The sequence below is a fragment of the Conger conger genome, chromosome 6 (genome assembly GCF_963514075.1).
Source record: "Conger conger chromosome 6, fConCon1.1, whole genome shotgun sequence".
Lineage (NCBI taxonomy): Eukaryota > Metazoa > Chordata > Actinopteri > Anguilliformes > Congridae > Conger > Conger conger.
The window spans coordinates 55,620,932-55,693,020 of record NC_083765.1 but is presented as its reverse complement, the minus strand read 5'-3'; the positions used below and the strand labels follow the sequence as shown (position 1 = coordinate 55,693,020).

Genomic DNA, 72,089 nt, shown 5'->3' with positions numbered 1-72,089 from the left:
GGTTGAAAAACCACAGACCTGTAAACACTGTCTGTAACTGCCTTTCCTAAGATGGAGTTCATGTCATCAACATATAGACAATGAACTTTGTGGATTGCATTTACTTAATTATCTCTTTAAATGTCAAATTGCTGCTTCACTCTCCTGCAATCAGACTTGCCCAAAAAAAAAAAAAAATACTTGACCCTGGCAAGTGGGCAAGCTTTTTTTCTAGCCGTGGTTTTTGAAAAAATAGTACAATTGATATGTTCATACAGTATGTATATCCTCTGAAAACATAACACCGCTGTGCAAGCTACTTGAAGTGTATTTTGTTGCTCTGAACCATAAACTCACAAATGCCCTTCTACCAGCTATTTGAGCCCACGGGTCATGAGAAACGTATTTCACCGCACACAAAATCTGTCAATCTAAAGCATACACTAAAACGTCTGACGTAACCCAGAGCAAAACCGTTGCCCATATAAGGATTTCCGGATCAAAGCATAATTTCTCTACGGTCAAAACGAATGGGCTTTTCACATAACCATCTCTGTCACAGTGTGTGATTCAAGACGGCATTTAATATTTGGACGTTTTTATCTGGACTCTTAAGCGGTACTGGGTTCACTGAATTTCGATGCCGCTTTCCAACCGAAATAACTATTATTGCTACCCAAAAGCTAACAGCACAGCACATGTTTCATGCGTCACAGCTAGTGGTTCCATGTGAAGGGTTCCCAGGCTAGTCGATTCCACCATTGCTGCCAGCAAAGAAATTTTAACTATCCCTTTAAAGACACAGCCAATTCCCTGTGTACCCCTATACACTCCTCCCTTTATGCCACCAGCATTACTGATCCACTCATCCGTTGCCCATAAATCCATGGCGTGCTTCCTGCTTCCTTTATCTTCCCTTTTTCCTCATTGGTTGAACACAAACAAGGGGAAAACGATCATCAGTGAATGCTTATAGAGCACTGCTACATTTTCACCCTTGACAGTGTGGTAGTGCTGGCCTCACCATGCACAGACTTCCTGCCGCCTGACTACTGAGTGTGAAACAAAGCTAGAGAAAACAAGTGCTGGCCTGCGTGCAGAAGGGTGAAACACGGTGTACTTCTAAGGAAGACATGGCCAAATCTTTTATTAGTTTCATGTAGGTGAAATAGGCTAATTCAACAGACCAATCATTGCCTGCCTTTCCAGCACACCAAGTGACCTCTGTTGCTTTAAGATATCGACTGTAATAAAGTGATAGGTAAAAAGGCTAAGAAGTTACTTGAGAACTCTTACAGAATGAAAGATAAATGATATAGTCAATTGATTCAAGCTAGAATTGCACAGACTGCACGTTGTAAATTACTAAACAGTGGCTACATCATGTCTAACTGCAAGCAGTTTTATGAACATAGGGGTTGTATTTTCCATGCAAAATCAATATACTCAAACAGCCGCCATAGTAAGCACACAATTCAAAAGTGACAAAGTCCATAAAACAGGAATTGTAAATTATAGCAATAAATGTAACAACTGCGTGAGATCATCTTTCACAGAGCAGGTTCGTGTAACCACTTAACACGGGGCTTTTTACGCGTCTCATCTGACTTGAATACAAAAATACAAATCCATGCCCTTGTTCTCATCAGCCTGGTAATTACTCCATTACGTCTACAAAGCAGGACTAATCCCAACTTGTAAACATGCACCACAGTCTCACACACACCTCTATGAATCACAAATACCGCATGTGTAAGGCAGCTTTGACAAAGCACTTCAATTACATAGCTGATTAAGCTGGGACTTGTAAAGCAGTGAACATATACTGCTTTCCAAGTTTACTTTATTTTAGCCTGTTTCTCATCATTGGAAGTCAGATAATAGGCTGTCACATATATTCCTAGGAGACAGTTGCTGTGATCCAGCTCACAGTAATAGTATGTACAGAATAAAAGTGACTGAAGTCTGAAACCAGAACGACGGAGAAATAACTACAGAGTTGGCAACAGTGCCTTGTGGGTGTAGTTCTAGGCATAGGCAACATTGCCGAGGGCTTCCCCATGTACTCCACCCCTTCCCATCAACAATCACAACCCAACCCAACCCCCTTTCTGCAATCACAACAACTCAAAGAAGATTTTTGCCTCGGGCCTCCAACAGTTTGTGGGCGAATCGAAGCATAGACATACCATAATAGACAAGACGATGGCCCTGTTTAAATATTATGTCTACATGGCGTCAGATCTGGTCATAAATATATCGTCCCTGATGTTCCTCAACTTTTATTGACATCAAAGTGAGCTTTTTGTTATTTATATCAAAGCACATGTTCAACAGGCAGCAAAGCAAGACAGCAACCACTGTTACTCCCCCAATCACACCTCCCATGTCAAACTGTTGACTTCGGCTGTTGTTAAAAGGGTGATTAGAATATGCTAGAAATATTGATTTATTGCTCTTCCGTGCTGAATTCTTCCCCCTTTCTCTAATCCCATGAGCCATCAAAAGAAGCACTCATGAGTAGAAGCTCTAATCCTTATCAGATAAAAGCCAGATACAAAACCCTCCACCCTCCACCTCCACCACCTCCCACCTATGAAGAATCAATGGGGTAGATAGGAACTTCTGATCGACATTCAGGTAAAGCCCTTTTTATGTATAGTTTTTATTTTCACACTGCTGCTATACCATGCTGTAAAATCCAGCTATGACAGCTTGGAGCTGGTCTGAACTGGTCAACCAACAAAACCAGCAGAGGAGAGCTTAAAGTAAACAATCCTACAGCCTTTAACAGACCATCTTTAAAGCTCAGAGAAACATCAGTAAAGGGCCTTGCTGAAGGTGTGCAACTGGAACAAATAAAAACAATTTGCTGAACCCTACTCAGCACGATTGGGTGCGTACCCTGAGGGGCAACAGGGGTGAAGGTAATGGGTTGTCGCCATGGTGAAGAGAAGCTATTCTTAGGAGCTGTAAACTCTGAGACAAATAGTGAAACCCAGACTTCATTTGTCAAGTGGAACAGATTGAGAGCAGTGGTCTTTGTCTGGCAGCCATTTCCTCAAAGAAGCTGTGATGTTTCAAATAAATGTATCTTAACAGCCTTTATTTAATTAGTACATATTAGGATATAATATAGTCCGTCCTTTTTACAGATGTAAAACAGCTGGCTATGTATTTCAACTCTGTATATCCAACAGTGTTTCCCTTACATCTGAGTACTGTTGTACTCTTGGCGTAATATAATTATGAATAAATGGATGTGCGATGATCAAATCAATGATGTGAGACGTTGTCTCACCATATTCCCGTTATTCCTCATTCGGTGTCTAAAGGACCGGGAAGAACTGTTTTGAAGTGGTAAAAATGGTATTCACATTGGGTTATCCCACAGACACTAGACACTGTGTTAATGAAGAAGGCAGACAACCATGAATTATTCATCTCTTCAGTGGAATTGAGAGCTGGGGATAGATCAGGGACACCCACTCTGGGCTTTTCTGGGGAACTCTGCGTGCGAAACAGCTGGAACAGTCTCAGGGCTGAGGGAGAGCGTATGACTGCAGTTTTCCTACTTCTGTAGAAGGGGGGGTTAATTGGCCATTTTGGAAGCAGGCAAAGAGAATGCTGGTCTTACCTCTATCACTGCATGTATTATTGATTTCTATTGCATTTTATGATATGAAAGGTATAATATAAATGAATCTGAGTATTATTATTATTATATTTATTTTCTTTATTAATGCTATCTCAACCATCTTTACATTACATTACATTATTGGCATTTAGCAGACGCTCTTATCCAGAGCGACGTACAACAAAGTGCATACCCATAACCAGGGATAAGTTCGCTGAAAGACCCTAGAGGTAAGTACAATTTCAACTGCTACCTGTACAACAAAGAAAAGAACAAGGGCCTTTTTTTTTTTTTTTTTTTTTTTTTAACAAACAAACAAACAAACAGAGCAAAAGTCACCAAAGTTAACTATCCAAACACTGCTTAACCATCTGATCTGTATTCGTGTGATTCTTTAATTAAGGGGATTTTTCAGTTTCCAGGGTAGATTTTCAAGAATATGCATATTTTTTTTAAAACAATTATTGTATTTCTTGGGGCTAACTATGAAAAGAATAATAGTTGCTCAATGATGACATTTTAATACCTTTTCAGTAAGTTGAAAACACAAATGTGCCAGAATTAGATAAATAGTTATATTTATGAAAACTTTACTTTGTATTTTCTTAAAAATGAACTTAAAAAGACATATTTCATATTAATATGGTTTATATATATATGTGCAGTTTGCACAATTTGTGCAAAGTGCATACCCATAACCAGGGACAAGTGCGCTCAAAGGGGGGTGACGTGGAAGTGTCTGGGAAGGTTGAAGACCAGACAAGCTGCTGCATTCTGGATGAGTTGGAGCAGTCTGATGGCAAATGCTGGAAGGCCAGCCAAGTGTTGCAGTACTCCAGGCGGGACAGAACCATTGCTTGGACCAAGATCTGGGTCAAATAGCGGGTGAGAAAGGGGCGAATTCTCCAAATGTTGTCCAGCAACACTCTGAGGTTCCTTGCACAGGGCGTTGGTGTCGCCAGGGTGTCCTGTAGGATAGAGCAGGTATGAAGATTATTTCAGTCTTACCTGGATTGACCTTTAGATGGTGGTTGTCCATCCAGCTCTGGATATCCCTCGACAAAATTAGCATCACATATCTGGTAGTTTACCAAATTATTATTTTTTCAATTCCAGTTAAATGTTTAAAATGTGCTGTTTTTAAAAGTAACTACTTTACGTTTTTGTTTTTTAGTTTTTTTACCAGAACACATAGTCATTACCATCACAATGTATTCTTTTTATTTTTTATCTTGGGTCTGCAGTATAACATGCTTCTCAAAGGGCACCTGTTATATTTACTGGAATTAATTGATGAATTAAAAACAACATTACGCACAATTTAAATAATTAATTGTCCTGCTCTTGTTTGCACGGTGAAATAATGAAATCTGTCGACAAGATGAGGATATGGATAGACAAATCAGATGTTTCTCCCAAGACTTTATCTTGTGGGAGGTGAAGAGTTGGTGTTGTATTTTATAAACATAATGTAGCGACCTTTATAGGATTGTAAGATATACCGCATATTCCTCTTTGTAAAGAACATTACGTCAATACAGTCCATTGAAAACTGAAGGACTTCGCGAAGGCAGAACAACCACAACATGTTCAATAAACTGAATGTCCTTTTTTTAACATAAACATACTGCCAATCTCTTCTTCAATAGCAGTGCAAAAGATCTGCTCTATATCACATTAACACAGAAGAGTATAACGTGCTGCGTCTCCATTTCTAACACCATGAAACAGTTCTGCAGCATATCAATCCTTCTCAACAGAACAGTATCAAGACAATGCGCTGTATCAAAACAGTGTACAGTATCACAGCACAGTAACAGTGTACAGTATCACAGCACAGTAACAGTGTGTAAGAGTGTAAACCCCATCCTTTTTTTTTTATTTAGTTGTACACATCTCTCCTTATTGGAAGCATGTCTATGTTACATAGTTCTTGTGCCAATCTGGGGCACGAACATTCCTGCGTGGTGGCAAAGCAGCACCAGGTAATGCAGCCTGCGACAGCTCATGCGTCTCCTCCGAATGATGTGGAGTGGAAGACACAGGTGGGGTGCCTGGATTGGCAGGGGCAAGATGACTGGCATTCCAGACTTTGCCATCAGAGAGGAGAAAGGTTGCAGGACCCCGCTGTCCAATGATCTGGAGTGGTTTTGTAAACTTGTGCGCACCTTTCCTGACCATGACTGGTTTTTTAATGCGCACAAAGCCACCAACCTGTAATGTTGGAATCTGTGCACTGCGACGTTCGTCGATGTAGGTTTGTGATTAGATTTTTTTCTTGCAAACAGTGTCTCTCAGTGCTGCATGGTCTCGCTGTGTAGGACGTGTAGGTAGGCCCCTGATGTTCAGTTTGGTGTTCAGAGAACGACCATGCAGCAGTTCAGCAGGTGAAACTTCTGTGATTGCATGAGGAGTAGCACGATAGGAAAACAAAAAATCAGTGGCAAACTGCTTCCACGGTCTGCCCTCAATGTCTGCTGTCTGAAGGCAGTCTTTGAGCACTCTGTTCCACCTTTCTACTTCCCCATTGCATTGTGGGTAGTAGACTGAACTGCAACAGTGTTTAATGTCTCAACTGGCAAGGAATGCTTTGAATTCAGCCGAAACGAAAGCTGAGCCATTGTCCGTCACCAGCTCCAGCGGGTTCCCCTCACGGCTGAAGACGGTAAACAGAAACTGAATGACTGTAGCAGAGGTCACCTCAGAGGTGAACGCCACCACTGGCCACTTGCTGTAATAGTCCACAAGGGTAATGGCATAACGGCAGTCGAGAGGAGCACGGAGGTAAGGACCTACAATGTCAATTGCAAGCTTTTCCCATGACAGGAGTCAGAGGAGCAGCTCTGACGACGGCAGTCTTGTCGTGTTGAGCGCATGTGGTGCAGGACTTGATGGCAAGTTGTACAGCTGTGTCCATACCTGGCCACCAGTAGAGCTCCCTAAGCCTCTGCTTTGTACGTACAATTCCCTGATGTGTATCATGGGCAATTTGAATCAGCTTGGATTGAACATCCCTTGGAACCACAACACGATGTGTGCCGCGGATGACAAATTCCTCATGTTCAGAAAGTTCAGTCTGAACTCTTAAGTATGGTATGAGAGCTGGATCACTGCCTTTCACTGTACGTGGCCAACCTGTCCTGATGTATGTTCTCACTTGTTGTAGGAGAGGACAGTCCTTACATGCAGCAGTCAGCTCTTCAATTGTAACAGCAACAAAATCATCCGACACTAATGTCACAATCTCCATGTCAGGTTCAACCTGAGGTTCAGTGTGTGGCAGTGGCAGACGTGAGAGACAGTCAGCTATCACATTGTCACAGCCTCGTTTGTACTCAATGGTGTAATTGAAGGTTTAGAGTCTTGGAGACCACCGAGCAATTCTCATACCTGCTCTGCCAAGGCCTTTAGTGGTGAGCAGCGTTGTGAGAGGGCTGTGGTCTGTAAAATAGTTTCCCCACAGGTAGGTACGCCAGCGTTCAGTTGCCCGCAGGTAAGGGCTTCCTTTTCAACAGTGGAGTATTTTCTCTCACTGTCTGTAAGTGTGCGCGACGCCATGGCGTTGTGTAAGTACTGCACCAATGCCATAGTCACAGGCATCAGTTGTGACAACAGTGGGCAGTGTTGGGTCGAACAACGCAAGGGCTGGGCTATTAGTTATCAGTGTTTTGAGCTTACAGAAAGCCTTTTGAGTTTCCTCAGTCCATGTGAATTTGTTGTCTTTTCTCAGCAGAGCCCTTAGCGGTTCCACAACCACAGCATACTGTGGAATGAACTTGGAGTAGAAGGAGGTAAGTCCCAGGAAAGAGCGGAGCGCTGGAGCATCATGCGGAGGAGGAGCGTCTGCAACAGCCTTGACGTGGTCTTGGTCAGGCCGGAGGCCAGAAGCAGAAATCACATGGCCTAGAAAGGGAAGTTCAGTCTTCCTGAACTGACACTTGGACATGTTGAGCCTGAGACCATTGTCATTAAGGCGCAGGGGCACTGCTTTGAGGTGTTGCTCATGTAACTCTGGGGTCTCTCCATATATAATTATATCATCCAGGTAGCATTGGATGCCTTTCAGTCCAGCCAGTATTTGAGACACCATTCTCTGGAATGAACTTGGAGCGGATGCCAATCCGTAGGGTACTTTAGTGAAGCGGAATAGCCCGTCGTGTGATAAAGGCAGTGAGGTCCCTACTCTCAATATGCAACGGCATTTGATGGTATGCATTCTGTAAGTCTATGGTAGAGAACATCTGTGCACCCCTCAGTTCATGGAACACTTCCTCAATGTGAGGCAAGGGGTGGCTATCAATGACAACCGCTTTATTCGGCTCTCTCAGATCAACACATAGCCTCAGCTGTCCACTTTTCTTCCTGATAGCTAGTATCGGTGATACCCAGGGTGATGCATCAGTTTTTCTTTTCCAAATGCAGCAGCTCTGCAGAGACGTCATCACGGATGGAAAATGGCAACCGGCGTAGCTTTTGCTGGACGGGAGTGATCTCAGGACGAATCTTGACTCTGTGTACAAAGTTCCTAACCTCTCCAGGTTCAGGACCAGCAGCCATATGTTGCACAGGTATCAACGGTGGAGTGGAACTGCAAATGCAGTCATTTGTAATGTCGATGTGCAAGGCAGTAACAAGGTCCATGCCTAAAATTGATGTTCCCACTTGGACGACGTAGAAGGTAGCATAGGCAGATTTAGAATTGCAAGTCACATCCACATTCACACAGCCCAGTACAGGTATCTGTGTTGTTGTGTATGTCATAAGGCGCACAGTAGGGTTTGTTAACTTAATGTCTTTCAAATTTTTCTCGAAGAAGCACTAAGGTATAATTGAAACAGCAGATCCTGTATCGATAAGTAATTTTGCCTTTACAGTAGTGCCAGCTGCAGCTTGAAGTGACACACTGCACCACAGTTTATTTGTCTGCATATCTGTTCCATCGGCAATGCTTAAAACTGTCACATCAGAAACTTGACTGGATTGAACTTGACTCAAGATGACTGGATGAACCACAGCGGTAGCACTTCTTACCCGCGGAGGGATTTGAAGACTCGGTCGGCTTGGGCGCTGAACGTGACTCTTTGCGCTGAAAGTGCGAGGGCGTGCGTCTTCCTCCGCCACGAAAAGTAGTGCCCTGCACAGCCCCAACCACTGCATCACCTGTCTTTGCCATCGCTTGCGCATCAGCCAGCACAGTCTCAATGTGGCTCGCCAGAGTTATAGCTTTTTGTAATGTTAATTCACTTTCTAAAAGCAAGCTTTCGCGTATCCTAGAACTGTTTGTCTTCTCAACTAACTGGTCTCGTATCATGTCATCTGCAACAGTTCCAAGCTCACATGTCGACACAAGCTCACGTAGGGCAGCAACGTAATGCAAAATGGACTCACCAACGTTTTGCCTACGTAGACGAAACTTGTTCCTTTCGGACACAACGTTTACTTTAGGGACGAAAAACGACTTCAATGCTTTGCATGCCTTGTCGTATGTGGTCCCCGTTGCAAGAGTAAAGAAAATTCTTTGTGCTTCCACACCAATGCAATGGACTAGTAGGGCGCGTTTTCTTTTGTCCGCCAACTCTTTGTCAGACAGCGCCGTCAAGTACGTATTAAAGCTTCTCACCCAGGCGTCAAAAGTAATCGTAGGTTCACCAGGTGTTTGTAGGAATGGTGGAGGAGGAGTAAGGCTGAGTAAAGCCATCCTCGTCGCCAATATGTTGTATTTTATAGTGAAAGAATAAGCACGAAGCACACGTAGTGTTGAACTGTTCTTTACCTAGCTTCTTCTTTTCTCATTCCACTCTTACAGCAGCATTACCCAGCTCATTAACATAACGTAGCGACCTCTATAGGATTGTAAGATATACCACAGTTGGGCTGTCACCTTTTTTTTTTTTCTAACTATAGCATGGCTTGTTTTTTCATCGGTCTCTCTGATATTGAGCAGATTATGTAAATTAGCTTGGGAGGAGATAACTCCCACTTAGCACAGCGAGTCTTGAAATTACCAAAGGACTCCATGATGAAAATCTTTACAAAGGCTTTCCATGATGAAAATACCACTTTGCCAATGCAACAGCTCACAAGATGCAAATCACCAGGCAGAACATAGAGCCTGCACTCACAAGCTTAGAAAATGATCAGCTATCCACAACAAGTCTTAATATTCCGAGCAGACAGCTTTCTGCACACTAACACATACTTTGCAAAAAAAAAAAGATTTGATTACATTCAAAATTTATGACCATCAGATTTTTCATTGTCAAGGCCCAAATCACAAAACCGCAGTTGTTAGCGTCCTTATTTTAACTCTTAACAGTGTAGTCTGTATGTTTTTGGACAGTGGTACAATTTCTATTCTTTTGGCTCTGTGGTCCAGCACATTGGATTTGAAATGAAACAATGACTATGACGTTAAAGTGCAGACTCTCCCCTTTAATTATTTACATCCATATGAGGTGATGAGTCATAAGCACATTCTTTTTAGGGGACCAAAAGTAATTGGACAGTTGGCTTTCAGCTGCTCCTAAATAGTCAGGTGTGCTGTATTAAATTGGTCCCTTAGTGCCAATATAAGACAGCTTCCAGTATCTAGTCTTGATTCTAGGCTATTGATTGCCTTTGGATTCTGTTATTGGCATCTGTCAACATGAGGCCCAGAGTTGTGGCAATGACAGAAGCCATAATGAAGCTGAGAAATAATACAAAAACTGTCAGAGACATAGGTTAAAAAATAGGCTTAACAAAATAAACTGTTTGGAACAATAAGAAGGAAGAGAGCACTGGTGAGCTCAGAATTTGCAAAGAGGCCAAGGAAGACATCTACGGTTGATGACTGAAGACCGAAGAGCCGGACATTTATTGTTTCATTTCCCAGCCAATGTGCTGGACTACAGAGCCAAAAGAACAGAAACCAATGGTCCAAATACTGTATATATAGAATACACTGTATGTACCAGCCCTGTAAAGAAATACTGAATATAATTGGAAAAAAGTGAGAAGAAGAGACATATGGACATGTCAGAAAATCAGGTTTGCAACTGTATTTGTTGTAATTAAATTATTGTGGTTTGATGTAACAAGTCAGGTGCAAGGATCTGATCTGTCAGTTATTGTGTGTATGCGTGTGTGTGTGTGTGCGTTCGTGTATGCATGTGTGTGTGCGTGTGTTCCTCCCCTGGAGGGTGGTAACAGATGGCTTTACCGGCAATAGTCCTTTTTACATCTCACTTCACATACTTAGAAGAATGAGAAAGGTGAAACACTGATGCGCCAGAATCTTCCGTGCTGTTAAACAGAAATTACTGTGTATATGCCAAAGAGGGTGATATTACATCAAGAGTCATGGCTCAGCTAATTATTTTATTTCTGACTCCTATCATACTGAACAAACCTACTACTGTATTTGTGGGGAATTAAGGCATGAACGGGAAGAAAAATGTTCAAGAATCTTAAAAAAAATTGTTTTTTACTCAGTTGGTCTGACTGGCGTGATCGCTGATTTCAGTGTTTAGTGGATTCCATAGTCTCTTTGGTTCAATCCCACTCTTGTGTCAGTGTGAAAGGATATTTTTCCACAGGGGATTGGGGTAACGGCCTTTGAAGTTCCTGACAATACCATTAAGACAGTGCGCTGTGTGGATACATAGTGGTGGCATAGAGACACAGGCTGCAGAAAAAATGTACAGAAATTGTGGAAACACAGGATAGGATGAGCCAGTTTAGGAGATAAGAAGAAGAATGCCCAACGCCCATTTGCTGTTGGCTGAAAGAGATATAAGCCCTATTGCCAACAAATACACAGCACAGCTTTAAATGGCCTCAGAATAATTCTCCAGTTTTCTCCCAAATTGACTGAAATGTTTTTTTTCTGCTTATTTATTTTTATATTACCACTTTTAATTTTAATGTAATTTCTGGAGCGCCGTGTGCTGTAAATTGGTGCAGTAAATTGGTGCAAATTATTGGTGCAGTAAATGGCTCAATATAAGACATTTTGATTGTTTAAATACATTTTTACTTTACCACTGAATGATTCACTATGTTGAAATGAGAATGTTAGTTTGTAATCTAATCTAATGGGACTCTGTAAGCATAGGGTAGCTATTTCATGCATACTGTATACCTGCTCTTTTTAGAAACCAGTACAGTAGGACAGCTTATCCCAAGCCAAATATATGTCCACAGGGGATTCATGTGAACTGCCCAGGTAACGTCATGGCTGATCCATTCTATTCCTCTGATTTTAAATTCTATCCAGGACAACTTCACATGTAATTCCCTTGTGTATAGAGCAATCTATGGAATGGCATTAACTGCCAGCAGGTTTTGTTGACTGTTTCTCAATGCTTATAAACACATTTATCAAGTTGATTCACTTTAAACTGTGAGCTTCAATGAAACAGTACGGCACAAAACATAGATATTGAAAGATGAATAAATATCATGACCAGACGGTTCTCGTCTAATCACCAAATCCTTTCAGTCATCCAGCTGTGGACTACGTGTGATGTGAACAGACCGAACTGCATGAAGATATGGATCATTCACCACCGCTCAAGAATTACTATTTCAAGTAGCTCAGAATACAGAACAAGCTACAATTTTCTGACTAGCATTGCCTGCTTACTTCACAACCCGAGAACGTGACACCACACGGAGAAAAAAGAGGACGGGGGAGAAGGTCACTGATATCAAAAGGAATGAATATCAAATACAGAATCGGTACGCTGGATAACCCGCGGTGGGGAAGGGGCGTCCCATACTGGGGAAATCACTGTAGGCTTGGCTCTGGCTCCTCCACTCCCCGTTGCGCTGATGTGCAGCGAAACGGAGAAATGATCAGAGTAAGTCAGGAGTGAAGAACAATCGGCCTGCTTTGCTTTTACCAACTCGTAAAGCATTAAATCGAAGCCGTCGTTACACACTCCCCTGAGCCCCTTGATCATGCATCCCCTACATTTACGAAGCGCAGTCTGCATATTACCCTATTTAAGCTCCACGGCGGCACGGCAATGACAAGGAAATGAGAACATGCTTTAAGGGTAGACAGTACAGAATACTACGGACTGCACATTCTCGCTGTTTACCTCAAGGCATCTACGGTTAGATGGTATTACTTCACTCCAGACTTGAATGATGTGCGGTTACATTACTGCAGCAATCGTCACTGGAGCAATTAAAATTCCCCACCCTATACAACAAAACCCACCGGTGCTGCGCTAGATTAGGCAGACTTTGACTGATTTGAGTTATTGATTGATTGATGGTAAATTAAGTCCAATATAGGCGGATGCTGAAATTGCAGTCGCGACCTGAGTCTGCCATGTCTTCCTAATGCTTCTAATGAACTGAAATTAGGCGTACGCAAAAACATATGTCTTGGACATGGAGCCTAACGGGCCAGGTGTCACATTATACAGTTCAAATTTCTATTCCTACGTACAGTGAAAACGGGAACAGATTTCCATATTGCCTTTCAACAAGGGGTAAAAGGGTGCTTCTGGAGGAATATCTACTGTACATAACAAGTAGGCTTCAATTGACAAAATATCAGGCCATCACATATTCACTGCAAAATAAAAAAAACCATCTGAAGAATAATGTTTGAATAATGAATAATGTTGCATGTTTCAAGCATGCCTGGGTCCTGCTTACCACAGCAAACGTTATGCAGCTTTCTTAGCACTTTCCAGTGAGCATATCTGAAGAAATGGCAGGCATCTGACTCTTTTCAAAACCAGTCTCAGGCTGAAAACCGTGGCATTTACATTTTTATTTTATTTTTTCAGAAAAGGCCAACGTCTATCTATCTCTGTTACCCATGAGACAGAGGACTCAGCTGGGCGGATTAACTAAAAATGACCTTTTAGGCCATTATCTGAAAGCTCGGGAACTCTGTATGGGCGGAAAACTTAATTAATCTGAACGTAAAACATGAAATGGAAGAACGGAAGCCTAAAATAAGATGTTGATTGAATTCCTCAGAATAAAAAGGTACCACTCGTTCTCATAAATGTTTAATACTAGGAATGTGGGTTTTTAAGTAATAATATTTAATGTTACTGTTGAATGTTAAATAACTATTATTCATAAATACAGCACACAATCAACTTGCTTTACAGATATGAATGCTGCTTAGGTTTCAAATTATGTAACCCTACGAGCTTTGATCAACCCCAATGATGTAATATTCCTGAACAATATAATAGCAGGTCAATGCTATTTATTTTTCATACAATTTGTTCAAGGTCCCCACTGAATAGAACTGAATTCAATATAATCTTAGCTCCATGCTGCCTCCTAGTGGAGATATTGCACTTAGCATTCCTTCAGCTAAAACACAGAAACATTGGAAATACAGAAATATAGACCAAAAATATAAAAAGTGTTTCTGTAATAATGTGGGGCAGCTATTGAATGTTGCCATTTTAAACCATGGCTCATTATTTTCACGAAAAAATGGTCAAATTAAATACAGAATGATTCATTCGCTTCCACAAAAAAAAAAGAAAAAAGAAAAAAGAAAAACACACATTGTATTTTAATTGGCACTGTTCAAACACACTTTTAAAGATGCAGTGCTGTTCATTTGCGTGTACAAAACAACATTACATTCCTTACATGCTTGTGCTTTCCTACTGCTCACATTTCTTACTTTGTGAAATGTGAAAACATGCTGAAACACGTCAAAAGCCAAATTTTGTCTCAGCCTACAATATTCCTTGCGCTACTGAATACAGCCATCTAAGACAGACTGAACATATGAAGGCATACACAAATTGAAGTATACAGGCAGTGCTACAAGACCATGGAGAACAGATTCATTTGGAATAGTATATGAATAGATCAGGCCAATGTAGTCTGTTTTGGCAAATTATATTCTGGCTAGTGATATTAAAGAACAACAAAAAAACATTAAAGGAATGAAATCTACAGTAAGTGTGTTTTCCGTGGTTCCATAAATGGATCCGATTACTGCATCAGTCCTTTATGGCCATTAAAAGCTAAGTTAAACCATATGAGATTTCAATTGCATTGCACAATAATATACATAATTCATACTGAACTTTCCAAATGTAATTTTACTCATAACTACCCACAAAGCTTCTTCCAATGCTATCTTAAATAGATATGATCATAATGTATTTGTACTTTTCAAATTTAAACCGCAGAAGGAAATGTCACAAAATTCTCAGAATGGCAGAGATTCTGTACCTGAATTATTGAGTTTTTTCAATACCTCCAAATATTACTTAACTTAACTTTGTAAGGTAATGAAACAATACTCTGAATGCATTTACATCTGCCTTTATACATTTAGCAGACCCATACCAGACACAAATGTCCAAAATAGTGCATACAGTAAATAAATAGAGTATGTAAACCAGTATCAATACTAAAAATGACCTTAAGCAATCACACAAAATGGCTGTTGAATAACAGTTTTACAAAATGATTTGTCAGGCTATAAGTGGCATAATAAATCTGATGAATTAATACAAGCCAGTAATACAAGTGTTACAACATCAATAAAGTGCACCTGCAGTCAAAAAATGCTCAGTAAACCATAGGTTGCTGACCCATTCACCAAACCTTAAGTAGCATGAGGGAGCCTTCATGCATCAAGAGACAGCCTCTGACTTGGATGTTCTGACCAGTGGTCCTCACTCCTGGTTCTGGAGAGCCACAGGGTGTGTTGGCTTTTGTTGTTACTCAGCACTTCATTGATCAATTAAGGCAGTTAATTGTACAGTTAGCTCACCTGACCTGGTTTCTTTGGTCTGAAATGGTTGCTGTTGTTAAGGCAAAAACAAAAACCAGCACACCCTGCAGCTCTCCAGGGCCACAAGTGAGGGCCACTGGATTAGAATATGAATGGTAGGAGGGATTTTCTTTACTCCATAAATTCAGTTATGTCATGTGGCTCCATCTGCTGGACACACAAATAGCAGCAAATAAATGTATTCCTGCATGCTAGTTTCCCTGCCGGCATCATGCCTGCCTATCGGTCAATGACATGACATTTGTCTCCCATTACCATGCCTGTCTATCTGGTAGCACTCTTTATGCACTTTTTATCTGCCAGCTTCATTCTTACCGCTACATCACTGCTGGTCTATCTTCCACCCTAGAGTATCTATCCAATGCTCGCCTGCCTGCTTATGTAGCAGTGAGCACTGTGTAATGGTTAAGCCTGACAAATGTTACCGCATGAGACTGTCCAAAATGTATGTCCATCTAACTGTCTGTGCCTTTGCCATTCCTGTTTAACCTGTTTTACCTTCCTGCCTGCTGTGCCATTTATTTATTTGCTCATTATTGAGATTTAAAAACTCTGCCAAGAAAGATATGGTTAAGAAAAGCAGAAAGCAGAGTTTCAGACAATGTCAACACAGAATATCAAAATATTACAGTAGCAAGATTATAATAAAAAGAACAATTTACAATATCAATTTAAACATTTATCATGCTCTTCCTGTTATTTATTTTCCTGTTTATCTGTCCTCCCTCCTTGTGTCTCTAAGGACACCATGGTATGCCTGTCTTCCTGTTTTATAGGGGATTTCGGGGTCTGTTGTGACATGGGGTTGCTTCGTAAACAATGTTTTCTGAGCATGATATTGACACCAAACTGGTTCATTGAAATCCGAGGTGAAAGAGGACGTTTATGGGGGTGTACAACATGATTTGCAGCAGGCTAGCTTGTTTCTGATTGGGCAAAAACACATTGGGAAACAATAGACCCTGTCACAACAGACCCTAATCTCCCCTACCTGTTGATTATGTACTGTTCCTGCCCATACATAAAAGCAATGCCCGTTTGATTCCCTCCCAAAGTTTTGTTAAAATGTCTACCTGCCTATTGGACGGTGCCAAATCCACATGCTAACCTTATAGCACCGGTTAATTTGAATTATTATTATACTTTTCTTATACAGGACTTTAGTATAAGATGTCAAAGCCCCAGTGACACACCATGCAACATTCGACACTGCCACCTAACATGGTCATCTTGGATTATAAATTGCCCATCCCTGATCCACAAGTAGAAATACATGTTGGTGATTGTCTAGGCCAGGGATGGGTATGCATGATTCTGCTGCCACCAGTTACCCTGGCTCAGTCAGCCAATTAGCCATATGCACCATGACTGTTTCACTCTTAAATTAGACCACAATAAAATGCTACAATACAAGTACATTTATTAGCTGCTGTTTATATCACGGAATGTGGCTAAAAATGACAGATCATGGATGTGATTGGGCTAATTAAATAATTAAGAGCAGAAGTTTGTCTGAAATCCAGAAACAGATACAGCTCTCACTGCCCATGCTTGGTAGAGGCCCAAGAACATAAAAAAATAAATTCAGGCTCTTTATTAACTAAACATTAAAAAAGAAGTTATACAGCTACAGATCTGTTCACAGCTTTTGTATATGCAATATATGTGGAAATAAAATAAAAATAAAATGAGTAAAATATTAACATAAATACTAAAAAACTACACATTGATAGTAATAGTACCGTATTGCAACCGACTTTCGCCAGATGGCACTGCGCCTTTTCCGCAAGCCTGTCAATTTGTCAGTTCACCTACGCGCATCGCAATTCTATCGAAATGAAACAGTACCCGATCTAGGTTACATAGTGCAAACCACATAATGTATTATAATACACATCATAGACTATTATAATTTTAAACAAAACAGTAATGGTTGATGTGCAGTTAAATTTGCTTTCTAATATAATGACATTTTCTTGTGAGAATTGATGGAATTCTACTATTTTTCTTAATTCTGTTTTATTCAACCTGGCGAATTACACTAGATCGTGGCATTTCCTGGATGTGAACGCGGTACAGTTCTATAATGGAAGAAGCGAATACAGTGCTCAGAGTACACCCTGGCACGCCTCTGGAATCACATGACAGGTGATTGGAAGATTTAAGAATTGGAGTATGGCGACAGTATCCTACCCCGCAATGACTCTCATACAGCGAAGTGTCCAAACGCCGTGAGAGAGTGTGCGCTTGGAAGTAAATAAATCCGTTTGAGTTTAAAATCGATGCTAGTTTCTTCTGGCATTTCACAACTGGATAACTGGGAAACAGTAAACACGAATTTTAATCATAAGGTAAGTGAAAATTTAGATTGACTAGTTCTGTAATATGATCTGAAATATATTGTAATTTATGACCATAATGCTACTTTGTTTATAATGCATAATGCCTCACTTTAGCCTAATACTATTGTCACCTGTCACGACGGTGTCTTCTGGTTATTTGACTAGATATAATTTCTAATCCTATAGTTTAAATGCGTCTTGTTTTCTTAAATAGTATTCAGTCCAGTCTGTATATATTGCTATTGATTTCTAGCGTTTGTAAGTTATGCACAGCATGCTCACTTTTTGAGCATTTGACAAGTATGCTAGATTGCGTGGCACACAGGTGGATGTTCACGGGGGAGGTGCATCAACAGTTGCATTGCGTTTCGACCTGTGGAATTGCACACGTGGAGGTCAGAATAGGGATCGTTTATAATGAGTTATACACACTGGAATGCTCTTGGCTTCATCTTTTTACTGTATGACTTATCAAACTCCTGTAAAACTGACTTTATTTTAGGATATGAAAGTTCTAAATGCCCCTAATTGTATTATCTTCAGGCAGAACCCTGTAATTCTAAGCCCTGGCAACCATATCTCCATGCAGAGAAATGCATAATCTGTATACAAAATGAGCACAGTTGATTTAAATCATATGAAGATTGTAGCCTACTGCAGTATTCTCTCCTGCCAGTGTTACTGTATGCAGGAAGTAGAACCAAATTTGGAGCTTGCATCTTTGGCCATGTGGCCAGAGTGAAGAAGGCAGTGTGATAATTGTAGACTGTTGTTCAAGAAAAACCAAAAGAAAAACAGCTTGAACAGAATGTTTGTTGAAGCTCGCATGGTTCTCAGTGTTCACAGCTACTAACTGTGAAAAGTGGACATGTCTAGGATTTGCAGGATGCAGACTATGGATCTGATAATGGCAGGAATTAGTCTTTGTGGACAAACTAACCATTTGCCTTAGGCTTATAAGTTTATAGTAAATTTACACTGGTTAATTTAATTAAACGTACACTTAGGTTGTTGCATAGTGTTTTAAAGTGGACATTTCCTTTCAGGTTGGTGCAGCAACTGCTGGCTGGAGTCTGGGGCAAGCAGGGACCCCTGGAGTACCATAACCCACTTCCAGAGCTGGAGGTGGGCCTCATCCACCTCACACACATACACAGGGTCCTTCCTGTCACTGTCCAGTAGGGCTGTTACGATAACCGGTAATATCAAATATCAAGAGATATCGCCAATGATTGTCTAAAGCGATCATGATAATAATGATGATGATGATGATGACTATTATTTATGGATAAAATATACAAATAAATTACATAATTACATTCCTTATAAATAACAGCGGAGTTCATTCAAAATCAGAATAACTCTAAAACCTTGCATTACTGTACAAATGTCCTGCCTGCTTTTGGCAACATATCAATGGCAAAAATAGAAAAAGAAGAATTTAGATCGAATCAAATCTAGAAGAGACACAATCGAAACCCTTATATTAAAACTAAAATGTCAACCAATTATGTTATATCACTACCCAGAATGTGGAGATACAATGTAAAATTACATTTGTGTGGTCTGGCAAATTATTATTGTCATTATTGAACATAGAGACTGAATGGGTGGTGAAGTTAAGGGAGCTGTGCGTGAAAGACTGGAAGCCCTCTCCTATGCCGCAATAGGTTGTTTTTCCTGCAGCCTCATCTCCAGTGATGTGCAGGCACCCCAAGTACCTTCACAAGGCACCGCATTGGTGAGCTTGATTGATTTTGATGCGAGTCGATACATTTGTTTAGTACCTCTATTTAGGGAGAATGATGAAGTGGACAAATACTTCCCTATTTTCAAGCACATCGCTATCACTTTGCATTGTCTGGTCTATATTATTACAATGCAAGTTAGTCAGTAAAGCGCAGGAGGTGTGTACCCACCTTGTCACTGGAGGAAAGTTTGGATTATGATAAAGTGAACACATTCACAACTGTGTCGCGTGCTTATGAGCTGATCCCTGAAGCTTACCGACAAAAGTTTCAAAAGCACTCTTTTTGATAAGTAGTGTTCGGCTAATGAAATTATGTCTTTCAAGCAACTGAAAGAGTTGATGCTTATGGAGGATTTAAAAAAATGTATCATTAAGTGAGTGCAACGAATTTGTGCTCAGACACAAAAACATATTTTCATTGCTGAGAGAAACCCTTTTCTACTGTCACAAAATCACACACCTTATATCTGCATGTCCAGCTTTGAAACACTTATCGCATTAATCTTGTGAAGCATTCCATTATGCACAGCAAAGCTGAGTACTTAGTGGAGAATGGTCTCACTGTTCCCGGTTCCAACCCTTGGTGTTCTCCCTGCTTACTGGTGCCCAAGCCAGATGGAACATTCCACTTCTGTACCGACTACATGTTAATTTGACTAAAGGTTAATACCTTTGTCAAAAATGTATTGTGTTCTGCTCCTGTTCTGCCTGCCCCTAATTTGGAGAAACCTTTTAAGTTGGAGGTCAATGGCAGCAACACTGGCATTGGTACAGTTTCACTCAAGGACAATGGCATCGATCATCCCATGCATTTTTATTATTTATTCAAAAAGTTGAATCGTCATCAACCCAATTACAGCACTATTATTGGCTTTACAACATTTTGAAGTGTATATTGGATCTAGCTCAGCCCCCATCACCGTATATACTGACCATAACCCCCTTGTGTTCATCCAACGCATGTGCAATAGCAATCACCGTCTCATGAGATGATCATTAATGGTAAAAAGGTATAATATAACCATATTGATCAAGAAGGGGACAGACTATGTTTTAGCTGATACACTCTCTTGTTAACATTCTTAAAACCTAGATTTATGGTTTTGTCTTAAGGGGCGGGGTACTCTGTCATAATCTTTTGTTTATATGCGTGTATCTTCGCTCTGCACGTTAATTATGGTTTGCCATAATTGTCAATTTCCGTTTCAAGTTCTTTTTGAAAAAGCCGCTGTTTATATTGCTGTAGGCTAGCTCTGCAAACCATTGTGTGCATGATTTATGAATTATTCATTAGTTCTTTTACTTGTGTATGTATGACCATATTTTTGTTTGACTCTCAACTGTTGACTATAGCTCTTTTGATTTGGTTACCGATTCAATTTTGTGTATGACCATTGCCTCGTCTTATTCTACCCTGATTCTTGCCTCGCCCCTTTTGGATTTTGATCATCCTTTTTGTCTTGGATTCTTGTCTAGACCTTTTTCTTTTGTTTGCCCCATCACTCTTGATTGACCCTGTTCACCCACCCCAACTTTGACTTTCCTTTGCTTCTCTGCTTGCCATACAGTGACTCGTGTTATTTAGAGTGTTTCCAGCTGGATTGAATCCTTTCATCAGGACACTATTTGGTATTTTGGTTTATTATTTTTCCTTTATTATTTCTGAAGGCGATCCTGGGTGGACATCTGATCTCTGTTGGGTGTAGGCTACACGGCACTCCCTACCCAGTAAACCTTCAAAGATTAGTCAAGGATTATTTAGTTTTGATTAGGCCGATAGGACCGGAGCTCTTGGTCCACATGCAGTGTTCGTTCCCACTCCACATTCTACACTCCATTTCCCTATCCTTTACCCTGTTGCGGCATGACCCTAGAACAGGTCTTAACACCTGGGCTCAGCCCAAAAGGACGATATGTGATCACTGTTTGGGCCAACTGGCCACAATGTCCAATGTAGGTGTACGGAGCAGAGTGTTTTCAGGCAGTGTTTGAACATTACTGTTCAGGAACGAGCTATAACTGGTGTGTGGGGTTGAGAGGTAAATGGTTTGGTTGTCGGCATGTAAGCATATAGGGGCTTTTTGTATGGTACGTCACATGCATGGCATGTAATGCTTCTGTGTTTGATGCTATGGGATGAATTACTAGCCAGTTCACAAGCCTAAATAAAGAGCATGGGGGGGGCTGGCCCAATCTTCCAATGGAGAGGACACCTCAATTCTAGTGCCATAAGTGATCATTTTCCATGTCACTGTGCAGACATGATGTACCATGTTACACTGTACTGTAACATTACTGTTCCAAGTGTTTTATTTTTTCCAAAATGTAGAAATGTCAGATCAGGCCATATAAATAAACTAGGATTATTGTCAACAGTATGTGTCTTCTTCTATTTTGACTGATAGGAACTGGATTCCAGCTAATTTGAGAAATAATATACCTGTAAGAGAATAGCAATGCTGTCTCAAGAAGACTTTACACTGCATATTGCAATTTGGGATAAAGTTAATTTCGCACAGCTCTTCCTTCAGGCATTCAGAAAAGGAAAGTTCTGTGGAGATGGCCAGAATGCACCCTGTGATTTAGATGTTTTCACTACCAGAACAAGAACTTGCACATCTCTGCCAGTCCCTGTGTTCCCTGCTCAGCATTTCCAGTTCAGGATGAGGCATTTTAATGACTACTTCCATTTGGACTAAGGGCTTCAAATGAACATCACGGCTTGTGATCTGGGGACATCTGCAGCAATCCCTGCATTTGGTAGCACTGACTCACCGTTTGCCCTGTACATTTTTAAATCTGATTCAGCTTGATTGCTGATGCAGCAGTTACAGTGCCAGATAGCGTCCCCTTTCCAGAGTGATTACAATCAGCTCTGTTGATGCTGACATGTTGTGTTGCTAACACTGACAGTGTTGGGAAGTCAACCAGTGTTGACAGAATAGCAAACTCAAGGTTGCAGCAACACTTGAGCAGGTCATATGACCAGATTTTACTATGCTGTGGAGCTAACTGAAAGGATCACGTTATTTTGATCCGTGTCATATTATTTTTCCTGGTTGGAAACAATAGTAAGCCCAGTATTTGACTACTCCATTTAAAAGTTCAACAAATTGTATTACCTGTTCACAGCATAACTTTAGCATTCGTTAAATCATTGGCTGCTAAAACCTCATTCACTCAATGCATGACTTCCCCCTTATCATTACTAATATAGCAATACATGAGTTTGCTTAAAAGTAATTTGTGGAGATAAACCTATGTAACCTCCTGTCTTTTGAGGCATTCGGCAAATGCAAAAAAAACTTAAAACAAAGGTTTTTTTGAGTGAATAATATACATATTTAGTAATTTGTTTGAAGGAGTTTCTATAGTTCATGATGTCCCACAATGAATGAGAGTGCATCCTAGACAGGAAAAAAACAAGCTGGTTCGGCCTGTGGTCCAGTCCTGTCTGGCACTTCCCAACTTAAAAACAAAGTGAATGGTTATTATACGTCCCCATTGACTTTTTACGACAGAACATATGCAAATGTACAATCTTACCGCCAGGAGGGGAAGTCAACAGCCATCACATTGTATCCTACCCTCAGGTCTTTTTTTATCCAGTAAGTGAAATAACGCCACGTTGGTTACTTGAAGAACACATTTTAAATTGTGTGCCAAAGCAGATTTTGTTCAGACCATTTCTATATCATGAGTGGATCCCAAACCAAGGCCTGTAAAATATTTAATTTCAAACTTATGTTTTCATATTCATATTCATATTCAGCCCTTGATATTATTACATTTTTATAGCCTCAAAAACATATACATGTATCTCACCAAGACAAACATCTTTTATTAATTATGTGCCAATATATTAATTACCAATGGACATGAGTATATTATGAATAAAACAAGGCGTGGTAGCATATTTTGTTCCTTAATCATACATATTTATCTTATACTACTACTACTACTACTACTACTACTACTACTACTACTAATAATAATAACAATAATAATAATAATAATAATAATGATGATGATGATGATGGTGATGGTGATGGTAAAGATGATGATGATGTCATGACTGAGTTATGGCAGTACATTGGATTGGCTTGGGGGAACATCATAAACGATAGCTTTTATTAGTACTACTTAGCATTGAATATTTATGAAAAAGGTCATCATCTTTAACCAAACTGAAATAGCAAATACTGTATTTAGGGCATGGATGTGATAATTCCATGTAAAGAATGTTTTCTTTCAATTTGAAACTCCAAAATAAAATGCTGGGTTCTCTGACAGACAAAACAATTCCTTGAATGACCTCAAGAAACAAAAATAAAGTTCATGTTTGTTCACACTTGTGTGGATTTGCAGCTAAAATTAGTTTGTGGCATGCCCTTTCATTGTGAAAATAAATTGCTTGAGTTGGTGTTTGAGGATTTTGGAGTGTTGTGGCTTAAAGCCACAGCGTTTGTACCACAGTGCAATATAATGCACTGGGAACTGAATTTAGACCCCAATTGTGGTTCTTTGAAAGCAGTTAAGCACATTAAACTTTTACGTGGCCCTTGGAGTTGAATATGATGCCCTCAGTTGTTCTATCACAGATTGCTCTGGACCTGCCTTGTGTGCATCTGTTGAAGCTTGGACTTTCTGCAGGTACTGTCTTATGCTTCTCCTGCACACGTAATTCAGAGGTGAGCACAGGAATTTATCTCAATGGAAAGAAAATCTGTGAGTAGCTGACCGGTGCCATTTTGTTTACGTGACCTGTGACCAGTTTGACCAGTTGTCTGAGTGACCAGTTTGTCTGACGGAAACTGGGTGCTAGAACTTAGATGAACGCTGTGCAATCCAACCTGTTGGCATTTACCCACTTTTGTAATGTTGGTGCTGTACTAATAAAATAGTTTCTAAAACATATGTTTTTGTGAAGATTGTGTGCAGTGTGCTAGAGGAAGCACATTTGTTCACATGCTGGCTGGTGTCCTAGGGGGCTTTGATATGCTCCATCATTGATTGTTCTGTACTTTTTCTGGACTTTTGAGCTTTTGTTGAGTAATGATGTAAATGGAATGACCTGAGTACTGAAGTTGTTCTTTCCAAAGCACACTGTTGAAATAAACGTACATGAGGTAGGATGTGTTTTTGTAGAACAGGTTTGACAAGACACTTTTGTCCCTGTGCAAAGATAAATTAATCACAGAAAGTAGGTGTGGTGCCCTTTCCCATGAAGACATACTTACTTACATTACTTAGAACAGAAGAGGCTCCACATATTTTAGAAAACTGCAGTAGTTCAGTGTGTATACATAATCCGTATGGTGGCAGAATTGTTTGTTATTTTATCTCTGTACTTCAGCACATTGAATTTGAAATGAAACGATAAATATGACGTTAAAGTGTAGACATTCAGCTTTAATTTAAGGGTATTTATATCCTAATGTGTCCTGAATATTTGACGTCTCCACCATGTGACTCTGTGGGACTTTCCCTGAGTAACCAGAATGAAAGCTTATAAGACGTTGCATCAGGATGTCGCCCCCACACCTCTGTACACCTCACTCTTATTTGTGATTTAGGGTAAGTAAGAGTAAGAAGAAGTTGTTTGACATTTAACATTATTTTAAAGTGCAGCTATTGTCTCTGTGAAGCTTGACAGATATGCTGTCTAATTTGAAACCTGTTTTGGCTTAATTTACTCATCCTTTTAAAGTCACTAACTGTTGCCTGGTCAGTAGGATGTAGGTAGTACGGCCCTTTTCATACACAGTCCACCAATTCTGGGGGGACATATATTAATTGTATTCAATATATTGATTCTGTTAAAAATCCTATATATTCATTGTATATATTTGCGTTACTACTAGAAACATTTCTGTCTTAAGAAATGTATAAAGTCTGTCCACACTGAAAGATGTGTCAGAGCATAGCTTTACAACTACTCTATTTTGGTATAGAGGGCATTGGTCTTACCTGGAGAGTAAGGATATATTCTGTATGCCATTGCTTCTCCGTACCAGGGTGTACTGATTGTGGTATTTAACTAAACTTTAACTTGGAGTCTATTATCAGAACTTTGATTACAATCTTACAATGTGGTTTGTTAATGGCCAGTTCCTGTCTTTTAAAACGAAGAGCTATCTGTAGCCCTAAATGGTACCATTACAATTACCGGTATCAAGCTAACGCTATATAATTAGGACTCATTCAGTAGTAATGTTGCCTTTTTATATCAGGGTTGTACACAGCCATGTCATTAGACACACTGGATTGTCATCTCTGTTAATTCCGACCAGAAATGACGGCAGCCATTGTTCCACTGTATAATTTCATGAGAAGCAGCAGATGTCTTGCTCGGTTCTGAAGAGTTCTGATCCCGAGAGAATGGTTATACACAGATTATCAGAGCCTTAGGCAGAAATGATCAGAGCCCCCACATTTTCTTAATTGTACGAGATTCTCTTTAAAGCAGAGAGATCTGCTGCTAATTTCCACAAGGTTGAGGTTATACACTCAGTGAGCACTTTATTAGGTAGACCTGTATACCAGGTTGTTAATGCAAATATTTATTTAATATCATGTGGCAGCAACTAAATACATAAAAGCATGAAGACATGGTGAAGAGGTTCAGCTTTTTTTGGACCAAATGTCAGAATAGGGAAGAAATGTGACTTTGGCCATGGCATTATTGTTGGTGCCAGACAGGGTGGTGAGTATCTCAGAAATTTTCATACACAACATTATGCAGAGAATTGTGCGAAAAACAAAAAACATCCAGTGAGCAGCAGTTCTGCAGGCAGAAGCGCATTGTTAGTGAGAAAGGAAGAGAAGGGCCAGACTGATCGAAGCTGACAGGAAAGTGACAGTAATTCAAATAACCACACACTACAACAGTGGTATGCAGAAGAGCATCACTGAACACACAACGGATCAAACCTCTAAGTGGATAGGCTACAGCAGTAGGAGACCAATAAGTCGAAGAAATAAGTCCTAATGAATACCTAATGTGCTCACTGAATGTAGTAACCAGTGGCATCTCTGAATTACGAATGAAGGTGATATAATATGCTAAATGTTACAGGCAGTCTCTCAAGCCCCATGGAAATATTTAACTGAAAGCATGTGTGAAGGAATTTAACACCAAGCATCGAGAAGATGGCACATTACAGTACATACATCAGCAATAGTAGTAGCTTGTGACAGTATCAGTTCCGTTGTCATTTTAACATAATTTCAAAATATGCATTAGCTCCTGGCTAAAGTTGGCACTTTGTGTCTTAGCTCTACAGTAAATCCTGGGCTTTCTATCCCATTGACACGTCAATCCCTCACATGATGCACCATGTGCTGATATGTGCTTGTCTCTCGGTTAACCTAACGACATGTTTTTTCATCATGCTCTTCCAAGGACAGCATAGTAAGTGCAAGCCAAATGAACAGCATGTAACAACAAAAAAATTAGATATCAGGATGTCTATGATAATAAGACAGGCTATAGATAGAAACTTGTATTTAAACAGGGTGACCGTCAAAATAAATGGTAAATAAACAGTCGATCACTATAATAAAAAGTATTGTAGTGACAATATTTTAACTGTTATCATTGTTGTACATTGTTGTCTGCTCTTCAGCATTTATTTGAAACGGCACAAACACATGCACCACTTGGTGTACAATCTGGCTTTGTACATTGTAACTAAATAGATTTCTGTACTGTATTACTATTGACAGGACTAGGAGAACTAGAGCAGCAGACACAGAAGCTGTTCACCATGGCATCAGATGCAAGCCACATGCTGGAGGCTGCCCTGGAACAAATGGATGACCTCATTGCTGGTAATGATGACCTTTGACCTTCATCCTCTACGTTGTTCTTCCAGTCTACTTGTGCTTGTGCATACTCTTTACGTAACCGTGCAATAGATACCCTTAAGCTATCTCAAGTTTAAAATATTGTTTGTACCTCAACTGAAACACGAAACAAATCAGATACCGTTGTTCAGTGACGTGTATCGCTTACATGTGAAACATGCAGGTTGTTTAATTCTTCAAAGTTAGTACTGATTACTTTTCAGTTACATCACAAGATATATTCTTCTAGGCTTGACTCTTGTCATGTGCATTTGACAGGTTTACAGCCGTTCAAGTAAAACCAGATAAACCAAATGCTCAGCAGGGTTAATGTTACAGCAGCGACTTCAACTCACTAATTAAACCTGAGTCCCACCCACAATGTGTTGCGTAATCTTCATGTACAATTCAACACAGAGTGCACGTCAAAGTTCAAGTACTGCATACAATGTGAAATTGGTAAAAGCAGTGATAGCAGCTGATGTACGCTCACTGAGCACTTTATTAGGTATTTATTCGGATTTTTTTATTTTACTGCTGCTGTTGTGCTGTTGTGCTGCTCGGAGCTGCAAGACTGGGCACCGATGGGCATTTTACTAGCGTGCTTGAAACTCAATTTCTCACTGAATCATTGATTCATTTATTATGTTTGAAATACTAACATACAATACATAACAATATTTAAATGTATTCATGCATACGTGGATGGATGATAAGAAGGATTCATGGTTACAGTGTACTTTGCTTTGTCAATTGAACATAATTTTCAGAAATTTAAAAATGTCCTTTCAAAATTACAGAATGAATAGAATTCAATAGAATTGTCTCCGCCGTGCATGAATCACATACAAATTGATTGAGCGCCATCTACTGGTTATTCTTGAACCTGCTGCTGAAATGAAAATGTGCTTGGCTGTTATTTCTCTGTACCCAATATCATTGTAAAATTAGGGTTGTTGTCAGCTCTGAATGAGAATATGCCTTGGACTCAAATCGAAGGGAGTGATAATGGCACGGGAAAGTGCTTCAGGGAATACTTTGTCAGAACTTGTATTGTGTTTCAGGTCAGGAGTCTGTTTAGTACATAAATCACACAATGTAAATTATTTGTAGATAAGCAGATAAGCCCAGGCATATTCTAAAGAATGTGGTGTATTTTACAAATTTACCCAGCACTCTATTGTGTTTATAACCCTGTGCATTAGGGTTATAAGCACAGTATCACTTTCATTAATCTTATATCTAGTAAGGGAAAAGTGTTTTGAAATATGATTCAAAGCACATTTCAATGAAATGGGTTTGAACAGCCTATAGAAAGAGATGCTTTTTTACATGGTTTTGTAAAAATATTTTTCTACAGTACATGGAGTGGTATTCCCTTTGTTTATTCTGCCAATGAGCAGCTACATGTATATTTGTCAGCACAACTGAGGCACTTGTTGTTGGCTGAAGATGCTTGCAAGCCCCGAGGTCTCAGGACTAAAAGAAACAAACTGTCACTCAGTTATACGGAGCTTGTTGTTGTTCCACAATGCTGTTTGACCTGCTAGGTCACATGACATTAACATCTACAGTATCCTACCAGAGTTTTTGCATAACTGAACTGAGGAGGCAGTAGCAGAAATAGCTGGCCACAACTGGGCAGTGAGGCAGTGAGGAAGTGGATGAGGCAATCCAAGAATGACTACATTGGTTGCAATGTGTCTCAAGGAATATCACTTTTACGCCCCGTTTTATGTGCCCTGTGAAGTTTGAACTTGATCTTAAAATGTCCGCCTGCTGTGTTTTTACTAAGGAACAGGTCTCTCCAGGCAACCTCATTAGCGGCGAAACTATTTTAATGAGACTTCTTGCCCTGCCCTGTATGACTGGGATAACATACAGTATGAGAGCGGTGATTTAATCACAGGTTTTTGATCTGTGCGTACTATTTTTGCCTCAACTAAAAACGGCACGTTGCAATGAAATAAAAACACTGTGCCAGGCGGCTCTGTGGCAGCGTCACGTCCTCCAGATGTCCGTGCGCGTGTGACCCGGTGATTAGCCCTCGCCGCGGCGCCGAGACGCAACCGTTCGGTTAGCCGGCGGGGGAGTCGAGCGGACGCTCAGCAGCCGGGCGGGCAGACGTCCGCCGCTCTCCTTACAGATGTCCCTCTGCGGCACAGGGTCCAAGGCCGCGGCGGAGCTGGGCGGGGGCCTGCACGCCGGACCCCAGCAGGTGCTGCGGCTGGCCGAGGAGCTGCGGGCCACCCTGGAGACGCAGGCCGTCGACGGGGACAGGGCGTCACTGCGGAGGCAGCTCCCAAACAACACCGCCCAGATCCTCCTGCAGTGGCTGGAGAGGGGAACGGTGAGTGCTCTGCTACTTATTTTATTTATTTTGTTTATTTACCAGGGAGTGTGTACTTTAATCAATATGTTCAGCTTCCACAGCAATGTAAATGTGCTAGAGTTAGCTAATGAGCTCATTTTCATCTTTAGACTACATTAATCTTTGTACTACAAATCCTCTACAGTCCTCCTGGAGAAGGTTCTGGTGCTAGTTGTGCAGAACGGTGCTGCCAATTCAGATTCCGAGTACATTACATTACATTACATTAATGGCATTTGGCAGACACTCTTATCCAGAGCGACATGCAGTTGATACAGTAAATAAATGGGTCTGTGTAATGTGAGTTTGTAAGTTACTTTTATGCTGAGACAATAAACCAGTGTCGGTACCCATTCTGTCTTAGCCTGTCTCAGGGGAAAGTATTGAAAGCACCACTTAACGTTTATTTTTGCATTAAGACATTAAGAATGTAGGCCTGTATAAATAGTTCCCGATGTTTCAATCACTTTGGCAATTCAGTTTGGATAACATGCTTAAATATAAGTGTGAAGTAAATTGAGCATGTCTGTTGAAAACAGCTTGATTTCAGGTCTTGCTTGGCTTTAGCTCGAATGTATCTAACCTTTAAAATAAATCAGTGGATAACCAGGACATAGAGTCAGAGGGAACAAGAGGATTTAGAAAACGATAAACCTTATTTTAATCGTAAAAAAAAAGAAGTGTAGTTTTGGTTCTCAAAAGGCACGTGGGTATTCCCTGACCGTCTGAGTCTGGAGCTTATTTTGGCTCCCCACAAGCGGGGAAGGCTGGATGTGGTAAATAACCAGAGCCCGAATCCTTCGAGGCTCCAACGGGGCTGAGCCGAACATCCTGTTCCACCGCCTCCGTTCTGTCACTCCACCTTCTCTTTTCCCTCTCCCTCTTTCCAAACATCGCTCAGAGCTCCCGAGCCATCCCTGGGTGCATGGAGGTAAGTCGGAATCATCTCAGCTTCAAAGGGCTAGTTCAGAGAACTACTGAGCATCATTGGCTTGCGGCTAATTTTGGGGCAGCCCCCACCGCATGCGACCAAAGACAGGGAAAGCGACCTCTCTATGCACAGCTGCTCGTGCCTCAGTAAAGCTTGAGATCGTGCTAGTTCACGGCACCAGGTCTTTGATGTCAGGCACGGGGTAAACACCCAGGCAGGATGTATGTAATTACACATATGGCTTTTTCATCCAGCACTCTCTATTCTGTAATTTGCCCTCACTGGTTGAAAATGTGTTGCTTATTTAACAGCTCTGCGTGTGGAGAGCTCACTGTTGCTTTAGCTGATGGCTGGGAGTTCGAAGTTGCTCCGAACACTCGTCCATATTGTTTGTCAAGGATGCTTTCTCTCACAGGGACGATAATTACAGGAAAAGCTTACGTGATGTGTTTAGTTTTGTCATTTGCGGTGCTGTGTCTCTCGGTGTACACCTTGACACGGGCTGCTGTCAGGAATATTTGGGAAACGTGACTGGGAACGAATGTCGACTTGTTGGCTGCAATCGACCTGTTGTTTGTGAGACCTAGGTTGAATATGTAGCGGGGTAACACAAAAAGCGAGCCTCATTGTACAGTAAGCAGTACACTGACAGTGCCGAGTTGCCGATGAGGTGCATCCACAGCTGGAGTGAGTTTACGGGTATTTACTGCATTCTGTACTCCAGAGGTCTCCAGTGAACGCAACACACCACAAAAAGAGCCTTGTACCACGATGTTGGAGCAGGCACACATGCTCCTCAATTAAAACCAGGGCTGTGCTTCTCAGAGAGGAGACCACAGCATGGACAGGAAATCGAAAAAAAGACCATGTGTTGCTCATTTTTCACGTACAGTATAGTACAGTATATGTGCTCGGCCACCTGGATCATGGATGGAGCAGTAATGGACGGTGTCTCCCTGGAGCAGATGAGAGGAAGCAGGGTAGTAGTGGCGGGTCAAAGAGAAGACTCTGATCCTGAGGGTTATAAGTTCAAATCCTGGATGAGGTATTGCTGAGGGAGATGCTGCTGCCCAGGTTTCCAACTATATGTAGCCCCTTCAGCGTAATGCGTTTCATTTGAAGTAGATTCATATGCTTCTCTGGAAGCATAGTAGGGGTGCAGGTTTAATGTTCATGTACAGCCTGGAGTGTGGGGAGTGTCTGCGTGTGTATGTATGGCTGTGTGTGTGCATGGGTGCGTTTGTGCTTGTACATCTGTGTTTGCATACCTGTGCGTGCACATGTGAATGTGCGTACACGTGTAGGTATTTTGTCATGCATGTGTATGGAGAAGAGTGAGTGTGCATGCATATGAGAGGGTGTGCTTACTATGTGCATGCAGGTCGGTGTACGTGCATGATTGCATGTGATTGTTTGTGTGTGGGTATGCATGTGTGTATGTGTATGTACGTGAATGTGTGTGCATTTATGTATTTTTTCAGTATGTGTCCAGTCTGGATCGCAGTAATGACCAGATGCTGGGTCTGTAGGCATATGAGGGAGCAGAACTCGCAGCCACTTCCATAGCACAATGCACCAGACTTCTGCTGAGTGGTTGAAGCTAAGCTGGTATGGGTTTGGTTAGTACTTGGAGGGGAGACCTCCTGGGAAAAGCAAGTTTCTGCTGGGAGTGGTGTTGTTGAACCAGTAGGGGGCGACCTTCCCTATGGTCACGTAAGCCGCAATGCCTCAGCGTACAGTGAGGACACTGCTGTAGGAGACATCATCTTTTGGATGAGACGTTAAAGCAAGGTCCTGATTGTTACATTACATTACATTAATGGCATTTGGCAGACGCTCTTATCCAGAGCGACGTACAGTTTATTAGACTAAGCAGGAGAAAATACTCCCCTGGAGCAATGCAGGGTTAAGGGCCTTGCTCAAGGGCCCAAAAGCTGTGACGGATTTTATTGTGGCTACACCGGGATTAGAACCACTGACCTTGCGTGCCCCAGTCATTTACCTTAACCACTACACTACAGGCTGCCCGATTGTTGTCAATAAAGATGCCATGACACTAGCCAGTGTCCTGGCTAATTCCCAACCCTGGCTCTTTCAATCGGTTGCCTAATCATCCCCTGATACAATTGTCTAAAAATCGTATCTCTCTCACCTTAGCTGGTGAGTGTTCTGGCACAAAATGGCTGCCATTGCATCACCCAGGGTAATACAGTCTGTGTACATTTGCAAACCTCACATCTGAATATACATGTAGACCTCAACGGTGGCGTCTTTATTAATATACTTAAATTTATGTTCAGCTCAACCGAATACATGTTCCCCCATTTCCCTACCGTGACATTAACCGGCCTGACCCCATCAAAGCGGTGAAAATTCACTTACAAAATATTATCTTTGGATTAAATCGGGGACATAAATACCCTGTGCTAATGGCTTCTTTTGTTGTGCATATATCTCTGTCACTGGAGCGCAGGATCATATGTGTCAGCTCACTCCAGAGCTCCCTCCTCGTGGTCCCCAGCTCGAGACACTAAATTTCCACGATCCCATGCGACTCAAACAGGAAATGCCCCCGCAAGCCGGGATGTGAGAATGTCACAGAGATCGCAGAGACGGGGAGGTCCCAGAAATCCCTTCTCTTGACCTGCTGCCTCTATGATCCCAGCTGCCACCCAGCCCTCTACACCCCCCCATCCTCCCCACCCACCCCGCTCCCATTCACTTCGCGTCTCGAGCAGTAGCGCTGGGCAAGAGCGTTGGCAAGGTTTCAGCTGGCACCGTCTGTAGGAGAGTATCTGTAATCCGGAACACCAGGTGTAGCACTGCTTTTGGTTCTGCTGCCACTTTAACTCGCGTTAAATGGAAGGGGAGGCGTGCGTTCATGCTCAGGAATGCTCTCCGAGTTGCAGGAAGGAGGACCCTGAGGGAACGCTCTCCGGAGGGTGTTTAAGCGCGCAGCGGGAACACACCCCCTCGCCACAGACTCCCAATCGCTTCATCTTCCTGAGTGCAGCGCTCATCTCACACTGTTTTTCTTCTCCCACCAAAAGCACCCAAAAGGCTTCTGAGTTTGGACTTGCACCAAGCGCCGTGGAGACCTTCAGTTCAGAACAGCAGTTCAGAGAGAGAGAGAGAGAGAGAGAGAGAGAGAGAGGGGAAGAGAGTGAGAGGAAAAACAAGGTGAGAGAGAGATAAATAGGGAGAGCGACAGAGAGAGTTGTTGTAATGATTTGCGTTCCAAAGATTGCAGCCTGATATATTACAGCTTGTTGCTCAGCCTTGCACTCTCTGCTCTAAACTGGATGGTTTAGGAGCCGAATCAGGAGTGATTGCTAAGTTGCCGGTAGTTCTCGCAGTTGCTGCTACTGTGCATCAGGACAGAGAGTAGAGCGCACAGGGAGCTGGAGAACAGGGGAGCCTCCCTGTCCTCACAGCCTGACACTTTATCCGACCTGGCTGTGCAGTGCTTGATCATCTGCCAATGAGATTTACTTCAGACTTTGGGAAAAGCAAAAGCGACAATGGGAATTCAGCATGGACTGTGATATTGATTTTTACAAGCATTTCACTTGGCTTAAAAAGGTAAGCATGGTTTCCAGATATATTATTAGTATTGTCCCAGATATTTTTAGTGGTGGTTTATTTTTATTTTTGCAAGACATTATGTTAGACTCTTTCCCACATGTTTTTTTATAGTTCTCATGAGAATCTAATTTTGTGGTTAGTACATGGGGTCAAGGTTCATCTGGTTTTCCTCAAAGATTTAGTTCATGTAGATTTAAAAAGAGCTTTGCTCACACAGTGTTTACTGTGCTCCACTTCCAGGCAGATATTAATGAAGCTGTATTTACAGAGGTAAGTCATCATCTAGTACAGTTGGTTTTTGCTCCTCACATGTAATAAGTGACTGGTAATGTTGTTGTCGTTGTTGTTGTTTTTTTCAACTGAGTCATTAAGTTTTTTGGCTGTAGCCACTATGTTCACCATCTTCATAAATGCAGACCATCTTGTGATACTGATACCAGAAGACAACAATGAGGTTCATTGTGCAGTGCAGCCAAAATTAGCTGTAGAATGTTTCAACCTTCTATAAATATGTTAGGAGAGAAACACTAAAACACTAGAAATGTGGTTTAGCCATAAAAAATATTTACTGGATGACCAAAGGAAAAACAGAATGGTTGTCACACCTGTTATTAAATTCTTTAGACATGTGGTCGATTTATTGCTCTTTGTGGTTATTATTTTAGTAGAGGAACATGTTGATCTGGAATGAGTGGAAGGCTGTGTTCAAACTGGTGTGGGTGACAGGTTAGAGCAAGCCAAATGGTGGGAGATCTATGTTCAGAGAGGAAACATTGTCACTGTAGCCATGCTGCCAGAATATTCCAAAATGGAAATATTTTCAGAGTTGTAGTGTTGTGGTTAGGCAGCTGATCTTGTAACATGGAGAATGCTGGGGAACCCAAGTTTAAGGGGAAATACCACTGTACCCCTTGAAAAGTACAATTTCCTCAATGGATATCTGGCTGTTAAATGTCAGAATGTACAGGGAAATGTGTATGTAAACATGAATGTTGTTGAAGTTTAATACTTTATTAAATGTAACTTTAATAATAGGCTACTTGACTAGAATGGCATGCAGCTGAAAAGGGGGTACAGCTCATAATCACAGGGCCACCAGAGGTTGCCTCCCAATTATTGTGAAATAGTGCCAGCCTCACCCATTTATTACTTCACATTCTTGGCTGTGACACCTGTAATAATTATCATGTGAATCGTTATTATTCCCTGTTCAAATGTACAGCTCTAATGGCCTTCTGGGTATTTTGTTAAGGCCAAAACTAGGGCATTCCAGCATTCCGGAGTCTCCATGCATTAAACTAGAGAATGGGGCCTCTGTGGTTTCTGCTAATTGTTCCGGTTAACAGTGTGAGTCACAGTCCAATAACGCGCTTTAAAAGTGGTGCATTGTCAGTTTCATGTGTCAGGGTCTAAATTGGGGAAAATCTGAATTCCTTTACCTGGTCTTATAATTTAGTCTCAGGCGTATATTAGACCTGCATCTGTGAATGATACCCAGTATGAATGCAGCATTGAGGGATTCATATTTTTATACATTACCAATTCCAAGGTCAAATACTATATTTTGTAATTTCAAGCTGATAGTATCTCATTTTATCTTTTCTTCTTAACAACAAAGTCCCTTGTGGGTGCTTCTGGGAATGTACCAATGCTCTGGTCCAAGAACTCGTGCCAACACTTGGGGAACCAAGTTCTCACAATGACAAAAATATTTGGGCCACTGCTGAACTTAACTTTGAAGTGTAGATTACACTTTTGCTTTGGTCGGTTGAATATTGTTTAAAGTATTTTGTATGTCCAATAGCAGGAGAAAGCCTGAAACGTCTGGTTCCTTTTTTAGCTTGCTGTTGTGGTCATTTCTGTGGTCAGTAAAGACCACCACAGTGGATTTTCCTTTTATCCTTATTCCCCAAGTCTGTGTCATGACTACTTATAGTAACCACATAGATCTACATTTTCATTTGCTGCCTTCTTAGTTCATTTCCAGTCCAAATAAAATACTGCGTGTCTTATGTGGTCACCCGACAACGGTTTAATGTATGTGTTAAATGCTTATACATCTTGACTTGTCTAGCCATGCATGAAATACATCTGGTCTTGGTGAGCTGGCTTTATGACTATTTCAAAAGCGACTTTCACTCTACTGCCACATTAAACTAGTTGCCCAGATATAAAGAAGGCAAAAAAAAAAAAAAACCCCATAAGACTCCACCAGCAAGATAAAGCCCCTTTGAGCCGAGGCATGAAGTGACATTTGAAATTGTTCCAGATGTTTCCACACTTGAAAGGCACTATCATGTGTGATAGCATTATTACATCGCTACAAAGAAAATGAGTGACAGCCTGAGCTCATTTACACAATAAGACCCTCCTGTATTTTACTCAACAGCTATTTTGCATGGGAAAATCCAAGTTCCTGCAAAAAAACTCGATATGAACCTCCATTAAAAAGTGCTTTTTTAGGTGCTCTGGCATACCATGCGATTTTTACAACTCAAACTACACAGATTGATTTGAAGTGTAGCCCAAGGTTTGCAGTTTGCTAGCTACTGCCATTGTGTCAAAACACATCAGGTTTGTTGTGATTTATTACCAGTCACGGACAGTAAAGTGAAATATTTCAGTATCTATCACATAGACAAGTTATGTTAGAGATATTGACAAGAAATTGTGTTGCAGGGAACACTGGAGACCTTTGTGACCAGCAAGTAATTGAGGGAAATGTTTCACGGATCTGTTAAAGCAGTTTAGCTGGAACTTGGTGATAATCCTAGCTAGATTTGATAACATTCCATCTAGAATTAAGATTTAGTTAACATTCCATCTATTTCTGTGTGCAAAGTTGTATCTATAGACCCTCAGCCAGCATGACCAGCTACTGGCTGTTTCGAAACATAGTTTGAGCTGGCCAAACCATGTTGTGTATAGAGCTGGTCTGAACTGGTCAACCAGCTACCAACTGTTTCAAAACCAAGCTTCAGCTGTGTTCTTCAGCAGCGTGAAGTGGCATTGATTATTCAGTCTTTACTTATATGCATGATATTTTGGTTCAAATGTTACACAGCATAATTGCAGAACTATGTTAGTTCAGGTACACCCTCCTACTGAGCCGTAATGTATTTGGTATCAGTTCTGAATTCACTACATGCAATTACAGTGTGATTTGTTTGTCATATTAAGTTGTTGATGGGTTGGGTCAATTAACTTCCTCCCCGAAATTTGGGCAGATTTATCATGCACATTTTGTAAGCCAGTTAAATAATTTTCTTCATATTGAGACGTTGAATGGTTCAATGCATCACCCAATAGATGTTAATGATGTGTTTAAATGTGTCCATGTGTCAACAAATTGTTTCACAGCAAGTTTCCATGCACGTTACTCTCAGCTTCAAATATCCATTGGACATGAGAGCATTAAGTGAAGCCAGATTCTTTTCCTCAGCAGCACACTACACATCGTTGAGAGATCCCTGTTTTCCACATAAAAGACACTCACGACTCCAAAGATTATGAAATGCAGAATTTGAATAATTCAGGCTTAGCTTCTTTTCTGTTTTGAAATATATTGTACTTGAGGCATGATGTTTGAAAAATCTCTCAGTGTACAGCGAATGGGGCTCTTTGATTCTCTTGCAGCTCTTGATGGTTGCAGTCTGCCTTTGTTTCTCTGCAGGTAGACCTCCAGCTGCCAGTGAACAATGAGACTTATCAAGAGCGCCTGTCACGTTTAGAGGGTGACAAAGAGTCACTGGTTCTTCAGGTGAGGTGTGCCTGGTTTCCCTCTGCAAGGTTATTGTGCGTGTGTGTCTAGATACCATGAAACGTCCACAATGTTCAACAGCTCCAAAAACAACATTTGACAGCTTTTTAACGGTTTACGCATTATTTCCACAAAAACACCTTGTGAAGAACAAGCACAGATGACACATACAGTACATCCCCAGTCAAAGCCTCCAGTGGACCTCCTAGTATGTTTGAGGTCAACTTGACCTTATCTCTTAAAAAATACAGTATGATTTTTCTCATGTTTTAATTTGGTGGGATTAAATAGCATAACAGTATGTTTATTGCATGTGTACTAAATCCTGTACCAACTTTGCATACAAATGTGTTGTGCGCAGTTCTTTTGACCATCTGTAACTGCGTAAAATGTAAGAAAATATACCATTTTTATTTTTATCTCAGATATGTTTGCAGATGATTCTGGTGCCAATTTTACATACAGGTGCTAAACTTTCACTTACTGCACCTTAGGCTCTAAAATGAGATTTTTCTCATCTGTGATTTCTCACAGATTTTTCATATTTATGGATAAAGGACTAATAGTTTGGGAAGCAATAAGAAGGCGACAACCAAAATAATTATGTGTTTATTTAAAATGTAAATTTGACCCCAAACATAAAAGCAGTCATAAAGTCTTCACATAACAGGAGGATTAATACAAAAACAAAGACCATCAAACAGCACCGACATGTGAAAGTGCAGCGGCTTTTATGTGGTATGTAGTGACAGTGAAAGGCTCAGAGTTTGTCTTACACATTATAATTATGAACCGAACATATCTGGGCAAGTTTGAGTCCTGGGATTTATGAGCCTTGCAATTTGTCAGGAGTCTCAGTGTTTAATCTGTGGATATTTGTAATAACTGCTGCAGTGTAATATTACTGTATGTGCAGTTACTGTAATCTGAATGACACAGTTTTGACTTGGCTTATCCTGCTTTGGCTCCTTTTTGGAGGTCGTACAAGTTTTTTTTTCAGTCAAGCTAAAGCATGTCAGTCTTAGAAAGCACCCAAGCAGGAGTTTTTTCTGTTGTTTGTGGGCCTTTTTCACCAAGGAGCACTTCTTAAAACTACTCCAGATTGGTGGGGCCAGCTCTGTACTGAGTAAGTCATAATAAGATGATTGGTTACTGCTTACCTGCTTAACACAACATTGTCTTGATAAGATGACTATTGTAAAAGAAAACAGAATCACAGAGCATGACATGACAGGGCAAATTAGTTATTTCTGTTCCAGTGAATAGTTTGTCCTTGTCACTTATACAGTGTAAAAGTCAAAGTGACAAAGAGCCAGTGTGAAACTGTGTTCAGGGAGTAGAGTGAGCTTCACGTTGAAGGTGTGGCCTATTGGCACCTTTCCCAAGACAGGACCGTGGGACAGGATGGGATGGGAGGAGAGGGGAGGAGAGGGGAGGAGAGGGGGGGTGGCTATCTGGTGGTTAAGCCTGTCCTTCTTGCCTGGCAGGTGAGCGTACTCACAGAGCAGGTGGAGGCTCAGGGGGAGAAGATCCGGGACCTGGAGAGCTCTCTGGATGAGCACCAACACAAGCTCAGCTGCACTGAGGAAATGCTACAGGAGGTAAGAGCTTTACTCCTCTTCTATCTCATATGACTTCCAATGGAATTAAGGTGGTCTGTGAACCACAGCAGGCCTGTGTTTTTGTCCTTGTTGTCATGTTAAAAAGCGTTGATACTTATTTTTGTATACTGCTGTATGTTTCCATTCACTGTGATAAAATGAAGGAACTGAAACCAGTTGAATATTGTATGAAGCAAGTGCACACACTGAGCCATTGATAAAGTAAGGTGTGGTTTCCTTCATAATGGCGCAGTTGTAATTCAGCACCGTGCCCTTAGATTTGACTTTGTGTCCTGTTGTGTACTGGCATTGGCATTGTGTCTGGTGTTAACAGCACACTGGCTATATGTTCACATGTCCACATGCAAGCGCTCTATGTTAAGGAGAAGTGCCTGCATGCAGTGCACATAATCATGTGCAGTAGACCGGGGTAACCTCAGTTATCCAGCACGTGTCTAGTTTCGCTTTTCTTTTTCGCAAAGTTTCTTCCAACCTGATGTCTTTGAGGTTTTTTCAGAGTGAAAAGCAATACTTTTCAGTTTCTTCCATGTGTTAATACAAACCGCATTAATGAAAGTGATAGTCATGTCATAGTTAAGTTTGGTCACTTTCGCTTTGTTGTTTGTCTATTTGTTTGTTTATAAAAAAAAAAAATTAAAATAGGCCCTGGTCCTTATCTTTGTTGTACAGGTAGCAGTTGAAATTGTACTTCCCTCTAGGGTCTTTCAGCGCACTTATCCCTGGTTATGGGTATGCACTTTGTTGTACGTCGCTCTGGATAAGAGCGTCTGCCAAGTGCCATTAATGTAATGTAATGTAATGTCATAAACAACCTCAGAAATGTTCTTCCGGGTAATTAAGGCAGGGATTCAAGCAACATTTGCCGGTAACTTTGGACAAGGAAATCAAAGCAAGTTCCTTTTTTCTGCTTCAATAATTAAATAAAAAAGAAGATAAGCATAATGTACTTCTATGTGCTATGAGACCTGGATGTGATCACACACTGGCACCATACTTATAAAACTTATAAAAATAAAATGTTCCGTGTGCTAATTATTCCTGACCTGGAAGCAATTTCAGCTGAGAGATCTATTCAGGATCCTAACTGCAGGGGCATTTAGTCAGTTTAAATATAGATTCAGTTATCTATACTGCCTTCAGACACATCACTGATGAGTATACCATACAGGTTGGTCCCACAATAGTGAGGTAGGTTTCACAGTATGAGGGAGGTATATAAAATGTATTGTACTATAATGGTGAATGGGAAATGGCCCTGGAACCTTTGCGTCCAAAAAATGATGAAATGAACTTCTGAACCAGCTCTGTTTGATTGAATATTGAAGATAAATATATAATTAATATTTCAGTATTACATAAAATGTTTGCTTAAGTTAAGTTTTATTAGCCAGTGACCTCTTGTTAGGTATTTATTAGACTTATTTTTTTGACTTATTGTCAGTTTGAGCCAGTTTGGCCATTCTCCACTGACCTCTTTCATTAACAAGGCATTTTGGCCCACACAACTGTCACTCACTGGATATTTTTTTGTTTGTTTCACTATTCTCTGCAAAATATGTGCGTGGAAATCATTAGCAATCTACAGTCTCTGAGATACTCAAACCACCCTGTCACCCTGCAATAACAAAATCCTTACTGCCGCAATAAATCTCAGTTTTAAGAAGTTGATTTAAATTGCATAGGTGCTGCAAACCGCAGCATATTTCGTTACGGTACAACAGTTCAGTTGACGCAACAGGAAAATAATAAAAGATACACATTCTAAATGAGAAACAAAGGCAGTTCTGTTTCCCTATGGAACCTGCTTGTTAAATTTCACAGTGCAGGCCATTGGCATATGTGCAGTACAGCAGAGGGATTCTTATGCAGCCACAAATAACGTTATTTATTTTCCCAGTGTAGGCTTTCTTCCTTTGTCACGCTCATAGCCAGACTTTACCCTTTGTCCACATCCTGCATGTCTGCTTACTGTATACTGTAGAACTACATTTGTACACCACAATATCACTGTGTTGTGTTCTTTTGTGATGTAAATTTGTCCTGTGGTTATGTGTTTAGCTGCATTTTTTTTTTTCTTTAAGTAGTCAAGCAAAAACAGTTTAGTAACCTATCTATGGGTTTCTGCAGGAGTTAGAAAGTTAAAAATAGTAATATTAGGTTTTCAAAAATGGTACATTAAGAAGCAATAATGCATTGGTGAACTCAGCAGTAGCAAACAATCAGGTAGACCGAGGAAGACCACTGTGGTGGATGGCCGAAGAATACTACAACTGTGACTGTAGAACAGATGAAGAACACTCTCCAGGATGTAGGCATAGTGTGAAAGGCTAAAATAAGGAGAAGACTGCCCTAGTGTCACCTCAGAGGGTTCACTGCAATGTGCAAACCATTGGCAAGCCTCAAAGACAGAACACGCAGGTTAGAGTTTGCTAAAAGGCACATTCAAATCTGGAAAACATGAGATGACTTATTAAAGCAATGAAAAGAGAGAAGTGTGGAAAAAGAATGTAACCGCTCATGATCAAAAGCATATCATCTCATCTGTGAAACATGGTGGAGGCAGTGTTATGGCTAGGGCATGTACAGTTTCCATAGGAACTGGCTCGCTGCTCTTTATTGGTGATGTGACAGCTGCAGGAAGAATTCTAAAGCAACCAACCAAATGCCTCAAAACTCAGTGCACGGTGTTTTACCTTGCAGCAGGACAATGACCACAAACACTGCTAAAGCAACCAAGTTTTTCAGGGCCTACTGTAAACGTGGAATGTTCTCGACCGGCTAAGTACATCACCAGACCTGAATGCAATTGAACGCGTATTTGACAAGACTGAAGGCAAAAATCCCCCAAAACAAACAGGAATTAGCACACAGGCCTGGCAGAGCATCACCGGGGGAGATACCCAGTGTCTGGTGATTGTCGTGGGTCTCAGACTTCAGGCAGTCGTTGAACGCAAAGAATTTGCCACCACGTACTAAATCTGATGACTTTATTTATTTATATCAGATAATAAAACTAAATTATCTTTATTTGTCCAGTCACATTTGGTCCCCTATAAAATTGGGGGATTGTGTATAAAAGGGCAGTAATTCCTGCACTCTATAGTAATTGGCAGTAATTGGATCACTGGATATGGCTGTGCCATAAAATTGAAAGCCTGCACTTTAACCTTGTATTCATAGTTTCATTTTTATAGTTTTTTTTAACAAAAAATGTGTGACAACCCAAATACTTATGAACTGCACTGTGTGTAAATACACTCTCTCTCTCTCTCTCTCTCTCTCTCTCTCTCTCTCTCTCTCACACACACATACACACACACACACACACACACATTTGCAATTTAAAAATTCATTTTCTGAGGTTTGTGACATGCTGGGCTTCGGGTACTGTGACTCTGCCTGGTTCTCTGCCGGTTGTCAGTCTCTGCCTGTTCTGTGTGAACAGGTGGAATCAATCCCAGAATTCCACCTGCAATTGTTCAGCGTGGTCAGACACGCCTCTGTCTCTGGAAAGATTCCTATTTCAAAAGCACGAGATGCCTGACCGAATACTCCCCTCACCACACTCCACTGTGAGTCTGAGGGTCTCTCGCTGTCAGATATGAGCTGCAAGTATTCTGTGGCTTATGGTCAGATTACTGCAAAACGTCTCTGACTGCAAACTAAGGTAGGATCTATCCTCTTAGCATCCGTATCTATCTGTGCTCTCAAATCCAAGGAAGGATTCTTTTCTGATGAATGTTCATTGAAAGAATTCCTTCACATGCTTGACTCAACACTTCTGTTACTTTAACTGGAAATAATGTTACTGCCACGTTGCAAACTGAAAGAGAATCCGTAGCAATGGTGAATGCTGCAGTTTACTGTTTCCTTGAAGAAATCATATGTTGTCAGAATTGAGCTGTTTATCTTTTTTCCGGATGTGCCTTAAATTTTCCCTTTGCGTCTCTTTGATGCTATAATAATGTCACGTTCTAAAACTGGTGAGCTGGACTATCTTCCAAATAGATGTATAATAAATTAATCCTTCCCTGCAGGATATATTCATAATTGGTGATCATTAATAACGTTTTTAGCAAAGTAGCATACCTCAAAGCCAACAAGAAGCTTGTGCTGCTAGCATTTCAGGGAGAGAGTGCAAAACAGTTTGTGTCTTGACAGAGCTCCAGTATGTCTGATATATAGTCCTGGCTGGCGCAAAACAAAAGCCACCTGTTCTACCTCGGACACACGGGTTCCCTCTCTCCGGGTCTCTCAGCCCAGTGCAGTATTTACCACTGGTCTCGGAATCTGGGGTGTGCCTTGCCCCCAGTCCCCCTCCTCACCCCCCCATTCCCATGTCAGCCAGTGACTGAAAGCGTAAAAATAGAGTGTGTATCTGTGTATATTTAGCAGTCCCGGATCCTGCTGAAAAACCGGGGTGGTGGAGGGGTGGGGTGGGGATTGTGACACCCAGTAGTACGTGACCTCACTAAGCCACTTTGTTTTTGTGTCTGTTCGTGTGCGTGTGTTCGTGTGCCTCAGGAGCTGCTCAGTCGGACGTCGTTGGAGACGGAGAAGCTGGATCTCGTGGATGAGGTTTCCCATCTGAAGCTGAAGCTCGTGGGCATGGAGGACCCTCCTAGCGAAGGAGACAGCAAGCAGCACAAAGCCGAGGTGTGGGTCCGGGGGCGGGGGAGTCTTGGGAGACCTTATCCAACTGCTGTACGGATACACACCCAGATGGCTTCACGGCCATGGGAACAGAACCTCGCCTTCTGCTGGATAGGGTACACAGCCACCTATGAGAGAGGGAACATGTTTTCTTTTAAGGTCTGGAGGAAAGGGCCCGGTTGAACCTCAGCTCTCGGTGCGGCCCCAAGCCCAGTTTTCCGCTCCCGGTAGGGTCTGACTTTAATGCGTGTCATGTGTAAGATAAAACCAGCGCAGCACGACAAGGGGCTACATATGCGCACAAAAATAACATTACAACAGCCTCAGGCGTGCCATTGGCAGCTGACCGTATAGACCGGATAAAACGCGCCATTATCCATTTTGTTTACGCCTTGGTTGTTTTCTTGGAAACCAAGAGGATGTAGCGGATGATGTGTTGCATATAGGAAGTTGTGGACAGTCTTACACAGTCCCACATCTCTGGACACACAGGCTCATTGTGAAATATATACAGTATATATTGTTGCAAGTGAATGCAAGGTTAGGTGAAGAGCATATAGTAGTACAGTTACAGCATAAGCTGTATTGGTGTGAGTGAATTGTTCAAAGAGGGATGTGAGCTCATTGCGCTCAAAATGATACATGGATGCATGTTCTTTGCATAGTCCTGCACAGCCATCTTAGAGTGCAGACAGATCTGTGAGTAGACATTGTGGTTCAAATTAAATACAGGCCTCCTTGCATGGGTTGCTGAAAGGGAGGGTGGGGACCAGTAGCACCAGTAGATCAAGCCGTCTCTACACAAGGTCTTTTACTATAGGGAAAATGGGGCCAAGTGACAACTTTGGCTAACCACATCCAATTATATTCTGATTCATTGTGCTTTTATTAACTCTTAACAAAACCTTTAACAAAATTGTTAATGCTGGTTTTTACCTACCTGCTTATTCTCTGGGATTTATTTTGCCAATAATACTATTTGTGATCTGAGGACATGACAAATATCAGATGATAATAGCAGTAGTGTTGTATATTGGTGACAGGACTTTCAATATCCAGAAGATTATTATCTAATTAAGCTTCTCTACATATACAGCCCAATAGACTGAGTATATGCAAAATGTCATGATAATAAATAAATAATAATGATATTCCTCTGATAATTTCTGATAGCAGATCCAGGTTTTACACACAATTAATAGGGTTAAACTAATAACAGAATTATGTGGTATAATAATCTTCCAATGAAGCTGTTAGTTTGAGTTCCTGCAAATGGAAATTGCCCCATATACAGTATATAATAACGGCTTTATATAACCCGTACTGTATAATAATGATTATTGTTAAGAGCAATAAATCTATTTATATTTGGCAAAAAATCATCATGCTGGTGGGGTCATCATAGGGCCTAATTATTGTCATGAGGCCTAAATCTATAATTCAGTTACTCTAGTCTGACTAATTCATAGCCCATTTCCAAATCAGCTCCGTCTCTCGCTCTTTCTGTCTCAAAGAGCCTGTTGTGCTGTTTTATAAATGTGTTCAAATCAGCTGCTCTCAATGAGCACTGTTATGTATAAAATGCAAACATTGTCTGATATTGTAGCTCTGGGCTTATAGTACTGCGAACAAGATGCTGAATTTATGTGTTAGTCTGGTTAAAAGGTTAACAAATAAAATTGTTATACCTTATTGTTCAAGTATTCAGCAGGACCAAAATCAATATACCACTATTTGAAGGCTGCACTGTTAGCTACACATAGACTCAATAACACTCAAAAGACTGCAATATTATTATTTGAGACATTTCCTCATCCACCAAAATGGTTTCTGAACATGTTAGTCTGGCAAAAGACTAAACTTGTCAGCCTGTTTCTCTGAGTTCTATCAATGATTAGCTATTATGTTTGACTTGTTTTCTGTAAAACCATGAGCACTGGCTAGGGGCTATCAAGCAATATTACGGAGAATCATGTACATGTAGGATGCAACAACATGTTGGTTTGTTTACTGAATGTACTGTAGCATCTGATCAACTCAACAGAAATGACAGTTGGTATATATCGTAGTGTGTTTCCAAAACATTTTTTTTGACAAATCAATAGTTCAGGGTAAATTCTATAGGTGCTATAATTTCAGAGTAGCAGATTCTTGAACCATATATTTTATTCAAAAACAATCAAAATCATGGTTATAATTTATATGAAGGTAACTATAGTCTTGTTTCAGATAGAAAACAGATATTTTATGGTGAGGAAGACGTTACTACTAGTGCAGTCTGAGTATTTAAAGGGCATAGTCACCTGTTAAGGTTGCAACACTCCATGATCCCCAGCTAACACTATTGGAGTGGAGGGGATTCAGTGAAGCTCAAATTCTTGAATGATGAGCTATGGGTAGTCTGTGGGGATGTGGTTCTCCACTCACTCTGTACTGTACTGTGTGAATGTTAGCCAACATCTTCAGCAATATTTTGGTTAACCATTGGTTAACCATTTTCAGCCGATGAACAAAGTATATAGCCAGGTGTTTAAATCCTTGATAATGTTTTCTGATTTAAGTTTATACAATATTCAAAAACACAAATGAGAAGTAGATGAGTTTTGTTACCATTTTTAGGCAAATTAAACAGATGGAAAGCTCCTTGGTCTTGTACACATATTGTTAAACAGAGGTACTATTTTGTTTTCTTTGGGTTCACATCACAATGCTGTAGGTTGTGATAGATATGGGACACATTTAACTGTGTTCCAAGCTCCATTCTGTCAGGAAAAATCTGTTCTGTCAGGTCTGTCAGTTTGTATCTGGCATTTGAAGCAGAGCAGAATGTTGTGGAAACAGCCTTGCTTTACAGATTGTGGATAAACAGATGCAACTGTGATAGACCTCTTAACATCGCAAGGTTAGTTGAAGAGGTATTCAGGAAATTTCCAAACCATACTTGGTGGATCCAAAATGACAGTGACTGAAAAGCAAGTCGCTATATTCAAGCACAGTTAAAAAATAACTATCCAAATCACGATTCAGTTTCAGTAAAAAAATTTTAAAAAGACATTTCTTATTTTGTCATTTAATATGCAAAAATATAAACGTTGTTACAGTGCGCACAATTCCGTGGTCCCCATGTTCTGATGAATCCAAACAGAACACACATTATGGTATGGTGCCGTGATATCTGAGCCCTCTCTCTGCATTGGTTTAATAAAGAAACACTGCTCCAATACTTTATACTCCAATACTTGACAGCTGCAGGGATCCTTTTGATATTAAAGAGCAACAGACATTTGTTATGGCATACATTCCATTCATACACTTACTTTCACCAAGAAATAACCCCTGCTAAGACCCACTAAAGAGTCAGCTATATATAGGAGTGGGCATGTTCCTGGCATAACATTCGCTGGGAATGCCATTGGAATTTCCTTAAATCACAGCCACACAGACATTCCGGGCAGTTTAGCTATACAAAAGGTGGACTGGAATTGTTCACTTACATATATTATTAATTGATGTTAACTATGTTACATTTTTATATACATCCATGTGCTGCATTGATTGTAATTAATAATTTCTCTTACAGTCTGTCCATTGTTTTGGACATAAACAATGCACAGAAAAACCCCTATCCCTACTGTATTGGATAGAATACATACTGTAACGCTATTGAGTGCAGAATAGCAAAGATTTTGCCTCAAGGTTGAGTGTGGATGTTTTTGCATTGCAGAAATAATTTAAACTTAAAGGAATGCAACCCACTTCTGTTCCACTTCAAAATCTATTATGGACAAGCCTATCTAATAATAAACACATTCTTGCATTCTTTCTGAAGATGAGGACTGTATTATTAACCTGCCGTAGTTTCTGACAGGTACAGTACTGCAGCTCTTGTTTACATGCGTTTTGCCCTGAAATTAGCCTGGGAGACTAAAGAGATAAATGTGCACACAGGAGAACTTCTCAAACTGGATTAGTGGACCAGCGGGTTCTCAGGTGCACTATTGTATCCAGTGAGTGCACATACATATGACGTCAAATGTGACGTCAAACACATTTACGTGCTAGTACAAGCCAGAGGATTTCTTGCGAATTATGAGAAAAACAAAAAAAACTGTGTTGGAGGAGTACAGGCACATACCCATGCACCACATAAACTCTCTCACACACACACACACACACACACACACACACACACAGATACGCACACACACACCAACAACCAGACTTGTCCCCACTTGCACTATTTACAGTGAGTCCAAATTATACCCCCGTTTTCTCATTGAGGTGATCTCATATTTATTTTCATCTGTGTCTTTCCCTCTCCCAGTGTGTAGTCAATCTGATCAGTGAGCTCCAGGAGCAGATGTGTAAGTTTCAGCTGGAGATCAGTAGCAGGATCCAGGAGAAAAGGGCCCTGGAAAAGCAGGCCACTGACATTAGCCTGCAGGAAGCCCACCTGAGCCCAAGCCCTGACCTCGGCAGTCCTGAGGACCGCTGTCGCTGTAGAGATGAGAACGTAGGCCCACTCTCTGCTCACGACCGAATACTTCTGCTTCACCTCTAACCTAACCGTGCTTCAACCCTTCTGGAAACTAACAAGCTTACACTTAACCGCACTACTGCATGCCTCCCAGGCAGCAGGAGCTGAGGAAACGCACTTTCAATGTTGGAGTCGAGTTTGTCTTGGTGCGTGCTTCGATTGTATCTTTCCATTTCTGGGGCAGTGTTATTTTCTGTGTCAGTGTGGTGTGACTGCATGCAAACTGGGGTGGATTCTTTAATGGCTGACTTCTGTTGATGTCTTACACTATTCCTGTGTCATGGACACAGATTGAACCAACCAAATAATGAGCTGGAGCTTTGGTGTTGAAGCACGTGAACCTCGTGGTCCAATTGTTATTGAGCATTCAGTGTGTTCTTTTTCTGAGGCCTAAACCATGAGTAGCTTGGATAGGCAACTGCGTGTGTCTCAGGGTGAAGGTGGAGGTGTTTACTATGATGTCTCAAAGCTTGTGCTCTCTTTCTGCATCTTTTGAAAAACTGTCATAGTAAATTTCATTACCGCCTTTCCCTTCAAAATGACTGAATAACCCCAACCTCTGGAAGATTTCCTTTTTAAGAGTACACTTGCACAGAGTGCAGGCATCATATACATCAAGCAATACATCCCCAGCAATCACAGCTAATGCATAAAGTGACTTCCTTTTCAGACGGCAACTCATGAATTTAATCAAGATGGGGAACTAGGCTGTTAAAAATATGTTCACAATGATTTTCTTTGAGAATTGGATACTGTACACAAAGGTAGTGTCTCAGTTGTGTTTCTCTCTTAACAGGGCCTTTTGACAGAATTAAAAGAGCTGAAGATTAAAGTTGATGCTCTGCAAGAGGAGAAATTTCAGTATGAGAAGAAACTGAAGGCTACGAAGGTAAAAGAACATTTTTTTAAAAAAATATTTTTCAGCTTTTCTAACCTCATTTAGAATTGTGTCACTTTACTGCATTTTTGCACCTTTCCGTACACTAATTATTTTATCTCTTTGTTTGCTTGGCTGAATCAGTCATCGACAACCTTTCCATTTTAACACACGCTTCAACCTTTTGTCTTCCAGTTCTTTTTTGTTTAAGAAAGCCTGTCACTCAGGTCTTGGCTCTGATTGAAATGGGTCAGAGGTAACCTTTCCTGCTCTCTTTTCAGCCTGCACGCCCACCGCTTTTTCACGCTCTGCTTCCTTCTAGCTCTCTATCTCCTGCTCTCTCCATGTGTGCTACCAGTCGCTAAAGACCGAGCTGTCTAGCCTGAAGCTAACCGTAGAGCACACGCAGGTAGAGAGGCAGCACTGGGAGGAGCAGTGCAGGATGGCTCAGGTGCATCCCTCACTCTAACCCCTCAGTCCCTCTGTCCATCAGCTGCCCATCAGTTTCACCCCTCCTCCCTTCATTGGAATTACATGGTACTACATGTGGTGAAACTTATGTAGGAATAGATCCCATGCATTTTAAAATGTGGCAGGTGGTATTTATTTTTTTATATGAAAAATTATACAGGTCCTTGATCATGAACACCAGTACGTACCCAGATATTTAAATAACAAAACAATGCACCAATGAGCTTACAAGATTTCCATTTTCATTTAAAAAATAATCTTTTGAATGCAAATCACTTATGATTATCTGCTTGCTGGATCAAATCCCTTATGAGGCACTTTTTAGGCCAGCAGATCACTACAAACCTGCAGATAATCCATGCTTATTTTGTATTCATCAATAATGGGCAATCTTCTCATTAATTTGGATATTTAAATATAGTGGAAATACAGGGAACAGCAGGAACAGAGGTGAGAGTTCCTTGGCCTGGGTGTAGGGTGTAACCCCCGCCTTTTCTCAGTATAAACTTATCTTTACTCCTCTTAGCTATGCTGAATTTTCCACAGTCTGTGGGCCCTGCCCTCACGCATAACACTGACTACAGTTCAAAGAGTGCAGGAACCAACCAAAAGACAAATTCAATGTCCAACTCTTACACTGAGCCGATGGCTTAATGAGGTTCCTGGCTATGTGTGTGTACCATTGCATTTAACAGACCTTTCCCATTCCACTTTATAGAGTGCTTTTGCATGCCCCATTTCCGTTCGATCTCCAATGCGATTGTGAGGATTATTATATGCATCTGGTACAGGCAGAGGCAATCTTGCTTCCTCCAAAAACCTGTGTAAATTAGGTAGTCCAAGTTTGAATGTGGGCCACGATGGTAATTTAAGTAGCTTTGATCACTTCTGGAAACATTCTGTAGTCCTAAAGCATACTCACAAAGGCAGAATGTAATGTGAAAGAGTTTTTTATCCTTTTATCCATACCATACAATTAGCTTTTGAGAGGACCATTATCCCTATGTTTGTGTGTCTGTGAAAGTAACAGTTTGTGAACAGTGACCAGAAACATATCAGTTGAATCTTCACAGAGGGGATATTTAAATGAGGTTGATTCAGATATTCAGACATCTAAGAGAGTTTTGTTTAGTATCACCAACACGTGATGACGAATCTAAAGTAACTCTAAGTTTGTTTACAGGCAGAAATCTCAAAGCTGCAGCAGCTTCTGGCTGATAAAGATGCAGAAATCACCTGTCTGCAGAGGCAACTCTCAACAAGAGGCCCTGCATCCGCCGTCAGCCCGGAGAAAGGTAACCACCATTGCGTGAATCAAAATCATCTTTGATATACTAACTCGCACTGGACTATGCGGTTTGTGGTTTTTACAGCCAAGAGAGAATTTTCCCATGAACTACAAGCGCTAAACCAAATTTGGCAATTAAACATTTGGCTGAAAACATATTCAAACTTACATTTACATTTTGATTTAACCCTGGCCAAGTTTGATTGATGTCTCATTTGATGAGCGTTTGGTAAAGCGTACTTTTACAACCTAATTTGTGTGTTGTCTCTTAATCCGCCGAAGCCCTCGTGCTAGATGAGGTGTATACGAGAAGGCTGAATGACAAATGTAAGGCTTTGGATTATCCTGCATGCCGCTTCCACCTCACCGTCACACTTGCTAATCTGTGTCCATCACACCCCTTCAATGTGTCCTTCAATTCGTCCTGGAGCCATCTTTAAAATGGAGGGGGGTTTGACTTAAATCTCACTCTGCAATCCATATGCAAAATTGTCGGGGTCAAACTGTACTATGAGGTCTATGAACTTATATGTACAGAAACAATGTTTGGAAGGAAGCGAATTGCTTCTGACTTTCCACCAAGTATTACTGTACCATGTGTCATCTCATACACTGTACTATGAGGTCTTTGAACTTATATACAGTATCCATGCAATGTTCGGAAGGAATCTGTTCGCTTCCCCAGTGCTGGACATGGAATAAGGTTAGCATACTTACTGTGTAGTTAATGCACATTGTCATTTTCTCATTGTTTCTCATCTACTGTTTTGGGTACTGCCTTATTGTGCATAAAGTGAGTTATGGTTGGAGTTGGTAAGCTCTGTACCAACCAACCATAGGTGTTGCCACTTTTAACATGGAAGAGACTAAGGAGAAATCGGCCATCAATTATCACAGCAATCAGTCAGAGGGAGATATTTATTTAAATATCTATTTATTTTATGGAAAATGTCAACCTCTGATTGCTGACATACCATAGCCAGTAATCACAATCAAGACAGTGAATTTAGCAAATATTGAATTAACTTACTACTCTGGTTATGGGTATGGAAACTAAAAAAGCAATTGTCCTACACTGGGTTTTCAATCTTTAGTTTCAGATAAACCTATTCAAAGCAGAGTTCCAGCTCGACAGCCAGGCTATGAAGGAATGTGAACAGGCTGGGATCACCTCTCGTAGCCCAGAAACACGAGCAGGAGCCTTGTAGCTTTAGCATCCCAGTGTGAGCTCATGCCTCTGTGGAAGAACCATAGAGAGCTCATTGTGTTTCCTGTCTGCCAACGCAGATAACTCTATAACCCTTTATGTTGATGCCATCAGATTAATGATCGCTTACACCAGCAATGTGTCATTTATTGCATGACTCCTGAAAGCATAACTCATTTCGACTTCTAATTCAATCAAGCTTTAGCCTACCTGAGAATGTAATTTTCAATTTGTGTCTTTAAGAGGCAGGGAGATGTTTCATGGGTAACAGTGTTTTCCAGCAACTAACAGACATTTATTTTCAGATCAGGAAATGCAGAGGTTGAGAATAGGAATGGAGACATTGCAAGCAGAAAATCAAGAAAAGGTATGAAAATGACATAACATTTCAATATTGACTTCAATAGGCTGGTAATACAGCATAGAAATCATCACTTCTGCGGATGAATCTGGCTAATGCTATGTAAACTCCAGTTGAGTTGCTTTTTGCTAAAAGGATACATAATCACGGGCCAGAATGTAACATACTTATACTGACATGATTCACAATTAAGACACAGAAAAAGTACTAATATCATAACCTTCAGCTCAGCAGTCACATCTCAAATGCATCTCCTGCTAGTAACCTACAATGGCACACAGGAATCATTTGCAACATACAAGCCAAAATACAGCATGGTTACTTTGCTCAAAATACCCTGGGGAAATTTAGACTAACCACATACTGTACTGAGCCAACCCATTGCCAAACCAACATGAAATTATTGTAAATTAAGCACGGCCAAATCCAAGCCGGCACCCATTCAAAAGCCTTTTTTGATGTGACCAGAATTCATGTTTTGATGTAGGGCCTTTCAAGACCCAGATGCCCTTGTCATTACCAGACTACTGCTACTTTATGTCTGCTAATATGCAGATGACGAGAAACAGGTTTCTTGGATGAATCATTGCAATCATCTGCACCATGTACTCACCATGATCCAATTGAACATATTCCATGACAAACTATTCAAGGACAAAAAAGCAGAAACAAAAGGTTTTTATTGTACTTAATTGTACAGTCAAATGTAGGATAATTGTTTACCTTAATAGTTCTTAACAGTTTTAGCCATGATTATGTCAGGCAGTGCAATGTCATGTTAACTCACAACATACAAAGCCCTTCAATGAAATCAAGATTAATTGTAAAATGTTGACATAATTCAGGTCAAAGCAGAGCTCACCAATCTGTGTTTGCGAATAAAAAAAAACTATTTTAAAATTTTGATTGAATATTTATGTGTTGTAGGGTCGTCGTATTGATGAGCTTACATTCCTTTTAAGCCAGTACAGAAAGGCTAAAGAAGTCCCACATAATCAAGGTAAGACTGAGGTTTTTGTTTTATTGAGTGTCCAATTCTATATTGAATAATATTAGCCAAGCAGCTAGATGCTCTCTGCCTGGAGTTTGTATGTTCTCCCTGTTTTCGCGTGGGTTTACTCCAGGTACTCCGGTTTCCTCCCACACTTAAAGACTTGCATGTCAGATTAGGTGTGCTCCTGCCATTGCCCTTGAACAAGGCACTGGCCTCAGACCTGCAGTTGGTCCCCAGGCACTGCACTCTGGCTGCCCACTGCATCCTAAGTGATTAGGATGGGTCAAACGCAGAGGACAAATTTCCCCACTGGGTTCAATAAAGTATATCTGTATTTCAATTTTATCTTACTGAAGCATACAAGCTTAGTGTCCATCCCAGAGCCTGAACCTGTGACCATTACTAACCATGAATCCAAACTTTGGCCTGGACTTACCTAAAATTTGTCTTTCCCTTGAATATTGCGCTAGACTTTGCTTCTTTGCATTTCCAGTCTCTGGTGCAAGGATTCTCTCTGCCAACAGCCGTGACACGCCGCAATCAGAGGTGGGGCCAGCTTCTCTCAAACCTGAGTTGTTAAGGTAGACCTGCTCTGTACCTCCATCTAGATCATTCTCCTCGTTGTCACATTTACCCCTGCAGATGTCCTCCACGGGTTCCTCTCCCTTACTGGTCTCCTCAGCATCCTTTCAGAAGGAGTTAGACTCCAGGTAAATGTGGGATTCAGCCAGCCTGTGAGCCACAGAACACAGTAAAGTGGCCACGTATACAATGCAGAGTTCAGAGTACAATGAATTTGTGAATATACGCAAGATTAAGTGGAAAATTCAAATAATGCTAAATGAAGTACTTAATTCATTTCCATAAAACTATATTACTTATACAATTTTGTTGCCTACAGTATGCTATAACTGTTGTTTGAAATACTAAAGAGCAGGGAAAAAAAAGTTACAGACTGGGGATCTGAGGTTGAAAATTCCATGTGAGCACAGCTATGCATTAACCTTCATGCTAACTTGTCTGTAAGCTGGCTGATATCAGATCCACTTTACAAATTACTATTAATCGTATACATCTCACCCATTACAGCTTCAGGATGTCCCCTAGCAACACAAGCACACAGAACGGACAACGGCAAGTGCAGCTAATGTTTCCGCCTGGTTCCGCTCAGGGTTTGTGTGAGACCCAAACAAGGGGCCCTGGACCCATCGCCCTGAAGCTGCTGCCTCATGAGAACATTACCTGTCTCAAGCAATGACATGTTAAATTAGACTCGTCATGACTCAGTCTCCTTCGGATGGCAAAGCACCCTGCTGACTCCATGAAACCGCATTATACCACTGTAATACAATGTAGAATGCTGTGTTTCTGATGTGTATTTTTTTAATTTGTAGGATGCCACCAAGGACACTATCAAGTAGTTTGGAGGATTTACAGAGTGGATCAAGGAAAAAGGTTTGAGCTGATTTAGAAAGAAAAGTTAAAAGTTAAAAAGAAAAGTGAAAATGACTCCCATCACATGTTAAACTAACCAAAAGAACTCACTGGTAGTATGTGAGTTAACCAGTACTGATGTTCTCTTTTATGCCTCCTGTTAAATCCATTATATATATTGTTAGTGCTAACTCTGTACATCCCTGCTGTGAAATGCAGCTATGCCAGCTTGAGCAGCGTAAAAATTTAGTCAAGCTGGTCATAAGTTGGTCTAGCTGGGTATGAGCAGGTCAACCAGCTGGTGCTGGTAGCTTTTCTGAGCTGATAACAGCTGATATCAGCTGCTTCAAAACCTGTTTTTTGCAGCACGGATGGTATCTAACCTAAAGGGAAAGTGTTGTGTTTCATTAACTTTCATAGATTAATTTCAATTAACAAGCATTGACAAAATGACTGAATTCCCAAAACAGAAATATTTTAATTAATGAGATAGTTCCTGTTCCTGTATGTATAGGGCAGGAATTGCATCTGTTCTCATGTGAACTTATTTCCCCCTTTAGTGAGACAATAATAAATAAACATAAAGTTCATGTACTTATAATTTGCTCTTTGGCAATTTATTCTCAGAAAATAATGGATCAAATATTAAAAGTGATTCAGTTAAAAATGATCTAATGATATTCTTATTTAGATTTAAATGAATGAGTTTCTTCAGTCTGTTTTCCTATTGTTGGACTAACTGTGTGTCTGCTCTGTTTGTTACATGCTCTGTCACTTCCTTATCACTCTTTCCAACCCGTAGCATGCAGTGGAGGAACCAGTAGAACCTGTTGTGTCAGCAGAGGTACTTCCACTGGATGACATCACCTTAACTCTTAACCTTTAACCCCTTACTTACTTAATAATCCAATCACGTCAGTGATTTGCTTTAGTAATGCAACAATGAAAGTATTTCATGTACAGGAGTTGGTCGTCCCGTCCAAAGGTTTTCATGCCTGCTTTTTCAGCATTATTTTGCTTCAGATGCAACCAGGGTGGTTTTTCACTCACACACTGGAAATAAGCCTTCGGGCTTTATTGTGTATTTAATCCTTTTATTTAATTAATTTTAATTTCATGTAAGAACTGCACAAATGCAGTATTGCATGTATATTTTATTATTGTCAAAATCTAATGAAAAAAAGATCTGCATTAAAAAGATCTGAAGATTAACAGATAAAATTGTTAAACATAAAGTGCTGCAGTGAATCGCTTGACTTGCTTGCAATTTTTAAACTTGTGCCAATAAACCACATTTGAGTTGAAAAATAAATGAAATTGAGAAACCATGTACCGCCACCTGCTGGTAACAATTGCCATCTCTTGTTCACTACAACTATTTATTTTCAGACTCCACAAATCAATGACAGTGACAAGTGCCAAACCTTGCCAGGAAAGGTATCCAGACCCTTTCAAAACGGAAAGAGAGAAAAACACTCAACACCAATTCAGAAGTCTCCCAATCAGAGCTTTGCCCTAAGTATGTATCACACTGTTATATGATTATCATACCCATGTGAAACTGCTGCATATTGAAATGTCATTAAAAAAGAACAGCATGAAAACAAGATCATGGAAAATATGATATTATTATGGATGTGATATTATTATGGTTTTCTTGTTGTTGGTGTTCCAATGAAATTCTAAAGCAAAACCCCAGCACTATCTTCCATTCTTCCATAAACTTCCATTCATTTTGTCCAATTTGTGGACAAATTAAATCTCCAAAATGACTGCAGAAAGTTGTCATTGTCTAGTCAAAAGACACCTCTTGAGCTAAGAAAATGTTTGAAAAGCATACATTTGGGTGAATTATCCCTTTCATCTTACTACTGCATCAGTACTCCCCAGCTACATGTCAGGTATGTACAGGGTACCAGTTGTCACCGGTGAGAGAGGAGTGTAAGCTCTCTCCTAGAAATGTCTCAGTGGATAGCACATCTATTCTATGCCTGGTACATCCAAATGAAACAATGGGGAATATAATGTACGGTATATGACCAAATGGTATGAATGGTATCATATGAATGTATACATGAACAAATTACAATGGAAATCAGTATTGGGAACACAAGAGCCGGTTCCTCAGTTTATTTATTTTAAGTAAAGGCACTGTTCACATGAGTCCCTCTCTTTCTTTTCTTCTTTCTGAAGTCTTGCATGGACTGCACTTCCTGTTTCACTAACCCCCCCTGTCTTGCCTGACTGTGCGCTCTGACTAAACGTGCTGGTGTTTCTCCTGTGCTTTTCCGCGTGGCTCTCTGCTTGCTCACTTCAAACGGCTGAAGATCGCTGCAGGAGCGCCAGCGCTCCGGCTCTAGGTAACGTCCTCCATAGAAACTAATGCCTGTGCCAAAAGTACTGTCACTACATACTTGTAACACCCAGACCTTTGCATTCAAATATTTTTTCTGCGCTCGATTGATCTTGCCTGCCTCAATTGAGCCAACTTTTTCCTCAATTTAGCCAATTCATCATAACCATACAAACATGTCTCCACACCCTTAAAACCCCTTCAACAATTCCAAAAGATCTGTTTCACTCTTCCATTTCAGCTTGTCTTTTAAGTAAGAAACAGAACTAGGGGTAGTCTTCACCATTGTGCACCAAACCAAATCTATAAGTTATAAGGCATTTTTGGTGGGTATTTACATGTGTCTGAGGGTCTGTAGCAGCCATTCAAATTGGTTGCAAGGCCCTATAGTGAAAGCAGTGGTCAGCAACGACTGCCAATGTTATTTCTGTCTCCTTCACATCAGCCTCACACACCCCACCCTGTCCTGAACTCAGGCTGCTTTCAAGTGTAACTGGTACCATATGTGGGCGATGTATGGCGTGCTCATGGATGGTTGCAGCTGGAAAGTGTAACCTGCAGGCCACCCTTAACTTAAGCTGAATAAGCTTCTGACATGACTGACTGCTGCTACGGGCACTGGAACTTTAATTCCATTAAAAGTTTTTTTGGAATAGACACATATACCCAGACTTCTTCAAGGTTTCATGAAGGTTCACTAGCAGCCCTACATTTGGTATATCAGCACATTTTTATCTTTGTGCAAAAACTGCCCTTTTGGCCCAGAATCAAGGAAAAGAAGATATTTTCGGCACTAGGGGTCACACCTGAATCACGCATGCTTTTTGCATGACTAAGAGCTGCAGGCACTAATTTAACCAGCCTGTTGGAAAAGGCGCATATGAAAGTAACAGGGAATGTTTGTTTTTATGCGCACAGGAAAGGCAGAGAAGATGGAGGAGACCACTTTCTCTGACCCCTCTCTGCCTTCGGCCGGCATTGATTCAAAGCAGCAGTCTCCAGCCACTCCTGACAACCGGAAGCAACATAAGGGACTCCACAAGTTCTGGGGGAAGTGAGTTTACACGTTTCCAAATCAGAGTACACCGTATTCTGAATAATCACTACCTGTGTCAACTTCCTCTGAAAAAAAAAAAAACTGAAAATGCAGATAATGGTAAATTAATCTCTCTCATTTGGTTCCTGTTTAAAGTTGGTGACAGTTGCATTTATAAAGGCCACTTGCCTTTGTTTATAAACAAAATGGAGCAATGCACCATGGGATTTCTGGCTCTGTGAGTCTCACTCTTTCCATTGTCCAGGGGTATGGTCTCTGGATTTGATTTGAGTTGAAACCAAGGCATTCACCTGAATGCAGTATATTGTTACAGACCAATGACCCTAAAAATCACAGCGACCCAAAAGACTTTAATTTAGAGAGTCAGAAACCCCTCAACCAATTGCTCTGTAGTGCTCATAGTTTTTTTTACATTTATTTCAGAGCCCACTTTACTGATATTAGGCATGCTACTAGTTATGGGAAATTGAGGCTTAATATATAATGGATGCAAAAGGCATTTTTTCTATGTCAATCCATAACTTGTTTGAGAGAATCTGTTGGGTGGTGCATCTGTGGTTCTTGTTGCTGTGACGGAATTGAAACCAGTATAATTTGGCCAAGAGGAAGTGTTTTCTCTCTTTGTAAAATGTACAGTGATGTGGAAAGGTTTCTGAAGCACAGGTCAGCTGGTCAGTTGCACAATGAAATTAAATATCTAAATTTTTTATACAGTTGCAACTGATGATTACAAATGACACAAAGCACCTGAAGCCTCACTCTAGCAACACTACATGCTATCATAATTTCAGAGTTAATAATGTTATGTTGTCTCATAAACTAACTCCACATCCCATTGGGCAGCCTGTAGGCTTGTGGCTAAGGTACATGACCGGGACCCAGAAGGTTGGTGGTTCAAGCCCCGTTGTAGCCACAATAATATCCGCATAGTAGTTGGGGCCTTGAGCATGTCCCTTTCCTCTGCATTGCTCCAGGGAGGATTGCCACCTGCTTAGTCTAATCTACTGTAAGTTGCTTTGGATAAAAGTTTCAGCTAAATAACACACTATTTTTGTATCCTCCCAGGGTTAGGAGGAGTCCTTCAGGATTTGTGCCGATGGATGACCTGGAGCCCGGGGAGTTCCTGAGGGGGGGGGTGCGAGCCACAGCGAGCCCACGTCTGACCCTAACCGGCGACGCAAGTTCAATCCGGTGCGAATGCTAGGGGGTTTGATCCATTATACGTTGTGCATGATGAAAGCCAGCAAATGTAGGACCTGCAGAAATTTCTGTTAGAAAAAGCAGTATTTATGCAATGAAATGGAGTAGCTGCATATATTCTGACCAGTAGGGGGCAGTGCAAGGCAAAGCACGTGGCCACTCAAGCAACTAAATTAAGCGAGCAAGAAATGGTTTTCTGGTAGAGAAGGAGAGCAAACTGAGTGCTGGTGCAGCTTGGAGAAAGTTACCGCACAAAATCCATGCTTGCCTCGCATTGTAACCCAACTGGCTGCCGTGAGTTAGAAGATTCTTTTGCTAAAGTTTGTGCCTACTTCCCTTGAGTGCTCAGGGTAATGTTCACAGTAAAAATAAAAGAACAAACTTTTCTACATCAGTGTCCTTTCTATGTCGACACCGGGTGTAACGTAAACAGAATTTAGGAAAAAAGTCTCATGGTGAGAACACAACCCATGGGTAATACGAGTCATGGGAATCCATTCACATCCTTGTTTTCTACTCGGGCCCCCAGTGGTGGAATGAGCTCCCCACTACAGTCTGGATGGCAGAATTACTGTCTGTCTTCCCTCACAGACTGGCAACACCTGTTTGAATCCTATCTAGGCTTACCGTGAACATTTATCTTGGCTTTAGGAGCCCTACCTATGCTGCATCTGCAGCTATATCCTCAAATCCATTTGCTACTTGAAGCACATAATTGTCACTGTCTTGCACCTGCTATACATGTGTATCTGGGCTGGGACCCTAATGACTTGGCATTAGCTCTTTGTTGCCTAAACCTTTTGTCAGTTATTATCATTAGTTCTCTCACTTATAGTCAGTTACTTTGGAAAAGAGCAACCACTAAATGGCTACTACCTATTATTAGGATTTCCCTAAATTTTCTTTGATATAACTCCTATGTCTGTGCTCTGAAGCTGTATGAAGAATAATGGACAGCTTATTTTATTGATTAATCATGTAAGCAGTAAACAATCTGCTTGTCAATGTAATAAAAAAAGACATGTTTACTGTATGTATACAGCAGGGCTACACAATGACCCAGTTATATGAAATAGAGGTTTCAATTATATATATATATATATATATATATATATATATATATATATATATATATATATATATATATATATATATATTTCATGCCACAATGCTTTGGATTCAAATACTTTTCTTTGCTTAATTGATCTTACCTGGTGCAATCGAGCCAACCAAGAGGACCAGCTTACACCTTTTGAGAGTATTTCATAGGTTCCAATACACCAGAAAAGCATTCAAAACAATGATGTATTTGGTCTGTCTGTATTACTAATTATCTGTGTTGAATTCTCACCTCCAGAGACATGAACACTCCCTTCTCCATGTGGACTAAGGAGCAGGTCTGTGGCTGGCTGGAGGACTATGGTCTGGGACAGTATGTGAACCTGGCCAGGCTGTGGGTCAACACTGGACAAACACTCCTTTCAGCCACTCCCCAGCAGTTAGAGAAGGCATGAGAACCCTCAAGGAATGTTTCCATTTATGTTTCAAGCTCTGCATGAAAACATTCCTGTTTGCTTGGACTAAATCAACTATTTACCTTAATTTGTTATAAAATGTCACATTTCTTGCTCGCAGGAAATGGGAGTTAAGCATCCCCTGCACAGGAAGAAGTTACAACTGGCACTCCGGTCATTCAACTCAAAAGTGATTGAGAAGTCGTCAGAACTGGACCATATCTGGGTAACCCGTAAGTTTCAGATCTTGTTGATGGCTGAGGCTCAGTATTTTAGTACCTGATGTACAGACGGTGTAGAAATGTGGCAGTTTGTGTTTACAGGTTGGCTTGATGATATTGGCTTGCCTCAGTACAAAGACCAGTTCAATGAAGGAAGAGTCGATGGGAGAATGATTCAGTATCTGACCGTGGTAAGACAATGTTGTGTGATTCCTATGGGGTAGATGTAAAACATTTAGGCTTAAAACTGCTGTCAGTAGTACAGTGCTGCACAAAGTGCACAAACTGATCTGGGTTTTGTACAATTTTTTCAGAACAACCTCCTATTCCTCAAAGTCACCAGCCAACTCCACCACCTCAGCATCAAGTGTGCCATCCATGTCCTCCATTTGAACAAATTCAACCCCCACTGCCTGAGACGCAGGCCTGGAGATGAGGTGAGTTGGATGGAGAGGATTATCACAGTTCCTCTGTTAGCGTTCACTAATGTTCATGCAAGATTAGCGTACAGCACAGTGCAGGAAGCAGGGAAGATGGGTTTCAATTTTCACAGAAATAGACACCACAATAAAAAATAAAAAATATAATACACGGGTGGTAGCAGAAAGCAGTAACCCTTTCAGTCCCAAGAGTGCCAAGTATCTTATGTAAAATCTCAACTCATACCTTTTCAACCAAACAAAATGACTGGTATAGTATTGTTTTGAGCCTCTATTAAAACCCAACTCAATCTTCTCAACCAATGCCTAAAATATTGGGCTTAAGACTGAAAGTGTTCATCGTGAACTTCTGAATGAAAATGTAAGAGGCTGTTGTGTGTGTTGGTATTTACGGGTGTCATGTCCTTGCCAGAATAAGACTTCTCCTGCAGAGGTGGCGCAGTGGTCTAACCACCGCGTTATGGAGTGGCTTCGCTCGGTGGACCTGGCGGAGTATGCCCCTAACCTCAGGGGCAGTGGCGTGCATGGTGGGCTGATCGTAAGTGTGGTGGTCTCAGCTCTCCTATTTAGTGGGCAGCCTGTCTAGCGGCTAAGGTACATGACTGGAATGCGGATGGTTGGTGGAAATAGCATCTTACTTACATCATTAAAGCAGACCTGGGTCAAATACGTAATTGTTTTGGATTACATTTTTTCTATACTTGATTGATTTTGTCTGGTGCAATTGAGTCAACCCAGAGGACCAGAAGGCAGGGTTTGCAATTTTTCAGAGTATTTTGTAGGTTCCAATACACTAGCCAAGCTTGTTAAAAGTGTAGAATAGTATTAAAGTCCTAAGCAATTACTATATGTACTTGACCCAGGTCTGCATAGAAGCTGTCTTTTGCCTGGATTAAATGCATCACCAGGAAAAGATAAAGATTTAATGAGAACGCAAGGACCCTTCTCCAAGCATGAATTGCTCTCAGATTGTTTATTCAGTTTGTTATTGATGGTTTGAATCTTAATTGCAAACTGCCCAGTGGTGAGTACATATTGTTTGAAGTACAGTAGACACATACATGTGGGTTTTGTCAAATATCTGTGCTGATACACCTTGATGGAGAGCTGGCTGATGTTAATGTTAGTGCTGATCAATTTAATTTCCTGTCTTTAAGGTAGTTTTTGTGATTCATTGTGTTGCAGATCTTGGAGCCGCGTTTTAACTCAGAGACCCTGGCCATGCTCTTGAACATTCCCACACAGAAAACGCTCCTTCGACGACACCTGGCAACCAATTTCAGCTCACTGGTGGGCCCTCAGGCCCAGCAGGAGAAGCGAGAGTGCTTAGGCACCTCCGGATACACCCCCCTCACCACTACGGCCAAAGTCCGGGTAGGAGCTCCCTAACATCACCATCCATCTCTCCCTCCCTCTCTCTCCCTTTCAGGAAAGTATGTGGAAACTGAAGTGAATTATGGGATAGCCGGCACAGAGCGGTATAGTCTCATAGGGCTCTGAAAAGCTTGAGCTCATTGCTCTGTGAGAAAATAAAAAACCACAATCCCTGCCGGAGATGTCATGCCTGCATCAGCTTAATCCCATATGTGCTCAATTTCTGGGATTTGTGTGTGGGTTTTGTAGTGTAAGCACCCAGCTATTTAAAACCCATTTCATTTTTTTTTGTGCAGGCATAAATTAATGGGAGCATAATTCACATTTTCTTTCCCCATGTGGGATATGTATGTACATTTTTAGATTGGGTACTGAAATGTTTTTAAGATGGGGAACGGGAAGGGTTTTTGTTGTTTGAAAGGTTGTTTGCGAGAGTGACGCTTTCTCAAACGTCATTTTCAGCCAAAGAAGCTGGGGTTCACCTCCTTCGGACATCTGAGGAGAAAGAAGCTGGATGACTCCACGGACTACATTTGCCCCCTGGATACCCCTCTTCAGCCCCTAAACGGGGCCGTCCAGTCCTTCTCAGGGTTCAGGGGACTGAGCCCCATCTTAGACAAGGACCGTGAGAAGAAGGACCAGGTTGGGCAAAAGAGCGGACGTCACCCAGCCTCAGGCCATCGTAGCTGAGCTTGCAGCCTTTAGCTCTGCCCCCTCCCCTTCCCTTCCCAACATGACCCCATTAACCCCTGCATGAACTTGGGTGACATCCATGGACACGCTAAAATGGACGCTCCGGGATGTCTGTGTTCCAACACTATCCTGTCTGTGGATTTGGCATTTTAGTAAAGACCCATAACACCTCTCATTGTTTGTATATATATATCACGATCATGCCACTACAGGTAGCATGGCGAACAACAATTTAGCCAATTGTATAAACTGTATTTTTTGTAATTTCATAATTCATAATTGTACTGTTTTTATACAGTTGTGTTTTTGAAGTTTGTGCAATATTTGCACAATAAGGGAGAAAGGACATACTATACGTATGTAATATTTCTGTTAGCCGATATATGATGGAAGCACAGATATTGAGACATTTTTGTTGTAAACAAGATTAAAATAATATTTGGCAGTTATTTGCTTTGCCATAACCAACATATGGTATTGTTAATTATGATGCCTTATGTTATTTTGCTTTCATGGCATTGTAAGTTATATTATTCCCAAAAATGCATTGGGGTACGGTGCATAATAAACCTTATCGAATGAGTATTGGATAGTGCTTTCTTACTGTGATTTAATTATGAATGTAGTGAATACAAATTGTTTAATCAAAATTATATCTAGAATCAATACATTTTCTGCTATGCTCCTATATTTAAAATTAATATTATAATCAATTACAATCACTTCAACAAGACTGAACTGAAATGCAGGAATAACACATTGTAATGCATGATGACATCCAGTATATCACGCACGATCACATTTATCATCGTCTAACCTCCCGCTATCCTGTCTTTAACCCTATAATGTATATATTTTTTGGGGAAAAGTGCACAATGGAACAGCAATATCCTATCATGCATGGACTTCATACAGTACCAGTCAAAAGTTTGGACGCACCTTGCCTTTTTCTGCTTTTTCCTATCAATGTTTTACTTTCTCTGTTTGTAATCAAACAATTCATATGTGGTCAAAGTGCAGATTCTCGTCTTTTATGAAATGGTATTTTTGTACATATTGGTTTCACCATGTGGTAATTACTATACTTTTATACATAGCCCTGTATTCCAATGTTTGAGACAAATGTACATAATGTCAAATAAAATAGGCATGTTTTGTATTTGGTTGCATATTGTTTGCATGCCATGACTTTCTACCAACATTACCTGTTGATAGGTCACATTATCACCTCCCCAATTCCCATAGAGATCCGTCCAAAGAGTTATAGTATCGCTTGTAGGACAACCTGAAAATAAGATATCCAGACTCTGGTGATATTGATAGGTCACAGACATCAGGAAGTCATGGTATGCAATGGACATACAACCAAATAAAAAACATGACTATTTTATTTGACATGTACATTTTTCTCAAACATTGAAATGCAGGGCTACATATAACAAGTGCTGTAATTACTACATTATGTGCTGTGAAGCGAAAAGGTATAAATATAAAACATTAATAAAAAAATCCAGAAAAAAGCATGGTGTGTCCAAACCTTTGAGGGGTACTGTATGTGAACCTTAATGAAACTGTAACCACAGGCATGACATTACAGGTGGTAATAAATCATCTCACAGTAAGTATGCCCAAATGTTTTAATGATTGATTAAATAACAGCTTCAATAGGAAATTGCCTTTGTCATTTACACAACCTGCGACTCGGTATGAATTCAAATTAAACCGAGGTGAAAAGCCAACTAGGGCAAGTAAAATTCAGTAAAAGTTCATACATGATGTGTAGTACTTAGCGCTAATTAGCGAGCTACTCATCAACCCCAGCCTCACTAACCCCACACCCCTCACACCTCTGACTTGCAGCGCTTGCTAAACCGTGGGAAGAGTCTGGAGAAACTCAGATGGGGCAAAATGGCAGACCACTCCTGCAAATGAAACATGCTGCCTTGAGCAAGGACTGCGTCCACTAGTCTCATCATCTCTGTCATTCTAAAGCCTTTTCAGCAGATTTGACATTTGTACATTTTTTGGAAAATAACGCCTGTGCTCAATTTCCTATCTTGCTAATATTAGCCGTGTTATTGCGCAAGCTTCCAGCTACTCTCTCAGACGCAGACAATGACCTTGCTTCAACTTGGCATGTTGCTCTTCCCACATGTGCAGAAGTGTTGGCTCCAATTCAAAGCTAGGAAAGACCTACAACAACAAGGGGGATTGATGTGCTGTTGTTTTTGTTCTACAGACAGCATATTTGAATACGTTATGGTGTTGGAATACATTTAGAAGTCGCGGAGACACATCAACTAACAGGGGCTTTCCTTTGTCTTGCAATTGTATTTATTTGAATGCTTAGCGCAGCATTCATGTTGTGACTGCAGGATGCCTTTATGGGAGGCCTTCAAGAGCCCCAAAATGGGTACAGTGTATCGAGTTAGGAGTGGATCAATCATTTGAACCAATTACAATATATTTCTTTAGGGAGCATGGAATTTTGAACAGGTTGCTTATTGGCAGCACATCATTCCTTTTTTCAACCATTATTTGTTTGAGGACACAATCCCACTGTAGACAAACACGGGCGCAAACTTCCACCCAAGCCACCTTAAAAACAAACGCATATAGCTGTTAATAGCCCATGTTTTGTCTTGAACAAGCTAGAAACCGGTTTTGTGACTTCCCTGGGATTTACATAGAAAACTGGCACATATTTGCAAAAGTCCCAAGAAAGCTGTAGTCAGTGAATATCCAGGCATTTAGGGTGACACCTCATTTTGAATAAAGGGGGCTGTTTGAAATTCAAACCAATGACACCACCTCCACAAACGTGAGTTGGCTTAGTGAAAAAAAAAACCCAGCTGGTTCTATGCTTTCTTCAGGTCAGCACAAATGTCTCGATAGGTGCCTACAGTGAACAGCGGTACAAGTTTTGATCCCCCTGTCAAGGAGAACAAACTGCTTTTGGTGAGTTGTATAACTTTTTGCTGAGTTTTATATTCTTCTTAGAGGGAGAGCAAAAATCACAATGGGACATTTTTTAAGTTGAAAACATTATATGTATTATCAAAATAAAATGTATGTAGTTTATTCAAAAATGGGAGAGATTAGGAATAATGTGCAAACTGGTTTTAAGTTTATCAACTGTAAGGAGTAACATGGGTGTGGTGAATAAACCACCTGGACAAAGTTCCATTAATATAGAGTCAGTTTGCAATAATGTACCAGCATAATGTACCATTTCATTATTGGACATGAACATTTTTCTTAAAAACATAAGAATGTGGTGAGTTAATTCTACAGTTATGTTGAGCAGACAGTATGTGGCAGGGTTTATGTGGCTAATTTAATATATATGTCAATACTCAAATGTAGTCATCACATTGTGCTCATACTTTTAATTACTTCTAATCCTTTTTACATACAGTACATACAGTTTTGAATTTCTGATACTATTTACACACATATGTACCATAATCTTAGCTATCACAGGTTGTAGCTTCAGACTCTCCGTGTTTCTAGGGTTTCAGAGAATACGCGAGACAACGCGAGCAGTCTGGTCCTGCTGACATGGGACAAATAAAGACCAAATTCAGGCTGTTCAAGGACTCCTTCCGGAAAGCAACGGACACCCCCAGAGATATCACCCCCCTCTTCAGTGACAGTGTGCAGCTGGCTTCAGCCACTACCCAGGAGTACCTCCTGTTCCAGGATCCTGAGAGGAAGTTCAGGCCGACATGTAGCGCCCTCACTGAGATCTTCCTGATGACCTACATTAGCCAAAGTGTGCAGCTGAAAATGCCCGACATGTTCATTTGCACCGCCATGACCAGGGAGCAGAGGGTTCTCCTGGGGGCCGACTGGGTGTGGGCGGTGGTGGAGGGCCACACCAGGCACCCGCGAGTCCAAGTGGCTGTTCAGGTGCTCCACCTGCCCGGGCGGGAGAGTGAGGACGCCGACGGCATCGTGGAGGCCTTGGGGCTAGCCTGCGCCAAGCTGGCGAGCAAGACCAGGCTCGAGAAGATGATAGACTTCTGCTCTTCCGTCGGAAAGGACTGCTACGCCCTCTTCCTTTTCTTCGGCCGTAGCGGCGACCCGGGAAACATCAGCGGGGTGCTCAGCAACAGTTTCCGAGCCTTGTGCACCAGGGGCTCCAAAATGAACCGGGCCTTCATCGAGAGTTTCTTCAAGGGGTCGCGTTACGTCTCCACGCCAGCCGCTATGATGCACACCATCAGCCAAAGCCGGCAGGAAGGTCCGCTGACCATGCTCATTCAGTTCATCTGACTGTCCCCCTGCACCTACCAAACCACAAAGACAGGTATGCCTGCTGGTTTGCTTTGCATCTGGGGAAACAAACCACTGTTTAGATGTTCATATTGCTGTTCTATTACAGCAAAATTGAACTTTTCTCCATAAGGAGGAGTGAAATACAGGATTGGGATCTTGTGGACACGACCTTGTGACAGTCCATTCAGACCCTTTCCATAGACACTGTAGAAATCATGTTCTTTATTGCTTACTGCCCTAAATTATTTACACACATGATTTGAATAAAGAAGGAGCAATACAGGTAATAGAAATCTTACCAACAAATGCAATATGGCATGCTATAATATAATTTATTGGAACATAGGAAACAGATCATTAGCTGTATTGATTTATTTTGTAAAGCCTTTCTTTGTCACCTTTAACAAGGGTGTGAATAATTTTTGAGGGCACAAAATTCAACTTGTGTGTGTGTATTTGCATAGATTAATTCAGGCCAAAGCAACAACACAAATCATAATCTCACAGGCATATTTTTACTGAGGCCAGTTATTCTCACTCACACTCTTGAGAATATATATTTTGATTTAACAGCAGAAGCTTATGAGACTAAAAGTCGGTTTGATTTGCAAGTAGACAGTGATGAAAATGAGTCTTTGTTTTAATACTTGTGTGTTTTCAATGATATGAAAACATTTTTATATAAAAGAAAAAAAATATATAGTACTGTACAGAACAAATTAATTTCCAAAGTAGGTTACTCTTTTCAAATTTATATTGCACTGACAATTTCTCTGTAGAAATGTTTAATTAGAAGTAGAAGTACAAGATTGTAACATAATTCGAAATTCCTGAATTCTAACCATGGCATTATTTTCTGTGCATGTCTTTAAATCATTGCTTGATCAAGGCCTATTAGTTACTTTCCAAATTTCACCCTGAAAGAGTTTTTTTTTCCAAATGTTTACATGCCAACACCAGGACGTTAAACACAAGAACCAAAACCTTACATGAATTTATCAAACCCCTATCAGATCAAATCACAATTATAAATCACACTTTTGTGAAAAGTTACACACAATGCTCTACGCACAATTAAAAACAACTTACACATGAAAAAAGGGCCATACATATGCTCTCCTGTATTGGTGAAATGTAGATGCCAAGGCTGCAGTGAGAGTAAGAGTAAGAGATGGAGGAGGGGTAGGAGTTTTCCAACACCACGCCACCCTTGGCCCCTACAATACTGCCGATCTGATCACCTTTTTGACACCTTTTTGACAACAAAAGCAGCACAGCACTGCTGCTTGGTCATGTGATATGGATGTGGACAAGATGCAGCCCATTTAAAAAAATTAAATTATTTTGATAGCTATAATTCAGTCTACTGTATAAAGTATTTGTAGAGAACACCTTGAATACCAACAGCATGTGCTGAAATGTTTGCATTAGTTTTGAAAATACATATATATTTTTTTGTTCTTATTTTATTGGTGTGTTTGTTTCATACCGCATTTTATAATATACAGCAACATGTTCTACAATTATGTTCTGCACTGTCCTTAGTTTGTAGGGCATGGTGTGCAACGCTGAAAATGCAAAAGGCATAAGCCTACTGATAAGTAAATATATTCAAAACAGTGTTTTTCAATGAGCAGATCTGTGTTCAACTGGTTTTCAGTAAGGTGTATTCATATGATCCATGTGTGTGGAATGTGAGCAGTTTTTCCAGCATGGATAATGGTATTGTGGTTTTTCTTTAGAGTTTTAAGAACTTGATGTATGGTTTCAGAAAACGCCTGCAAACAATAAAAAAATTTAAAAAATAAATAATAAAAACAGTAAATGAGCCACGAACACATTCTCACATTGACTTGTGTAATATTGCCCTCTTCTGGTGAAACTGAAATAAACACATAGGATTTATGTTGATCTATGCATATTTATAATGTTCTAAAATTAATGAAAACAAATCGAAGTGTTTGGGGGTAGAGGGTGTCATTATTTAAATATTCCCATCAGCACAACCAAGTTACGGCATCTATTTGTGGTGCCAATAACACCACCCCCTAGTGGTTGTTCTGGTATTCGCAACCATCGTATTATCAATTTTTATTTTTTAAATTTATTTTTTATTTTTTATTTTTTTAAGACAATGCATCTATTTTGTGAGTTATGCCTTGTGTGGCATCCAAGTCATCTGACAAGTAGACAAACCTGGAAACAACAAATAAAGGATATACAATGATTCAGTAAAGGTATTGTTGTTCTAGCATTGCAATAAGAAAATAATAATAGTAATAATAATAAAAATGAATAAAGCCAAAACAGTACAGTAGCACAATGCACATAACATCATATCAATATGCTATAGTAATGTTTCTGGCAAACTGAGAAATACTAAAATAACTACAGAGCTAACTTACATTTTTAATTACAAAGAGGGCATTTGTAGTTACAACACTGTTGAACCGCACAGGCACAGAGAGACCATTGTCTTTAGAGGATCGAAAGTTGGACAAGCTGTTTCCAAATCATGCCTGCAAGGATTTCTGCTGTGATTTTTCCTGAAAAACATAAGTGCATGGCTTATGTTAAGCAGTATTGTAGTCTATTCTTTGAAATTAGGTGATACAGAAACTGCATGCAAATAAGTACTTCCTCTGGGGAAAAGTTATGCCAACTTTAAGAAAAGATTATTTGGAATACCACAACCAACTCATTTTTTTGGCTTTCCACAAAGGCAGTGGCAATTGTGTACAAAATGTACAATTCATTCTACTGGAGCATAAATCACCATAACTAATGACCAACAGTGCTATCCACAGGAGCAAATGAAAACATGTAATTACAGTCACAGCGAATGTAATGTATGAGTCAATGTATTTTTCTTCAATTAGCAAGGACTAAGTTCAGCTCATTAGTTATACCACAGTTATGAAGCTCATTTTCATATGCATTAATAGGTCATACTATTCTGTCCATAGATCAACTGACCATTTATTAGGCAGGGGTGAATTTATTGGAATTACAGAAATTTAAGTTTAAAGACATAACCTTAGAGGTTGTGCATTACATTACATTAATGGCATTTGGCGGACACCCTTATCCAGAGTGACGTACAGTTGATCAGACTAAGGAGGAGACAATGCTCCCCTGGAGTAATGCAGGGTTAAGGGTCTTGCTCAAGGGCCCAACGGCTGTGCGGATCTTATTGTGGCTACACCGGGATTCGAACCACCAACCTTGTGGGTCCCAGTCATGTACCTTAACCACTACGCTATTGGCCACCCTAGTGTTTCCAACATGCCCTCTCTCTTTCTCTTATTACCACAGGTACTAAGGTCACAATTACAGACTCTGCTCTGCACTCAGCAACATATTGGTTGTCACATGATAGTCAAACTAGAAAGGAGGGAAATCCTGCCCGGTTCTGAACATGCGTCATGTTAATCCAAACCATGTGGACCATGGCAGCCAATAGCTTTCCTATGCTGACGTTGTTTATTCCTTTCATGGCTTCTTCTAATGACAACCCCAAAAACAAC

The 72,089-nt window shown here is 40.7% G+C and overlaps 3 protein-coding genes across 5 annotated transcripts; 2 read left to right on the top strand and 1 right to left on the bottom strand.

Moving 5' to 3' along the window:
• Window positions 1–3,831: 3,831 nt before the first annotated feature.
• LOC133131697 (uncharacterized) lies at window positions 3,832–9,388 on the bottom strand. Of its 2 annotated transcripts, none has more exons than XM_061247105.1 (2): window positions 8,648–9,388; window positions 3,832–4,584 (listed from the first exon to the last, which is right to left on the bottom strand). In XM_061247105.1, exons 1-2 carry the CDS (start codon window positions 9,312–9,314, stop codon window positions 4,331–4,333), a joined length of 921 nt encoding a protein of 306 aa, XP_061103089.1. In that variant the 5' UTR covers window positions 9,315–9,388; the 3' UTR covers window positions 3,832–4,330. The 2 variants fall into 2 exon arrangements, with proteins under 2 accessions (XP_061103089.1, XP_061103090.1); XM_061247106.1 differs by having other exon boundaries at window positions 9,005–9,388.
• An 8,190-nt stretch (window positions 9,389–17,578) lies between these two features.
• Window positions 17,579–64,864, top strand: ppfibp2a (PPFIA binding protein 2a). Of its 2 annotated transcripts, XM_061245330.1 has the most exons (27): window positions 17,579–17,749; window positions 18,787–18,865; window positions 27,219–27,323; window positions 29,504–29,688; window positions 37,899–37,990; window positions 39,478–39,586; window positions 44,132–44,263; window positions 48,585–48,773; window positions 49,594–49,686; window positions 51,329–51,440; window positions 52,946–53,007; window positions 53,929–54,001; window positions 54,489–54,541; window positions 54,638–54,705; window positions 55,085–55,129; window positions 55,390–55,450; window positions 56,232–56,273; window positions 56,819–56,948; window positions 58,701–58,836; window positions 59,905–60,030; window positions 61,397–61,547; window positions 61,675–61,786; window positions 61,877–61,965; window positions 62,089–62,211; window positions 62,627–62,752; window positions 63,400–63,588; window positions 64,051–64,864. In XM_061245330.1, the coding sequence occupies exons 3-27, from the start codon at window positions 27,260–27,262 to the stop codon at window positions 64,276–64,278; spliced, it is 2,790 nt and encodes a 929-aa protein (XP_061101314.1). In that variant the 5' UTR covers window positions 17,579–17,749; window positions 18,787–18,865; window positions 27,219–27,259; the 3' UTR covers window positions 64,279–64,864. The 2 variants fall into 2 exon arrangements, with proteins under 2 accessions (XP_061101314.1, XP_061101315.1); XM_061245331.1 differs by lacking the exons at window positions 17,579–17,749; window positions 18,787–18,865; window positions 27,219–27,323; window positions 29,504–29,688 and adding an exon at window positions 33,668–34,222.
• A 2,978-nt stretch (window positions 64,865–67,842) lies between these two features.
• Window positions 67,843–68,559, top strand: LOC133131607 (rab15 effector protein-like). Its single transcript, XM_061246979.1, has one exon. The coding sequence runs from the start codon at window positions 67,843–67,845 to the stop codon at window positions 68,557–68,559; it is 717 nt and encodes a 238-aa protein (XP_061102963.1).
• The last annotated feature ends 3,530 nt before the right edge of the window (window positions 68,560–72,089 follow it).

Bases quoted from the DNA above. Each gene is read 5' to 3' on its own strand.
- ppfibp2a (XM_061245330.1), top strand. From the start codon at position 27,260: ATGGCATCAGATGCAAGCCACATGCTGGAGGCTGCCCTGGAACAAATG. The intron at 60,031-61,396 runs GTGCGAATGCTA...TCTCACCTCCAG, and splicing joins GGCGACGCAAGTTCAATCCG to AGACATGAACACTCCCTTCT. The intron at 62,212-62,626 runs GTGAGTTGGATG...TGTCCTTGCCAG, and splicing joins GACGCAGGCCTGGAGATGAG to AATAAGACTTCTCCTGCAGA.
- LOC133131607 (XM_061246979.1), top strand. From the start codon at position 67,843: ATGGGACAAATAAAGACCAAATTCAGGCTGTTCAAGGACTCCTTCCGG.
- LOC133131697 (XM_061247105.1), bottom strand. From the start codon at position 9,314: ATGGCTTTACTCAGCCTTACTCCTCCTCCACCATTCCTACAAACACCT. The intron at 4,585-8,647 runs GTAAGAAGTGCT...TCTATCCTACAG, and splicing joins GTCTTCAAATCCCTCCGCGG to GACACCCTGGCGACACCAAC.